Source organism: Neoarius graeffei, chromosome 28 (genome assembly GCF_027579695.1).
Source record: "Neoarius graeffei isolate fNeoGra1 chromosome 28, fNeoGra1.pri, whole genome shotgun sequence".
Classification (NCBI taxonomy): Eukaryota; Metazoa; Chordata; class Actinopteri; order Siluriformes; family Ariidae; genus Neoarius; species Neoarius graeffei.
The window spans coordinates 24,373,488-24,431,633 of NC_083596.1; the positions used below are offsets into that span (position 1 = coordinate 24,373,488).

At 39.2% G+C, this 58,146-nt stretch overlaps 1 protein-coding gene across 2 annotated transcripts; it reads left to right on the plus strand.

Annotated features, from left to right (window-relative positions):
* Nucleotides 1–1,706: 1,706 nt before the first annotated feature.
* On the plus strand, nt 1,707–43,358 carry prkaa1 (protein kinase, AMP-activated, alpha 1 catalytic subunit). 2 transcript variants are annotated; one of them, XM_060912904.1, is made up of 10 exons: nt 1,707–1,787; nt 2,173–2,251; nt 20,539–20,632; nt 26,064–26,208; nt 26,358–26,445; nt 30,185–30,409; nt 35,448–35,597; nt 36,511–36,862; nt 37,712–37,838; nt 40,327–43,358. In XM_060912904.1, the coding sequence occupies exons 3-10, from the start codon at nt 20,573–20,575 to the stop codon at nt 40,629–40,631; spliced, it is 1,452 nt and encodes a 483-aa protein (XP_060768887.1). In that variant the 5' UTR covers nt 1,707–1,787; nt 2,173–2,251; nt 20,539–20,572; the 3' UTR covers nt 40,632–43,358. The 2 variants fall into 2 exon arrangements, with proteins under 2 accessions (XP_060768887.1, XP_060768888.1); XM_060912905.1 differs by having other exon boundaries at nt 1,708–1,787; nt 2,209–2,251.
* The last annotated feature ends 14,788 nt before the right edge of the window (nt 43,359–58,146 follow it).

Genomic DNA, 58,146 nt, shown 5'->3' on the forward strand with positions numbered 1-58,146 from the left:
AAATGAAACCAAGACTAAGAAAACAGCCAAGACATGATGGCAGATACGTAGTGAGGGACGCTTTTAGGAACTGAAATAAAAGATCAAAAAGCCTAATTTTTGTGGTGCTCGTTGGTAATATGCTCATTCCAACTTGCCTGATTGGGCATGTCTGGGACATGTTTCACTTGCCCTGGGCTATCGGGCAACCCTTAATGTCGAGCCCTGTAAATTGCAATTGTAAAGCAACCTTGGGTGTGAGAAAGGCGCTATATAAGTTGAAATAATAATTTATTATTATTTATTATTAAATATACGCTATATGGCCAAAGGTATGCCGATACCTATATGGTTGTTCTGCAAACCGTTGCCACAAAGTTTGAAACACACTTATACAGTATGTCTTTGTACGCGTACCATACTACAACAGTGGGGTATGGCACCGCATTAAGATTTCTCTTCACTGGAATAAAGAGGTGCAAACGTTCCAGCATGGCAGTGCTCCTGTGCACAAAGTGACGTCCATAAAAACATGGTTTGCCAAGTTTGGAGTGGAAGAACTTGAGTGGCTTGCACGGAACCCTGACCTCAATCCCCAGTGAGCTGAATTGGAAAGCTGACTGCACTCCAGGCCTCTTCGCCTCACGTCAGTGCCTGATCTCAGTAATGCTCTTGTGGCTGAATGAACACACATCCCTACAGCCACGCTCCAAAGTCTAGTGGAAAGACTTCCTAGAAGAGTGGAGGTTCTTATAACAGCAAAGCATATAATATTATGGGTGTGATGGTCAGGTGTGTGTGTATGTATGTATATGTGTGTGTGTGTGTGTGTGTGTGTGTATATATATATATATATATATATATATATATATATATATATATATATATAAATAAAAAGAGAAACGTAAATTGATTGATTACTTTATTCTGAACAATAAAGAAGAAAGATATAAAAATTTAAATAAAAAATACAATAATCAAAACATCATCATAAACAAACAGAATAGCGTAGCCACAAGGCAATAACATAATGTTCAGAAAGGATTAGGAAGAAGTAATAACTTATCCAATCCTAACCCTCTATACCACCGCTAATCAAATGTCACTTTCCACCATAATAAACTATATATACAAAAGCAATAAACAAAAAAGAAAAAAGAAATCATAAGCAATGCAGTAAAAGAAACGTAAATCATAAGCAATGCAGTTATTATTGTAGGTAAATAAATAAAACTGTTATATTAAATAGATGAATGAAATAATCTGAAGGTTTTTTTTTTTAATAAACACAAGCTTGTACAAAATTATGATTTTTAAATAAGACTTGCAGCTTATCAAAAACGTAAGGGTGGGAATTAAATACATCACTACCAAGTTTATGCTGGTGGGGAAAAATAAGGAGCAATAAGTGCAGCAGGACACTGTCATCAGTGTGGATTGGAAAGCTTGTTAAAATGGATACGTGATGAAAAATGACTTCAGAATGACGTGCTCGGATTGAACTTTTGCCCTCTTTTGATGTTCCTTGTTAAACAAAGCAAAGCACTTTTTTTTACTTTTCATGATTTGCCTGATTATGAATGCATTTGTTCAGCGTTTCTCATGTTTTATTTTCAGCGTATGTCTTAAAATGAAATATGTAAGCAATCTGTGCATTTCGTTGTAGTGGGCCAACATGAACTGACCAAGCACCAGGTAGCTGTGAAGATCCTGAACAGGCAGAAGATCCGCAGTCTGGATGTAGTGGGCAAGATTCGCCGTGAGATCCAGAACCTCAAGCTTTTCAGGCACCCCCACATAATTAAGCTGTAAGTAGCAGTGGCAGTTCTCTTCAATGCTCAGTAAAGTTTAGATCGAACAATAGGGCTGGGTGATGGTACAGAACGGAGTGGGGGAATCACAATATTTCCAATTTTATGAACTATTCAACAGTTATGATTTTTTTGTTTGTTTTTTGTAATGGCATAAAGCAAATGAAAAATTGTGTGACCTTATAAAGGTGCTTTTTTTTTTTTTTTTTTTTTTTTTTTAATAATTAGAATAGACTGGAAAAATAGTAACAGCACCATCTGTAGCTAATAGTGAAAACAGTTCTTTTAAATAAAGGATGTTTAATTTAAAAAGCACTGTTTTGCTATTGGTGGCGCCGTTACTATTTTCCCCCCAAGTCCATTCTGCTGTTTTTTTCCATAGTCTGTTCATCTCGTCTGAACCCTTCTTTCTCAACAGAGGAAATGGGGATCCTGTCTTTCATGACCTGAAATAACTTGGGGTAGGCTTTTCAAATCAGAGTTCCTTCCCTGTTTACAGAGTGACGTCAAAGCAACATGGCTGCACACAGCATCAGAAATAAACAACGTAAAACGTCTTACCTTTAAATACCTTTTTAAATACAAGTATTACAGGGTGTCTCAAAATGGATGCAACCCATTAACGTTATAATAATTTATTACTCTGACAAGAAACTTGGCAGCACGGTGGTGTAGTGGTTAGCGCTGTCGCCTCATAGCAAGAAGGTCCGGGTTCGAGCCCCGTGGCCGGCGAGGGCCTTTCTGTGCGGAGTTTGCATGTTCTCCCCGTGTCCGCGTGGGTTTCCTCCGGGTGCTCCGGTTTCCCCCACAGTCCAAAGACATGCAGGTTAGGTTAACTGGTGACTCTAAATTGACCGTAGGTGTGAGTGTGAATGGTTGTCTGTGTCTATGTGTCAGCCCTGTGATGACCTGGTGACTTGTCCAGGGTGTACCCCGCCTTTCGCCCGTAGTCAGCTGGGATAGGCTCCAGCTTGCCTGCGACCCTGTAGAACAAGATAAAGCGGCTAGAGGTGACGAGACGAGAAACTCCCAAAAATTTGACATTTTCTAGAAGCTATTATAACGATTACAAAACCAAAGATTTGAGGTCTCTAGCTCAAAGGATACATCCATTAGAGCATATGTTCCAAATGACTGCCATTACGCTGCAAGCAAACTTGAAGCCGATGAGCAAAGTTGTCAGTCATCCTGACACACACTTCCTTCCAGATGGCACAAATCTTCTGGGTGATGGCCACTTTCAGTTCAGCAATGGATTGAGAACGATTCTCATACACATGGTCTTTCAAGAATCCCCAAAGATAAAAATCTGGGCGGTTCGGATCGGGTGAATGTGGAGACCACTCTGGTTCGCAGCGCTTGCTGATCAGCCGATGAGGGAATCGGCGGTCCAGCCACTCCATTGTGATGTTGGCTGTATATGGAGTTGCCCCATCTTGTTGGAACTATTGCACGCACGACGTGTCCCAAGCGCCGTCCAGAACTTGTTGAGCACCACAAGGTAACGCTCCTTTGTGACAGTGATGGCCTCCTCGTCTGCATCTTCAAACCAAAATGGTCCGATTATGCCATGTTTTGAGATGGCCACCCAGGCTGTACATTTCAGAGTGCAAGGGCCTCTGAAGCACCTCATCTGGGGTTTGTGTGCCCCAGAACACATTGTTCTTGCTATTGACATACCCAGAGAGCAAGAAGTGTGCTTCGTCACTGAACCCAAACAGCATCAAGAAAGTCAGGATCCTCTTCGATCTTGTTTTCAAGCCACCGGCACATCACAACACGTTTTGCCGTGTCAGCTGGTGTGAGTTTGTTTGACCTGGATCCTGTATGGGTACAGCTGAAGATCCTTGATCATGATTGTTTGCACTGATGCACGTGAAAGACCCAGTTCTTGGCTTCGTCTTCGGATGGACATTTTTTGGACTCCTTCCGACAGAATCTCTCACCGCATCCACCTTGTCAGGAGATCTTGCAGTCAGCTTCCTGCCAGATCTGGGTGTTTCTCCCTTCTTGTTGAGGTTGTTTACTGATCCTGTGGCTTGAAATTTGTGTGCCCAATGATAAATTTGGCTTTTTTGGGGATAGTTGTTGAAGTTGAACTTCTTGTGAAATTTTGCTTGCACCATTTTGAGTGATTTTTGTTTCCAAATAAGTAGTAACACAATATTTTTTTCCTCCTTTGTCCAAGGCATTTTGACTGACTAATAATTATTAGTTGTTATGGTCTCCTCTCTTCAAATCTGAAAAATTAGAACAAGAACATTTAATATTGGCAGAATTATTAGCAGTGACATGGGTTATATGTATTTTGAGACACCTTGTAACTTTAATCAACTGGGACACTTTTGTTTGTTAAATCTGAAACACTGACTATACAGTTGACTGAGGAAAGAAAATATACATCACTCTTCTGAGTTAGCTACTTAGCTTATCGCTAACCAAATATGAACAGTTTTTTCCACTTCATCTGCCTAATCTGCAGAGGTCTAAAATGACGTAATTCCAACCAGCGAATTACCGTTTGGGATGTAATGTAGCATTATATTTTACATATATATATTTTTTATCTCACTTTTTTCAAACCTGTACCAATTCCATTTCTCTGAAGTGATATTTGATCCAGCCTTGCAGTAGATTGGCGACTTGCCCAGAGTGTACCCTGCCTCTCGCCCGAAGTCAGCTGGGATTGGCTCCAACTTCCTCCGTGACCCTGGCAGATAAGCGGTAGAGATAATGGATGGATATTTGAACTTTTCTGAGCTCAGTCCTCGGCAAAGTGCTTCCTGTTTATCTCGCTTTAGTCTAAACATGCAGTGCTTGGGAGTAATGTTGGCTGTAAGAGGTGTTTATCAGGCCAAGAAGGCTGTGTTTTTAAACTTTTAAATAGCATTTATGGGCCCTTTTAAATAGGGGTGTGTGCGCGCACACACTTTTATATAACGGAGATGCCTACTAGTATGGATTGGCTGTATTGGCTTCAACTGGTTCAAAATGCAGCGGCGAGGGTTCTCACACGAACAAAAAGAACAGAGCACATTACCCCAATTCTAAGGTCCCTTCACTGGCTTCCAGTAAGCTACAGAATTGACTTTAAAGCATTGCTGCTGGTGTATAAATCTCTAAATGGTACAGGGCCCAATTACCTCTCTGATATGTTGCAGCGGCCTAACCCAGTCAGATCTACCAGATCGCAACAGAAAAATTTACTATTAAAACCAGTTGTTAAAACAAAGTGTGGTGAAGCAGCTTTTAGCTACTATGCAGTACAGCTATGGAACCAACTGCCAGAGGACATTAAAAATGCTCCTGCTGTTGGCAGCTTCGAATCTAGGTTAAAGGCCAAGCTGTTTTCAGATGCTTTCTGTTAAATAATTAATATTTTTACATTTTTTTTATAATCTTTACTTTCTCTGCATGTTTTAAATTTACTTTAATTTTATTCTATTTTATTCCGCTGGTTTCTTTTTCTTCTTTTTTCTTTTTGGCATTTTATTATTTTATTTCTACTGTTGTTTAATTCTTATTATTTTCTTTTAATTCTTTTAATTAATTGTTTTAGATTAAAAATAAAATTATTTTATGTAATTTTATTTCTCTATTGTTTACTGTTTTTGTTTTTGCTTCTGTAAAGCACATTGAACTGCCATTGTGTATGAAATGTTCTATATAAATAAACTTGCCTTGCCTTTTGTACGGAAAAGTTACGTAAATACGATGTTATGGCAAACAGTATTATTCTGTACGGAATTATTATAAAGTCTTAAATTCCAGTGAGTTGTTTTTAAATGTCCAAGCGACTTTTTCAATCCATGCGCGATTCACGGCTAGGCTATTTATTTTTACGACAGCCGCACATGCTGTGTGTGACATGCGCAGATTCCGCACATGCTGTGTGTGACATGCGCAGATTCCGCACATTTGTTCGCGCTATTTTCGATACGGTAGAATGGCCGTGCATTACACCCAGTCAAAAGGGCAATGGATACGCGCACTGCAAACTGTGTAGAACTGACATTAACATCACTCGTGGTGGTCGCGATGACTGCACGCGGCATGTCAACTACAAAAAAACATATGGAGTATGCTGAAATGCCGAGTCAGGCGGAAAGTAAATCTGGGGCTATCCAGCAGTTTTTTACGAAATCTGTGGATGAAAAGACACGGAACGTGACACGTGCTGATGGTTGACCTATGCTTGGAGTTGAACTTGCCAATTAGTGCCATGAAATGTGAGTTAAACTTATTCAGTTTCTTTTTACATGTCTGATTTTTATTCACTGAAATATCAAACACTGGCTGTACTTCTTTAATTCAAAGTATTTTCAGTGTTGCAAGTGCAAATGTACATGTAGTATGATCAAAAACAGAATTTTATGATTAGTGCTGTTGGGATTGTGGCAAAAAATGGATCATTCCACTGTTTTAAATACAATTATAAATGTCATTTTATTCAATGTCTCTTCTGAAGCATTATGCTGAAGTATTTATATATTGGGACATTAAGATAACAATGTCGGACTCTCTTTGGCATGAAATAAGAAATTTTTTTTTTAAATTTTATTAGAATCCGTTAACAGGTAGAACATTTTGCCAGGCAATACAATATAATCCTTTGAGGAGTTACATTCAATACCAATGATTGGTAGTCAACCGTAATGTCTGCGAACAGGGAACACTATTGTATTTATAAAAATGTGATCTATTGTATGCTCTAGAAATTTGTTGAGTGGAAATTCAGTTGAGATGACTGCTCGCGTTTTGTTTATTCAATTCACACGAAACAGTTCTTTTTAATAATTTAAATGTTAAACATATTGGTATATACACCTCTTTATAATGGAAGTGTGCATAAATTAATGTTGCTGAAAGTCATTCCAAAATACTGAAAAATGTTTTCAAGAATACTGAAATTCAAAATTTGGGGTAGGCATCTCCTGATATAATCTCAGAACATTTTTTTTTAATGATTTTCAAAACATTAATTCAGATTAATCATGAAAGTTGCTCAACACTACAGGACAGTGCTCTTTTATCTGAATGGTTTTCATCTGCTTGTAATGTCCTTGTCTGTATATACAGTGGTGCTTGAAAGTTTGTGAACCCTTTAAATTTTTCTATATTTCTGCATAAATATGACCTAAAACATCAGATTTTCACAAGTCCTAAAGTAGATAAAGAGAACCCGGTTAAACAAATGAGATAAAAATATTATACTTGGTCATTTATTTATTGAAGAAAATAATCCAATATTACATATGAGTGGAAAAAGTATGTGAACCTTTGCTTTCAGTATCTGGTGTGACCCCCTTGTGCAGCAATAACTGCAACTAAACGTTTCCGGTAACTGTTGATCAGTCCTGCACACCGGCTTGGAGGAATTTTAGCCCATTCCTCCATAGAGAACAGCTTCAACTCTGGGATGTTGGTGGGGTTCCTCACATGAACTGCTCGCTTCAGGTCCTTCCACAACATTTCAATTGGATTAAAGTCAGGACTTTGACTTGGCCATTCCAAAACATTAACTTTATTCTTCTTTAACCATTCTTTGGTAGAATGACTTGTGTGCTTAGGGTCATTGTCTTGCTGCATGACCCATTTTCTCTTGAGATTCAGTTCATGGACAGATGTCCTGACAATTTCCTTTAGAATTCACTGGCATAATTCAGAATTCATTGTTCCATCAATGATGGCAAGCCGTCTTGGCCCAGATGCAGCAAAACAGGCCCAAACCAAGATACTACCACCACCATGTTTCACAGATGGGATAAGGTTCTTATGCTGGCATACAGTGTTTTTCTTTCTCCAAACATAACGCTTCTCATTTAAACCAAAAAGTTCTATTTTGGTCTAATCCGTCCACAAAACATTTTTCCAATAGCCTTCTGGCTTGTTCACGTGATCTTTAGCAAACTGCAGATGAGCAGCAATGTTCTTTTTGGAGAGCAGTGGCTTTCTCCTTGCAACCCTGCCATGCACACCATTATTGTTCAGTGTTCTCCTGATGGTGGACTCATGAACATTAACATTAGCCAATATGAGAGAGGCCTTCAGTTGCTTAGAAGTTACCCTGGGGTCCTTTGTGACCTCACTGACTATTACACGCCTTGCTCTTGGAGTGATCTTTCTTGGTCGACCACTCCTGGGAAGGGTAACAACGGTCTTGAATTTCCTCCATTTGTACACAATCTGTCTGACTGTGGATTGGTGGAGTCCAAACTCTTTAGAGATGGTTCTGATGAGCATCAGCAGCACTTCTTTTTTTTTTTTTTTCTGAGGTCCTCAGAAATCTTTGTTCGTTCCATGATATACTTCCACAAACGTGTTGTGAAGATCAGACTTTGATAGATCCCTGTTCTTTAAATAAAACCGGGTGCCCACTCACACCTGATTGTCATCCCATTGATTGAAAACACCTGACTCTAATTTCACCTTCAAATTAACTGCTAATCCTAGAGGTTCACATACTTTTGCCACTCACAGATATGTAATATTGGATCATTTTCCTCAATAAATAAATGACCAAGTATAATATTTTTGTCTCGTTTGTTTAACTGGGTTCTCTTTATCTACTTTTTAGGACTTGTGTGAAAATCTGATGATGTTTTTAGGTCATATTTCTGCATAAATATAGAAAATTCTAAAGGGCTCACAAACTTTCAAGCACCGCTGTAATATTCACATAAAATCTATCAGAAACTAAATGATTAAAAAGAAAGAAAGCACAACTTTATTCATCACACACTTGTGAAATAATTAACTTGGCTTTTTACAGTTTGAAGAAAAACATCACGCATGTAGTAGGTCAGGGGGAAGAAAGAAAAAAAAACACATTTCACAAGCTCTGAGTGAAGTTCATGTTCCATACTTGACTGTTTAATAAATCGATCCTTGCCTCTTTTTAATAGGATCACACGCTGATACTTCTCACATCTTTTCCCTCTCTTTCAGCCTCTGCCTCTCACACACGCTCACTGTCCTAACACCCTCTGACTCACTTGCTTAGTCATATTGTGTTTCCTCTTACACGGTTTCCTTCTTGCACTCACACTTGCTTGGTGAAAAATATGAAGTATATGAGGAATGGGAAATGGGCTGCGCTAAGGCTCATTTTTGAACATGAACCAGTTCACTGTTTGTCAGACTTGGTATCAAAGAGATGTTTTCGTTGTTTATTTCCGCAGCCAGATCCCCTGTGACCAAAGTAGCATTTTTTCTCATGGTTCTTCTAAGGAGGTGCAAAAGGCACATGTAATTACAGAAGACTGAGGAGGGGGAGGATTTGCGTTTTACTCTTCATTGGGCTTGAGAAAATGGCTCGAGATAACTAATGGGTGATTGAATACTGTGCGTTTTCCAAAATATAAATTTGCATATCAAAGGTCAATAAGTAAAGATTCATTAGCGAGCAAGTAAAAGCTTTAATGTGCTGCACGTTTTGGCTTCCTAGAAAACGGAACAGGCTAAAAAAAGTGGTAGCAAAGCTATTTAATGCTATGATGACATACGGAGAGCTAGTTGCCAAATTAAGTGCATTGGTGCAGAATAAGGGAAAACATGTTTATAACTTTTTATCCTCTTCAAGTGAAGCCTCTAAATCTGTGTCGAGTCTGATACTTTCCATCAGCTGAGACTCAGATCAAACTCTTGCAGGTTGTTTCACTGTTTAAAGCACTGGTGTCAGTATGAATCTGTAATCTCTCTCTCTCTCGACCGTTCACACCGTAAAAATCCATAAAACCCTTAACACTACTAATGGTAGTGAGTGAGAGTGTCTGCCCTGTTTGCTTTTGTTTAAATGCTCCACTGCATTTTTTATTAATTATTATTATCTGCCCAACCTATGTGCTGGAAATCACTAGAGAAACTCTGTTTATGATGTTAAGAATGAACTTTGGCTTGCACATTGTCAACTTTTATTACTGAATATAGAATAATGCAAGGATATAGAATAATGCACACTGTACTGTTTTAAGGCATAAAAGGTGTGTATGGGGTGGGTTCCCCCCTGCTTGTGCGATTATTTCACACATTGATATTTTTTCAAACTGTTATTTTTGTGTTCAGTACTTTCACAAAGAACGTGAATGTTACACGTTGGGGGGGGGGAGCGTCTTTTTTTTTTTTTTGCACCGAGGTCAGTTTTTCTGAGCATTCGCACTGTGAATAAAGGCGTAAACCAATCACGTTGTGCAGAACAGCATGAAGTAAAACATATTAAGAAATGCATAATTTGTGTGAAAACTTTGCACCCATCCTTTGCATTTTTGCATCGCCATTTCGTATTGTATCCGGTGTGTAAAGGCCTTTACTGTGGTTGGTAGAAGAGAGCAACTGGACTTGCTTGAAAAGTCTTGAAGACGTTTCGCCTCTCATCCGAAAGGCATCCTCAGTTCTGTCTGCCCATGTTTACATTAGACCGTATCAGCGGATCATCAGATTAACGTTTTTAAAACGATTAGTGTGCACACAGCAACACCAATACACAATTTGCGTGCACACAGCAATACCAATACACGGATACGCTCGGCTCCGCAGGCATCCTGCGCTCCAAATCACTCCGCCCTGAACAGCGAGTGCCCTCTGGAGGGTGCGCACTCCGGCCTTGCGCAGCTCACAGAGCACGCGAGTGAAGTGAACAAGCTGTGATTCGGGACTGAGCCGCTGTGTGTGTGATCCCAGCGCACATCACTTGCAAGTGGAAGGATGGCAAGCCTAAAGACAATCATAACTACACAATGGGCAGTATTTGCATCAGTATTTGCAGTATTTTCATACTTTTATACTCTTTAATGAAAGGTGATACAAGGCGGAAGTCCGCGCCGTTTTTCAGCAGTCGCGTCACATGACCAATGCCAGCGAATCAGGAAGGTGGATGTCACAGTGACGTTGTCCAATGAGACGCCAGCTAGAGTTCAGCACAGCGTATCCGTGTATTCTGAATGTTTACACAGCACCGGAGCTGACACGATCTGGATTGAATACGTGGATGCTGGCGGATTCCCGTTTCCCGGCATTTCCAGGCAGTTTAATGTAAACGGACAGTGCATCCGCGAAGAAAACGAGACAGATACGGTCTAATGTAAACGTAGCCTCTGTCTAATAGGGAGTATCAGGTATTTATCCTCTCATGGATCATCATAGAATCTGAATCAGAATGCTGATGGCTGCATTGTAGGTGGCTGATAGATGTCATAGACACCCACCTCTGTTCAGTGATGGTCGTTCCAGGTTGACAAAAATGAACGATCCTCTCTGGCTAAGATGATACTCCCTATTAGACAGACAGAACTGAGGATGCCTTTCGGACGAGAGGCGAAACGTCTTCAAGACTTTTCAAGCAAGTCCAGTTGCTCTCTTCTACCAACCACAGATTACTATGTACCTGGATGACTGAGTATCTTCACAGAAAGGCCCTTACTGTTCACACATGTGTTTTTGAATTTTTGATTTTTATTTTTTTAAATGCATTAAGGGAATAAAATATCCACAAAAATAATTTTGCTGTGTCCAGCCTCATCCTTCCTAACCTGGCCATGTACATTTGCATAAAGTAAGCATATTTGTCCACTTCCCAAAATCTTGAAAAATAATACAGTGCTAGTTTTTGCACACTTTTTACTGTTTTAAGGCCTTTACACACCAGGTGTATATGGGGTGGGCCCCCCCTCCCCCCCTCCTCGTACGATAATTTCACACTATATTTTTTTCAAACGGTTATTTTTGTCTTAGTACTTTCACCGAGTGTGAATGTTACACAGTGGAAAAATAGCGCCCCCCCGCTTTTTTTTTTAAATTAAACCTGGCCACATACATTTGCAGAAAGGAAGCGTATTTGCTAGGGTTGGGCGGTATTACGGTAAGAAGGTATCCCGAGGTATCCAAAAGTACCAACGGTATCGGTCTCATTACCGTCATTTTAAAAAAATATATAATATCTAAATAAATATGGAGTACATGAGGTCATAATATAAAATAATAAATTGAAGATCATCCCCAATAACTGTGTGATCGTATTTTCACTAATTCTATCAATTTCCTAAAGAAGTTCTCATCGCGTGCAGGGTTGTTTATGTCGTTACCATGGCAACCCTGCGTGACATTTGGATGCGCTTGCTATCTTTGTTGGGTGTGTTAAACCGTATGGATTTAAGTGGAATAATTGTAAGGAGTTATGTGATCAAGACAACGTTTTAAGCAAGGTAAGGCCATTTGATTATTAATTTCCCCGCCATGGCGTGACGTGGGCCCATATGATTTTTGCCTTGTGCAGCTATCACGCATTTGAATTAGGTTCGCCTCATTTGCGCTGAAGAATATGGTTTATCGCGCAGTCTAAACGGACTTGGGTGTTGGTTGATTCTTTTTCTTTTTTTTATTTCCCATGCTTGAAAGGGTATGATCCTGCTCATCGTGTACTTTTTTTTGATGGAGTAGGTGATATAGTGCTGCAAATGGCGTTTCAACGCAGACATGTGTAAACGACAGTTGAATGCTATTTTCAAGATGAAGGAAGAGTTGCGTGATGCTTTGAAATATCTCTTAATCCATTCATCAATGCACAAAATTCGCTTTGCTGCTTAATCCATACCACAATGCACACAATTCGCTATGCTGCTTTTAAATAGTACATTTGAGGCATAGGCGCACGTTACACAGTAGGCCGAAACAAAATATTATTTTTTTCTCGGTAATACCGTATACCCCGGGAAAACACAGACAGTTTAAAGGTATCAAAATTTGGATACCGCCCAACCCTAGTATTTGCCCATTCCCCAAAATCTTGAAAAATCCTTTTAAGGTACATTTTAGAACAGATAAAAATGTGATTAATTTGCGATTAATCATGAATTAACTATGGACAATAATGCGGTTTTAATTGTAATTAAATATTTTAATTGATTTAACAGCCCGATTATAAAATCATAATCTTATTTAACGTAATCAACTAACACCACTAACAGGCTCTGAAATTAGAATAGGATGTTTGTAGAAAAATAAATTATCGAAGTGTCATGTTGGATAATAACCTCCATTATATTGATTTTTAAAAAAGTTTCTTTTTAAAATAATGCATTACTTTTTGTATATTTTATTGTATACCAGCTGCTTTAATAAAAACAAAACAGGATGAGCTAATTGGGATGTAAAGGTTTTTTCTTGTTTCTGGGTGTAAGGTACTTGCCAGATAGTAATGTGATGAGCACAGAGATGTTGAGAGTCAGAGAAGGAGCCTGCTGGAGCTTACTACAAAAGAGTAGGTCAGGATTTAGAATGTAAGCTGTAATTTTCCCCAGTATTCATCTGTTACTTGAATCATTTTCAGTGGAACTGTCAAAGTATTTAATGGCAACAAAACAAATATTAATTTGTTTGAAAGTGCATTGTGCCTTAAATTATAAAATAACAAATGATTAAGTTGGGAGCCCGGCTCACAACATGGGGGTAAAATGTGTTACTGTATATCGTGGCCGCGTTTTAATAACTTGTTCACTTGTTTTAAACATTCCCACAGTTGAACTAGAATGAAGGTGTGAATTAGTAAATTGTATGTAATTTAAATTTTAAAATATTTTACAATTTATGATGTAGACACGAGTGTTTTACTGGGAAACATGCCACTCGTGTTTTTCATACGAACTACATCTGGGACCTGAATAACACATTTTCCGTAACTTCACTTGTGAGGATATCGCTGAATTATTTTGAATAACTTGCATAATTTTGGTTTGTGAAGGTGGCTGTATAATAATAAACAGAAAATTGAACGTTGGCATGAAGATGTGCAGTTTATCTTATGTTGAAAAACTCATATTTTTCATATGAAGTAGGGCTGCACAATAAATCGTTAAAAAATCGCGATCTCGATTCACACATACACGTGATCTCATTTCGAAACACAACGATTATTAAGCATTTTATTTCACGAGCGGCATCACAAACAAATGCTCCCATTTCTTCCCAGGTTTTTTCAAGCGCCCGTAAAGGCAGCACTGCCGCTGACTCCTCCCTCGACCTATGGTAAAGCGTCTTTACAACACGTGATTCAGTCAGTGGAGGAAGCCCGCCTGCAGTTGAGTGTGTGGAAACCAGTGTTGCCAGATTGGGCGGTTTTGAATTCTACTTTGCAGGCAAAAAATGGCTTGGGCTGGTTGACAAAAACTGGGCGGGTTTGACGTTAGTTCGGCGGGTTTTTATCAGATGTTTATAAATATTTCGCACCATAGACCTAGTTTACCCAGCACCCCTTAGGTATTTTAAACAACCGAAATCGAGCATTGGCCTAAATTAATCATTAACTATAAACATTACTCCATTAAGTATTATTTAAACAAAAAAAGTCATGTAACTGTAAGACTAATAAGAATGTGTGTAATGTAGTGCAGAAACTGAACTCATAAACTAGTAAATAAGTGACGCAATCCATTCTCCATTTTCTCTTCTCATGTTACATTCAGCCATGCATCGTAGCCTAACTTTTTTTTTTTTTTTAATTGAAGTATATAAAACAGGTACAATCTAACAAATCCACAAAAATCAGGATAACAGATGAAGAAAATACATGGATGTAGACAAAAATAAATTAAGCAGAATAACTAGGCCTGTAAAATTAATAAAACAAACAGGATAAATAAAAAGATAAACAAATAAAAGACAAATAAAAAATAAATAACCTCAGCAATGCAGATGTTATAAACAGTGCAATAAACATTTTGTATAAAAAATCGTGCCAAAGAATCGTCATCTCAATTCTAAGCAAAAAAAAATCATGATTCACATTTTTTCCAGAATTGTGCAGCCCTAATATGAAGTACATCCTGGACTTGAGTAACATATTTGAATAATATTAGCTGACTTTGAGTGGTATATCTGATATATTCCATTCAGCTAGCATGACATTGAACAAGTCGAAGACGAGTAGCTGAATGGAATATATCTGATGTACCATGAGAAAAGCTATTTATTATTATTATTATTATTATTATTATTATTATTATAATACACATTCGGTGGAACAATTATGGATTTTTACAAAAAGTTAACAGGTGGGTAACTTACCAATATTAAATGCTGATTCTGATCGAATGTAATTCAATGTTCTGTCAATCCAATGTACTGTACAAAGTCAAAGTTCTAACAATAAAAATGGTACAAGTCCAAAAACCCTGAACAACCCAACTTATGTACAAACTATACACAACTTGTATCCAGGTTGACAGTTCAAGTTCAAAGTTACTTTTGGTCGTAGTTAATTGTTACATTGCAGTTGTTCAAAACAAAAGGGCTTTGCTGAGTGAATTCCTCTTGTAAAAGTCTCCGTCACTTTTCCTCACCTCCAAGTAGAACTTTGACAATATTTCTGCTATTGCACTCTCTTCCAGTTTTTTGATGTTCGTTGGTCTGTTTTTCTCTTGTAAATATGCGTGAAGAATATCCAGGGAGGTTTTGGTAGTCTTTCGGGTGTTCAGTACGTCTGTCTCTTTAAATCTTTGGCTTTTAATGAAGCAAACCTCGTGACCATGTTTATGTACAAACTGTCAGTCACTTGCTAGCACGGAAGTTTTACGTCTCTGACGTGTCTCTTTTTCAGTTTTTTGATGTCCGTTTTTTTTTTTCTCTTGTAAATATGCGTGAAGAATATATAATCAAGTTTTGCGTATGCGCAGCAGAAAAGTTTTGTCATTGGATCTTCGCAGGAAATCCGATGTGTGACGTCGTGTTATCTTGACAACGTGCAATATTATAACAATATTGTATGCTCATTCTCCATTGGGGAGAGTGGTGTAATACATGGAGGATAAGCAATATGATAATATTGCATGCCATCAATAAACCAGCTACAAGGGAATAGAATACATACATGTCATTTACCAGCTGGCAGGTCCGTATCGTGAAATACCGTGACCGAGGTCTTGAAAGTACTGAGCGAGGCCCTCTGGGCCGAGGTCAGTATTTAAGGCCGAGGTCACGGTATTTCACCATATGGACCGACCTTAAGCTGGTAAATATATTTATTTTTTTCTTTACCAAATTCTAACAGAAAACGAGAGCGCCCGAAAGGGAAAACCGAGCCGAGCCGCCATTTTGAATCCTCGTTCACGGCTGTAATGCAAATTGCTTTCCCCTTGGTATACAAGTGCACTTCCATGGCAGGAAAAAAACTACATTTTGCCGCCTATGTAGCCCCCTATTTATACAAATAGGAGTCATTCAGGATTCAGCCATGTTTTTGCTCGGCGTTAGCAAATTAGTTTTTAGCTTTCTCCTGAAATGTTTTCTTTTATTTCTTCTTCCTCAGGGTAGTAAAACTCGCTTTCGCTGTGAACACTGTCGTTATCACTATCCATGCTGTAAAATTAATGCTATTCTCCTGAGAAATGCTGGCAAAAATTTATAAGATTTTTGATAATCTTTATAAATAAATCTTATAAAAAAAAAAAAAAAAGATAAATGTTGACAAAAAATGTGAACAAGCGAGTTGCCAGAGGTCCGTAACTGGGGTCTGTAGTCAGGGTCCATACCGTAGGATACGGGCCCAGTCACCAGCCAATCAGAGCGCAGGATTTGGACTGTGAAAAAAATAAATGTTTTTATTCCATGGAAAAAGTGGCCTGTATGTATAATAATTTTCATTATCTTTGCTTGTGAGGATCTTGACATCATTCCCGGTGTTTTCCCGCTGACTTGATGCACGTTGTCAAAATGGTAAATTGGTTCAACATTAAAATTGTTTTGATTAACTTGCATTATTTTGTGGTTATATATAATGAAAAGAATATTACACGGTGGCATGTAGATATGAAGCTTATATAGATGAAAGTCTTCCGGATTTACCCGGAAATCCGGATATTTGACAAAACTCTTGAAAATCTCTGGTTTTCCGAATGGAGAAATTTATTTTTCGGATTTTTTGTGTTCCTAGACGCGGCATAATACTTCGCATAGTCCTTGCATGGGCACAGTCCTTCAATAGCCCAAACGTAGTTCATTGATTTAAAGACAGGAGCTCGTTAGGCGCACGTGCCCAAGGTGCACAGGACTGACACCGTTCTGCGCAAGCGCAACACAATCACACTAGAAAGCATGGTCAAGCTACCAGTGTAGCTGCAGTCTTTTTAGTTGCGAATTACGAGTATTTACCCTTGTTAATAATTTGCCATGTCAAAACAAGCAAAACTTTCCTACTTCTTTCGACGTGAAGAGAGGTAAGCAATTTATTATATATTTTTTTCCATCAAAGTTGCATTTTATGGCTTTGAAGCTAAGTTGTAGTGCTGTTTCTAGAACACAACATCAAGAAAACGTGGAAGAAACAGCAATAATGGAAGAGTCGGTTTCTAAGCTGCCTAAAACTAGCAATGGTAATTTATTTTTTGTTACATAAGGTACTCAGGCTGCCAGTCAGTGTGTCACTCTCTCTCACACACACACGCACATACACACACCCTGAAAAATCCTAGCTACACCCTTGATTTACATGAGAAATTTGGTTTTCATTGGTGTTTAAATTTACAGACAATACGAACTAATGTAAACAATTGGCTTCAACTTGCATAAATATGAATTGGAAATTTTTAATTCACTTTAGCTTATGCAAACGCACAACTCTACTAAAAGATTGATAAACGAGGCTCAATGTCCCCAACATTGAAACCTGAAAGCTTTAGAAACTCTAACAGACCTTTACTTTTTAACAGCAGTGTTTCCCCTAGAAAATGTTTGAAGGTGCGGTGGCAAGACCTGCGCTTAGACATCCCACCCCAGTACGAGGATAAAAACAGCCAACAGCACAGAAGGCTATACATAGATTAATCCATCGGTCATGACTTTAGCCCACAACATGCCAGCACATAACTGGGCAGAATAAAATGCTAAAACAGCCAACAGTACACAACAAAAGCACCTCAGTAGTAGGCTAACTCAACTTAAACAACTTGCTTGTATCAGTACCAATGCAGTATAGAAACATTGAAAACAGAGGAAGCAGTGCACTTGGCGGTGCTAATAGAAGTAAAACTTCCCAAAGGCCTGCCTGCGTCTGTCATTGGCCTGCACGAACTCCTTTGCGATGGCTGTCATGTCAGTTTGTTCCAGAATGTCACGGTGAATATGGCAGTTCATCAAGTCATTCAGTCTCGTGTCATTGTGGATCAGAGGTATGATTTCAGTCGACGAAGTGTGGAAAACGAACGCTCTGCTGATGCCGAGGGCACGAAGGCCAAAAGCCAGGGCACCGAGGCCATAAAATAAAACAATGATTTTAAGTTCACGTCTATAATGAATTTAATTGAAGGACTAATGAGTCTTCTGAGGAAGATTGGAGTCCCGGTCAAAACTATCAAGCAGGTAAAGAAACATCTCCTACACTATTATGTCTGAAGATAAGAAAATATTGAACACATCTAAACTTATCAATCCATCACTCACTTCAAAAATTGTAAAGCTTATTAAACCTATATCCTCCCATAATTTTTGTTCAATTGACACCGAATGTGCAAGAGCATCTTCAGACTGTACTACTACACAGATTTTTGATTAATCAAAACTGAGCCTGGAGTCCATCAAAATGTTTGACCGTAAATGGAACATATACTAGCATGCAGGCTACTGATTAACCCATAAGAGCCCAGACCGATTTCTCAATCAAGGAAAATTATTGAGGAAATAAAATTAACTAAATAGATGACAAAGAAAACATTTCTGACCTTTTATTTTTTAAAATAGCACTTTCATGTCTCAAGATCTGAAATATTAAATTGCAAATTTGCAGAACACTGCAACAGTATTACACTGTTAACCCGAAAGTTCATTCTATGCAAACAGTTTGAGTAAATACCACTTTTAAAGATTAGTTTTATTGCATTACTTAAACAGTATGAGTATATGAAGAGTATATGAGACAGTCATTGGGTGTACTTTAAACAAACTAAAACTATCATGTTTTACCTCAGGCCACAGTGCTGCCCTGTTGTGATCGGCTCAAAACTCAAGACAAGTTGAGTTGACGGCTACAGAGGAAGTTGCGCCATTTTCTAATTTACACAGAGCAATTTAAGGTCTTTGCACTTTTGACAGCAAGCTAATTAGCATGTTAGCGGCTACAGTCGGTACTCGGCACGTTAAAAGTGGGTCAACGTTGTAACGACATAACGCTACTGTACAAGCAATGCTTATTTAACGGTAACAAACTTAAGCCCTATATGTTGAAATTCCTCTCTTATTCGTTCGTTAATTTATCACACAGTCTTACCTCAGTCAACTTCTCTCCTTCTGTGAAAATTCAACATCTCAGACACGGACACAAGTGGGCGGGAGATGCGTTTAAGTCTCCTGATTGGCTGGTGATAGATTGGTGTCATTATAGTGTGTCGGAGCGGTTCATGCCAGGCTCGAGTCCGCTCAACGTCAAAAAATATTGGTTTAGCCTATTTTTTAAAAATAGGACTGCCTAGGGGTGCTACGGAATTCCTGAAGGTGCGGCGGCAAAAATCAAGGTGCGGCGGCCCGCCGCAGCCAATTGTACATAGCGGAAACCCTGAACAGTACTGTTTTGGGATTTTGCTGAGTTTACCTTCAACTGTCTGATTTTTTTCAAAGTAATGAAATGTGTAGCCAGGAAAATCACTGCATTTTCTAAATGCACTCCTGAAAATTACTCATTAACTAGGGGAATTTTGTTAATCATTAATGTACATGAAAGAAAAAGGCTTAAAAGTTATAACTTGTTTTAGTGAAAATAAGTACTAAAATGCACTAGAATGCAGGGTTTTGTGTGTTATGTTTATTACAATTTTTTCAGGGGACGTTGGCCCCTGACCACCCCCCATCTTAGTTTGACTTTCAGAAGTTCAGGATTTTTTTCTTTGCTCCACTTTTATCTCTAAGTTTTATCTTCTCATGTTGAAAAATATCACTTGTCTGCTTCACTCACTCTTGACACATTTTCACTACTTGAAGATAAACTTCATATCTTTGTGCCACTGTGTAATATCCTTGTGTATGTGAGCCAAACGAAACAAGGCTGCAGTTTAGAAACAAACTTAACTTTTTGACCATTTACCACAGTTCATCTTTCACACTGTTGTCATTACCCATGCATGCTAGCTTGTATCTGAACAAACTGACATGCTGTTGCATTGATGCGTGATATAATTGCAGACGGGTCCTGACAAATAGCTATCTACATCCTTTTAGATATGTAGCCTTTGTTTGCAATAATGGAGGGTTATCGCAGAACTGAAATGATAGATAGATAGATAGATAGATAGATAGATAGATAGATAGATAGATAGATAGATAGATAGATACCTACCTACCTACCTACCTACCTACCTGGTACTTGGCATTTTGTACTGGTTTCTAATTTGGAAGCAAATTTTGGTTCCAAACCCTTGCCAGAAGTAGTGTAAAACACATGCTCTTTCACAACAAATGCTATACACAATACAATATAATGCTGTCACACCTCCCCGTATTACAGAAACATGCGAGATCATGTTTTCCATAGCGGGGGGGACGCGTTAGCCTTCCTGCAGTGTAATACCAACAACTGGCTGGACAGAAGTTAGTTGAATACACGCTGGTGCAGTGTGATGGATTCAGTGTAATTTTACACATCTCTTAGATGTATGAGACTCATACAGATTTATAGCTGATTTTGTAACTTGTGTGTTTATCTACTATAATTTACATGGTATTTTTAGGCATTGATTTCTTGACATATCAAGTTCTTTCTTGCTTGTGATTGCAGGTACCAGGTGATCTGCACACCGACAGACATATTTATGGTTATGGAGTATGTGTCTGGGGGAGAGCTCTTTGATTACATTTGCAAAAATGGAAAGGTATGACTTTCTCACCTTTGCACTATTTTTTTTTATTTATTTTTATTTTTTTAAACTAAAAGTGCATTATGGACACTACCGCTCAAAAGTTTGGGGTCACCCAGACAATTTTGTGTTTTCCATGAAAAGTCACACTTTTATTTACCACCATAAGTTGTAAAATGAATAGAAAATCTAGTCAAGACATTTTTCTGGCCATTTTGAGCATTTAATCGACCCCACAAATGTGATGCTCCAGAAACTCAATCTGCTCAAAGGAAGGTCAGTTTTATAGCTTCTCTAAAGAGCTCAACTGTTTTCAGCTGTGCTAACATGATTGTACAAGGGTTTTCTAATCATCCATTAGCCTTCTGAGGCAATGAGCAAACACATTGTACCATTAGAACACTGGCGTGATAGTTGCTGGAAATGGGCCTCTATAGAGATCTTGCAGTCACGTGACCGGAAAGTACACAGCCGCCATCTTGTCGGTCAACAGCACAGCTGAATACTGCTGCACTCGTGTACAGAATGGATCAATTTCAACCGACGGACTACACGGCTCATTTTTCTAATGAACAGATAACTAGATATATGTCTAAAATAAACGATCTACAGATTATTGACCCTTATGGCTTTCCGGACGGAGTTTTCACGACCGTGTCAGTGGATATTGAACTGCCAGAGGTGGAATACCCGGACGTGTATAATTACCTCATTAACTTTCCCTCGCTGTTCAGTGGTGAAGCACTGTGTGCTTATAAATCTCTGGACAGTTATCTTTACAGAAATTCTGGATTTGTCAGTGACTCAGATGTGGCATCTTGTAAACAAGAAAATGATCCTCACTGGATGAGTAAGTCACTTAAGTATTGAGTATAGCACTGACCAGCCGATTTATAGAATAGAATAAGGTAATTCCAGCTGTAATTTCAAATCGTCCGTGTTGTTTACCATGGATCTGGCGTTGGAGAGGTAGAGGCTTAGCAGTGGAGGTTTGAGTGGCTGTTTTCTGAGCTTAGTCAACAGGCCGGCTCTGCAGCCTCGCTTTTGCTCCCGGCGCCGCCTCCTTAGCTTTGCTTCCAATAACAATCCACGGAGACCCCGCTGGTCTCACTATCTCGTCCGGAATATATATATATATATATATATATATATATATATTTTTTTTCCTCTCGTCCGGAATGTTGTGCATGCGATGGAAATCACTACAAACCGTCATTTTCTGCTGGAAACCAATGTCCAGTAACTCCATACGGTTGTAGTGGATATTGAAGTCCGGTACAGACGAACAACACGCAAAAATACACACAAAAAACAAAAAACGTGCACAGGTAGGGAGAGCTTGTAGCCGCAGCCGTTGTAGTAGAATTGTATATAGTAGGTTTTCCAGAAGAAAAGGTAGAAGTAAAAGCAGAAGTAGAACCAGAAGTAGAAGTAGAAGGCGGAATATGGCGTTTGACCGACACGATGGCGTCTGTCACAATCTGGATCGGCTGTGACGTCACATGCAAGTGCTCCATACACCTATGGAGATATTGCACCAAAAACCAGACATTTGCAGCTAGAATAGTCATTTACCACATTAGCAATATATAGAGTGTATTTCTGATTAGTTTAAAGTGATCTTCATTGAAAAGAACAGTGCTTTTCTTTCAAAAATAAGGACATTTCAAAGTGACCCCAAACTTTTGAACAGAAGTGTAGATGTGGCAATTGTGAACAGGCTACTAACTATGTCGGACCAGCAAAATGTTTGGCCACACCTACTCATTCATAGGGTTTTCTGCATTTTGACCCCTCCCCCCCCCTTTTTTTTTTTTTTACATTGTAGAACAATGACCTGAAGACATCAAAACTATGAAATAAATAAGAAGTCTGGAACATAAATGGGATTTTGTGGTCAACAGAAGTGTTGAACAGTATTTCATATTTTAGATTCTTCACAGCAGCCAGCGTTTACCTTGCACGCTATTGGTATTTTCTTAAAGGAGATACGCAGAACCTTTATTTTTAAATACATTTCTGAGTGGATAGTATCTCCATCCTTGACTCTTGTATGCTGCATAATTGGGAATAAAAAAAATACATATATTTTTGAGAGTTAAAATCGACCGCAGAGTTGGCATTCAAGCTGCCCCGCTGAGTCAGCCAGCCCTGGGTGCGTGACGTCACAGCGAGAACTGGTGCTATAGACCAAAGCCAGACTCGGCAGGCGAGAGTGGTTGTGATGGCCTCTTCGTTCCGATTTATTGGAGATTCTTCGGATTCCTCAGATAGTAGTACATGTGACTGTGATAATTCTGAAATTGGAGTGTGTGTACATGCTACTGCTATACACGTAGAACCGTATCAGTTCGAACCATCAGAAAGTCAATCCGATAGTAACACGTCGGCCACGGAGGCCCCCACCTTACGAAATAAAGCCAGAAAACAAAGCCGTCTAGAGAATTGGATGGAATTTAATTGACGGTCTCGTGACTCTCATTAAAACAGGATAGGCATTACAACTTGTGCAACATGCATGTACATGCATTCATTTTCACTGATAAAATGTGAAAGGCTAATTAAATAACCAGATGAACTGAGACAATCACATTCTGAAGCAAATTAAATAATCTTATACCTGCAACTTGAACACACAATAAAAGTTACATGTATTTAATTTAAATGCAGGTAAACGAGTGTTTTTGTTATGTAACCAAACAAGAGTCGCATCTTACACATCTGTGTTTTCGCTTCTTGAAGGCCGATCTTGTGGCCAATTGTTTTGAAACGATCTTTCAGTTCTTAGTTCATTCGCTTCTTCCACGTAAGGGCGAGATATTGCTGCCGAGGCAAGCATATCCAACGGGGGGAGCTTATCCAGTGGAGAAATCTGACAACTGGGCCACTCATTCTCCATTTTCTCCATGCTGAATACTCCGCCATTACTGCTCGGCTCACACTCCAGGAGAACCGGTGCAACCGAACTTGCTTTCCTTTTCTTGTAGTTTTCTTTTCCTTTAATTGTTGGTACTGCACCCTCTTTCAATACGGCTTATAGCCAACACTCCTCAACAGATCAGAGGTTTCGTACAAGTCTTCAGTAAAATGTGCAGAGCAGAGGTGAGACCACTTCGTAGGCGCCCAATCCATGAATTTCTCGCAAAATGTGTCCAAATCTTTGCAGTTTGAACATTCTTGGGCCATGAATGCACTGTACCGGCCAGCAACACATCTACGTGGCATGGCAATAAATTAGCTCAAAATGGAGGATCGGAGTTGCAGTCAGCTCTGTGTTTTTTAGTATAGCGGAAATGGCGATGAGACCGATAGCCTTCCTGCTGTGACGTTACGGATGTCAAGGTTATTCACTCAGACCGCTACCTATATGAATCACTTTAATCGTAAAAATTACTATATTAGATTTATTGTTAATGCTTAAAACTATTCCTATGCCATTCTTGAGGTCTCAAGGCATTTATAAACAAAAAGTGAGGCCATGGTTCTGCGTATCTCCTTTAACCAGCTTCGTGAGGTGGTCACCAATTAACAGGTGTGCCTCGTCAAAAGTTAATTCGTGGAATTTCTTGCCGCCTTAATGTGGGGTGTCTGATTTAAAATATTTTCAGTGGTGGCATTTATGAAATTATCGATGATGGGAATTCTGCATAGAAACTAACTTTTTCAGAGATGGATATCTTAGTTGTGTGAGCTCCTTATTTTCAATTATTCGCATGATCGTTAGTTTATATTATCTATCTTAACTGTATTTTAACCATGTGCTTTCTTTTCCTTTAATGTGTTTGAAATCAAACTGTAAATAATAAAATGTACAGTAAATAGCCCTGTTCCACAACTGTAGTAATCCATATTACGTCAAGAACCGCTCAGCTAAGTAAAAAGAAACAACATCCATCATTACTTTAAGACTTGAAGTGTTTTTCATTAATGAAAATAAAGAAAAAAAAACACTGAATTAGGAGGCGTGTTCAAACTTTTGATTGGCATTAGTGGATAAATTATATAACATAAATACACTGATACATAAATTACATAACAGATCCACCCCGTTTCGATCCCTCGCCATGGTGAGCACCCTCATACTAAATTTTTCTAGAAAAAAACCTGGATTTTTTTTTTTTTTATATTTTAGTTATTTTTTTGGGCTTTTTTTCACCTTTATTGGATAGGACAATGTAGAGACAGGACAGGAAATGAGCGGGAGAGAGACGGGGAGGGATCGGGAAATGACCTCGGGTCGGAATCGAACCCGGGTCCCCGGATTTATGGTATGGCGCCTTAGCCACCTGAGCCACGACGCCCCCCAACCCCTGGATATTTATGAGGAAAGTGCTACCTGATTGGCTGGTGGAAGGGGGGGGTCGGGTGAGCAGTGGCTCATTATCATTTAAAGGAACAAGGACTCAGATCAGCTGGTTTAGACAGGGTGAGAAGGGAGCTGTGGTGCTTTATGCTTGTGGTATTTTGACCAAAGCATGTCGCAGACATTTCATTCAGACCTGAGGGAACTGTCTCAACTTGTGGAAAAGCGGTATGTCCCCTTTAATGATTCTGCTTGTGCTGTTGCATTTTTATTATTCTCATGAGAAGGATTTTTTTTGGGGGGGGCATTTCTAGCACACTTACAGTCGTGTTTATTCGGAGAAAAAAAATTTCAAGGCTCTCAAACATAAGGAATGGTGGTCAGATTTCACCAAGAAATCCTAAAAACAAAAGTGCTTCTTTTCTCACCTTGCTATTTTACAATATTAAATCTCATATTAATGAGAGATCCAGTGGATGAGTAATGGAGATGGCAAGCATTAGACTCAGATTTCCAGAATGCAGTTGCACCGAGTTATGGCAGAGGCTTGGCTTGGCAGTTACTGATCTATGAAATGATAAGTCCTATGGTGTTGCTGGTATGTATTAGCATGAAATTTGAAGCACTGGAAACTGATCTGTTGAAACAAAGGCTATGTCCACATTAATACTCTCTTTAGTTTTAAAACGCATCACTATTTACACCTGGCGTCCACAGTGCTCTGGAGTTTTTGAGCATCAAAAACTTTTGGAAATGCTGCTGACCCTGTTTTAGTTTGAACCCCTCCCCTTTCGATATGGATAACGTGGATGACCATGAACCTAAATGAAAATAAAGTCATGGTACTTATAAACATTAATATGAAAGTCATTCAGGGAGGATTTTTCTATTAAATCATTGAGTCATTATTTTTTTAAATGTATTTTTCATTTTGGCCGAATTTGTCCACAAGTTTGCTCGCCAAACTTCCATTCAGGTTGGACCAGACCAGCAAATGCAGGCCATAAGTACGGAATAGTGTGTTCTGTGGCATATTGACTCATTGTTGCAGCAAGTGTCAAGGAATACGCTCCACAACAGTTTAGATTATGTAATAAGCTTTAAAAAGCTCAGTGCTTGTGAATGTCCTGTTCTGCTCACCAGCTCGATGAAAAGGAGAGCCGACGTCTGTTCCAGCAGATTATTTCAGCAGTGGACTACTGTCACAGACACATGGTGGTACACCGAGACCTCAAGCCGGAGAACGTCCTCCTGGATGCTCACATGAACGCTAAAATCGCCGACTTCGGTTAGCAACAAAGCACAATGGTGTTTTTAAATGAATATTAATCTTGAATATTTATATTGGATTCTGTTTGGCTGTTAGTTTTTCTTCCCATTTATTTTTCAGTGTTAAAAATTGATTAAAAACCCAATGTGTATGTGTCATTTATGTAGGATTGTCAAATATGATGTCAGATGGGGAGTTTTTGCGGACCAGTTGTGGATCCCCTAATTACGCAGCTCCTGAAGTCATTTCGGGGAGGTAAAGGCTTTCTTTCTCATCTCATTATCTCTAGCTGCTTTATCCTGTCCTACAGGGTCGCAGGCAAGCTGGAGCCTATCCCAGCTGACTATGGGTGAAAGGCTGGGTACACCCTGGACAAGTCGCCAGATCATCACAGGGCTGACACATAGACACAGACAACCATTCACACTCACATTCACATCTACGGTCAATTTAGAGTCACCAGTTAACCTGCATGTCTTTGGACTGTGGGGGAAACCGGAGCACCCGGAGGAAACCCACACGGACACGGGGAGAACATGCAAACTCCGCACAGAAAGGCCCTCGCCGGCCACGGGGCTCGAACCCGGACCTTCTTGCTGTGAGGCGACAGCGCTAACCACTACACCACCGTGCCGCCGGCTTTCTTTCTTTTTTAATATAGAGAGAAAGAGAATACCATAAGGTGTCAGCTGAGATGAGATGAATTTCAGTCAGAGTTAAGGCAGTGTGATATTGTTAATTTCATGAAGCTAGTTCTACCCAACTCTTCTTTCACTGGTCAGAGTCAATGGCAAAGAAGTTAGCAGCTGAACTAGCAGCTAAGTGGCTAATCCTCAAATTTCCAAAATTAGCCAGAGACTTGAAAAAGGACATGAATGCAAAATAAAACGTGTACAAGTGAATATGCTATTTGTTATGGCACATGTCTTTTTAAAAACATTTTCTCACACACTGTTTTTGAAAGATGTTGGCACTCATGAGTGACAAAAATGAAACCAGTAGAAGCAGTGACATGGAGTCTGGATTTATAAAACCATGTAAGGCAAACACGGTCTCATAAATACTGAGACCATAGTTATTTGTGCAAAAGAAAAGCTATATCACGCCTGTATTTAAGCACTGTTTGTCCTGCACTTTCTCTGGCACGATATACTCCAAGTTTTCATCAACATGGTCAGCACAGAAGGTTTTCAAGTCAAGTCAAATTTATTTGTATAGCGCTTTTAACAATAAACATTGTCGCAAAGCAGCTTTACAGAATTTGAACGACTTAAAACATGAGCTAATTTTATCCCTAATCTGTCCCCAATGAGCAAGCCTGTGGCGATGGTGGCAAGGAAAAACTCCCTCAGACGACATGAGGAAGAAACCTCAAGAGGAACCAGACTCAAAAGGGAACCCATCCTCATTTGGGCAACTGTTTTCACAGTTGTGCTAGCAAGAAAAAAAAATTAAGGAAAATTAAATTAAAAAAAAAAACGGACCCTGTGCAAGCAAAGTTTAAAAATTGAGGACTTTTAAATGCAATGGGGAGATTTTTTTTTTCTTCCCCCCCCCCCCCCCCCCCAAACTTTCCACCCATGGAACCAATTTTTATTCAAACTGTTGGTGGGTTTTGGTTTCCACTACAGTAATTTAAAAAGGGGCCCTCCAAGTAATGCTTCACACACTTCACATTGAGAAACATGGCTATATAGTTATGGGTTGTTTTACAATCAGGGTACGCAAGCCAAAAATCACATTTAACACTTATTATCTTCAATATCAAAAGGCTTGACTAAATAAACTTGGTTGTTGATTGTAGCCCTGTGATAGCTCTATTTACCATGCACAAAAAAATTGTGATAACGTTATTTTTGGTGAATGTATGGCAATACATGTCATATTTAGCAAAATTACTCGTGTCATTTAGAAAGTGTTTTTTTTTTTTTTTTGACCACAGGTAGCTCCAAAAGGGATGCACTTAAATCATTCTTTATACCATAAAACAAATATTTGGTTCCATATCATTGGAAACATAGTTAAGTTTTAATGTTGAATGCCAGTAAGTTTTCTGACTATTTTTGATCAAATTAGTATGTAATTGTGTCAAAAAAATGTCCTCTCCGAGACAGCTAATTTTTCAATATAAAATAACATGATTATTTTCATCCTAAAATGTGGTCAAGATATTGGGACATAAATATTGGAGACAACTAACACAAAGCTTACAGCCTTTTATTTAAAAGCACTATGGAAGTAGTGGATTCTGAATTGTCAAAAAAAAAGTCCTCTCCGAGAATCACTTCATTTGTTTCTCCCATCTTATAGCAGATTACACAAAACTACCATACATGTCAAAAAATTACCTGAAATCTGTTCTTTAACTTGTCCTTCACTTAAAAACTGGTACAAGAACCAGTTTGAATCAATTTGAATTTTGGACCCCATGACACAAACTTTGTACCCTGATTGTAAAACAACCCATATCAGAAAGTTTAATTTGTTTTAATTGTGAAAAACTGAAATCCTTGCAATACAAAAAGCCAGTTTTCATAAACACTAGTTGGAACCATGTGGAGAATGAATACAAGTAGTAATGACAGGCCATTTTTTAAGTAGTTGTCATAGTGTTGTGTAATGTATGAAATTAGAGTGTGAAGATCTGAACTGAAAACTTGTTTAATTTTGTAAATATGTCTTAAAAAAAACTAAGTTATGAACATTTGAAAATCCAGTGTTTTTATAAAATTTCCATTTCTGTCCATTGCCCCGGTCACAAACCAGCAATCATTTTCCATTGGTTTAATTTTTCATTCATGAGAAAAGACCTCAATCAGAAATTAATAGACCAAAAAGCCAAAAATAGAGATTTAGAATTTTGAGTATCAGGGTAAGAATTACAGATAAAGGCTGCTTCTTTTAGATCACGATTCTGCACCTAAAAGGCTTAAATGTAATACATCAATGAAATTGGTCCATCCCTTGTGCTTAAACATTAAAAGCCAGAATTGCGTGGGTATGTTCACTTTAAATTGTGGACACCAAGGATGACTAATGATGGTGGTGCTTGGATGTGCTGTGTATAAGAGGCCCAAACTTGTTAATTCTCTTCAAAACAGTATTCCTGATACCTTCTCTCTTTTTTCCTCCATGGGGGGAAAAAATATTTGGAAAATCCTTTTTTTTTTTTTTTTTTTTTTTTTAGGAAGGATACAAAATTTTCCTCAGTGATCCGCTCTTTCACGGGCACTAAACAGCAAAGTGTTCAGCCGATTTTATTGGAAAATCAAGTCGACATAAGGGATTCAACCACTTAGGTGGGAATCATGAATTTCAAGCTGGTTGAACCAACAGTGAGCGAGCTGGAAACAACAAAACAACACGCGTACCGGTGATGAATATTGCTAAAAATCCCAAGTTGGTGGCGCCCGTGAGTTTGGTGTGTTGCGTTACACAATGTTAAACAACGCTTAAAGTAAAAACTCATCACAACGCTGCACAAAATTAACCATATATTCTGTAAATCTTATTTATTCTTGAATTGACGCTAGTTTTATGTAGATTAAACACCTTTTTTTTTTTTTTTTTTTTTTTTTTTTTAAATGTGTTTAAAGGCCAAAGGAAAATGTATGGGAGGTTCATCAGCACAACAGCATGCTGTCAAGCCTAATATAAGCAACATCACCTTGTTAATGATGGTGCACATCAGACACTTTCAGTCACTTTATGGGTTTTCATTGTCATGGACAAAGACATTTAGAATGCATCTATCGTTTTTATTGTATTATTCTTTATATATAGCTGCAGCATGCTGTATGCGTCATGTTTTTTCTTTCCCACGTTTCATTTTGAAGATCTCTTCTTTCCTTCTGTCCATTTCATTTGATGTGGTTGTTTATTTCCATTGTTGTATGACTGATCTTGGTGATACTTTGTGATTTGACTTCTACTTATCCTGTTTTTAGGTCTGTTGCATCTTGGCTGATGCGTTTGTATGCATGTTTGTGCTCAGGCTGTATGCAGGACCTGAGGTGGATATCTGGAGCAGTGGAGTGATCCTGTATGCACTACTGTGCGGGACGCTGCCCTTCGATGATGACCACGTGCCAACGCTCTTCAAGAAGATCTGTGATGGCATCTTCTTCACCCCACAGTACTTGAACCCTTCAGTTATCAGCCTTCTTAAACACATGCTGCAGGTGGACCCCATGAAGAGAGCCACCATTAAAGAGATCCGGTGAGATCTTCCTTTTTTTTTTTCCCCCATACACAGACCCACATATGTATATTTGCAGGTGCACAAAACAAGCTTTTTCTTTATTTGTATGCAAATGAAACATTTTCTTTCCAAAATCCCTGCATTTTTCTTTTATTTAAGAAGCTAGGCATGGTGTATTACCTTGAACATCTTGATGCAATGGCTCATTGCTTCTTCTCCGTGCTCTCGCGGAAGGCGGTCGCATTCTCTGCCTCTCCCTTCCCTTATCTTTCCTGCTTCTGCTGTCTTGTCTGTCTAGTGTCTATACTTTTGAGAGACTCACTCCGCACTGCTCTCCAAACTAAAAACCATGGAATTGATAAACTGGTCTCTTCACGCAATTGAGACAATCTTCTCGACGAGAAGCCTGGGTTCAGGGGTAAAATAAGAAATTTTTCTTGTCCTTTTTTCAGTGAGGTAATATTTTCAAGATTGAAAATATGGTATTTGGTCTTCTAAAACAGCACGTCATTTAAAAATACACTGAGTATATCAATAAAAGATTTTTAAAGAATAAAGTTCTGTTTCTTTGACATATCTGACAGACATAACTCCCATTTTAAAAATCACTTTCATTATCCCTGTTGCTATCGTCAGTGAATTTCTGTCAGATGACCTGACGATAGACTCCGCCATTATGGATCTTTGGTAGTTATCGTGTGGAACCAGGCTTTATAATTTTTGGGTGTCAACAGATAAAGTTGAAATAGATTAACAGCGAAAAAACTATTTCGTTCACGAGAGAAGCCCACAGTTATTTTTAAAAAATGCTATCGTCAGTCTGTCAGTCAAATGCACCTGACGATAGCAAAATTCAAGCCCTCACCACGCACATGTTGACTGACGCAAAGAGGAAATTCTACTGCGCATGATTTTTGTGACAGCAGACATTTACTTCCGGGCAAGACTTGGAGTTCTGACAGCTAGATTTCATCAAATAAATCAAGGTAAGATTTTCAGTCAGCTATCCTGACGATAGAAATTTTTGACGATAGAAACATTGAGAATATATTTGTGCATTCATATTTAAATTTTTCTGGAGGAAAACTATCGTAAGTTGAGATAAATCAGAGCCACTTGCGACCCTTTCAGCTGACAGGCCATTTCAATGTGTTATTTCCCTGCGAAAGTGACACAGTCGTGTCTGTCGTCACTGTTCTGACAATTATTGTTGATATTTCAATTCTGAAAATAAATTTTATCTTTATTTCAATATTTTATTTTATTATTTGGTTCTAGTGATGAGGTATTTAATATTATTACTAAATTTGTCAGATTAATAATGTAAGAAACAGTTTTGTTGCTATTGTCATCTAGAGTGTCTGTCAGAATATGATGGTAGACGTTAGTTTGTCTGTCAGATTTTGATGATAGAAACCGATGTGTTTCTATTGTCATTTAGCATCTCTGTCATGTCAGGCTTTTATTAATTAGTTACCAGGACTACTGTCCTAAAATTTACTGTGAATGTCCAAGACCCCAAATGCTACTAGAAAAACTTAATAGAATGATCAAAATAATCAATTCAGCAATTTAAGGAGATGGGACTTAACTGGCCTCTGTTATGGTAGGATCTGCCGGATAACATCATGGAGAAGCTTTCGGCTTTGCAGAGGAAAATGGATTCGAGAGGCCAGTATGGACAATCAGAGTAGTCGTATAAAGGAATGCGTCTGCTCAACCCAAACAAGCCCAATCTTATCTGCTTTTGGCTCCCTTAGACAGCACTGGCCTTGGCCAAGGCCGTTGCTGGGGAAACAATTCCCCCCGGAGGTCACTGCTGTTAGACTCTCTTGTATTCCTCCCCCCTCTTCCCGCGGTCGCTGCTTCACCCCCAGTGTGGCAAGCGGGTGCGTGACTTACGCTGGGTTACCTCTACCTCCTCCCTCCCCTCCTCAAGTCCCGAGTTTTCATGTTGTAAAGTGTACTTGTGTTATTTTGTGCTTATGTGCTGAGGTTTTTTTAATGTTCCCACACTGTACTCCTCACGGGAGCATAGTGTGGGGGTTCCTTTTTTTTCTCCTCCCCTCTCCTCATGTTACTCTGTTTTGTTTTGTTTTTTTCTTTTCATCCCTGTCTTCCTGTCCTGTTACTCCCCATTTTGTGTGTGTGTGTGTGTGTGTGTGTGTAAGGACAAGTTGATGGTCAATTTCGCTGGTACTTGTGACTAGTGATAAAGGGTTCGTTCGTTCGTTCGTTCATTCATTCATTCATCTAACATAGTTTGGGAAATTGAGGTTCCCCTATTAAATATAAATAAAAGCTTGCATACAGAACCGTGCAAAAATTGTAGGTACCATTATAGTACCGACCATTTTATATTAATAAACATTATTTTTCCAGCAAAAACCTAAAGAATTTGAGTAAATATTTCAGACAGAAAAACATTAATTTAAAACTTTGGGGTTTTGCATGCAAGAAAAAAAGCCCTGTGGCAGCTAGAGTCTTCATAAGAACTGTGACAGGTTTTTCATGATGCTTGGTAAACTATACCAACTAATTTCCTTATAAACTGCACAAAGTGTACCTGAGATTCCTAATTTAAAAAATAATAATAAATAAGGGGGTTGTTGCACCAAATATTAAGTTTATTACTATTTATTACCTTTTTATATAGAAACATTTAATTTCATTACTTTAAAAAAAAAAAAAAAGACTTTTGCACACTACTGTAGTTTTTCCAACATGTGGGATGTTTTGATGGTTTAAACTATTTCGTCACTGAATATATGGTATTAGTATAAATACACAGGTGATAAGGAAATTGTGTGTGCTGATTAGTCAAGAAATTCAGACTATTTCTTGATCACCCCGACTGATTCGGCAAAATGGCGGCCAATCGCTTCGTCACTGAGGAAGAATGGCAAATTATGAAAGAAAATGCTGTTCCTAAAAGCACTAAAGATGCTATGAAGATTGGTCTAAAACTATTCAAAGATAAGGTGGAATTGTGATTTATGTTATCTGTTTCAAAACAAAGTATTTTATGTGAGTTGGCGTAGATAAGTGACAAGTCTGTGCACACTACGTTTGCGTGCTACTTTTGAAGTCTGACATTTTTTTTAATACGATTTTTTTAAAATAAAACTAATTTCTAGTTTGACAGTCATTTTCTATGGGCAGATATATATGTAATTTTTTTTATTTTAATCATTTTTAGAAGGTAACCTTATCTGCCAATAAAATAAAATGTAAATCTTTGTATGTAAAAGCAGGCTGAATAATCTTGAATCTGGTTTCTAATAAGTTTCACATAAATATTACCCCTCTGGGGTCTGAGTGTATTTTCTGGCGCTCTGATTGTCAATTTCAACAAATCTAAGCAGTATTTTCAAAGTCCATATGACTTTTTTTTTGTATTTGGCACAAGTTCAGCTACAATGATATCTATGTAGTATGTATGTCATGATTGTACGTTTAAAAAAAAAATTATGCAAAAAGCAGTTTTAGAACTATGGTGGAATGTGTGGAAAAAACCATGACCTTACTCATTCTGTCGAACTGTTTTGGTCACTTGAGGTGATTCTGTTCAGTCTTAGGAATGTATCAAGCACAAGAACTTAAATCTGCTCCATTGATTTGGACAATTAACTGGCCATCAAAAAACTTGTCCTGTTTTGGGATAAAGGGTTGGCAGTGGGAGGGGTATTCAGTGAGAAGTTTAAAAAAATTTCCATTCATTCAGTGAGAAGAGTGAAAACCCCTCCCACTGCCAACTCTTAATCCCATCAGGTCAAGTCACAATGGGTAAGATCATGTTTTTTTCACACATTCCAACACGGTTCTAAAACTGCTTTTTACAACAGCTTCATTTATCTGCTATATGACTTTTTGGTATTTTGACTCTATTCAGTGTGTCTTGAAATTAACTCTTGTACTATTTTACTCAGTTCAGAGCCACAACCAACTCAATTACTCTACACAATTACTCTAAGTTTGCTCCAACTCCAAATTTTACTCTAAACTCAGAATAGAGCAAAATGAACTATTTTGAGGAAAATACTTTTAAATCTGGAAAAAAAAATTGGTCATTTCCTGTGTATGCACTACAGCGCATACAACCAATCTGCTCATAATAAATAGAATAAATATTTACACTTGAGTTGGTCTTTGGCTGGATCGAGTCGAAGTTAGAAGAAAAAAAAGGCACCATTCATCAGTGTCGCAATTCTCAAGCTTGAATCGAATTGCTGTCCTGAATCAAGAACTGAATCCTGAATTGATTCGCTGTCCTAAAATTGAATTGGTGTCCTGAATCATGAATCGAATTGCTGTCCAGAATCATCTGAAGTGCATAAAATTGTGTGCCACCTTGCAACAAGTTTTACCTCCAAGTAGCCTGAACAATGGCTGACAGATTTTATCCTGTTTATGAAACCAATCGAAACCGTAAGAGTGAAAGTGATCATCCTTCCATTACCATGTGAATAGTCTTTTATGAATGTGTAATTGCGCTCTCTGCGCTCCGACTCAGGTGTGATCTGAGGAAGGTGACAAGTTTTATGTTTCATTTAATTTAGATAATTTAAAAACTAATATTATTTGGCAGTGGGCACATAGGAAAGTATAAAGTTTGTCAATATGTTTATCATGCTTGTATGATGATAAACTCGTGAAGATTTTTATCTCCATACATGACCTACTCATTCTAAACCTGTTGAGCTTTGTCAGCGAAGCTCTCAACCCCAGAGGGTTAAATAAAATTGTCCATGTTCAAAATGTTTTCACTTGTGAAAATGTCATTTTTGCAGTGGAAAGATCACTACTGGGTCACAGGCATCAAAAATAACTTTTTTTTTTTTTTTTAATTTAAGCAGTCTTTCCAACTCATTCCTTTAAAAAAAAACAACAACACTGGTTTGCCAGTGTGTGCGCAGTGCTTCAAGACCCCAGCTGCACTGCTGTGGCTGATGTTCTTGTACCTGCAACATCATTGCTGTATTAAACGTTTTGACCCAGTTTTTGGGGGCATCCCTAAGCTAGAGTAGGCTCTAGTTTGTCCTTTTCTTGTTTTTAGGGAGGATGACTGGTTTAAACAGGACCTGCCCAAGTATCTATTTCCAGAGGATGCTTCTTACAGTACCACCATGATTGATGATGAAGCACTGAAGGAGGTGTGTGAGAAGTTTGAGTGCACAGAGGAGGAGGTGCTCAACTGCCTTTACAGGTGCGTGCATGCGTGTGCAACATGTTGACTGGAGAAATTGGTATAAGATCAGAAATGTACACTCACAGAGCACTTTCTTAGGAGCACTATACTGGGTAGTGTCTTGCTTTCTTCACATAATAGTCTCGATTGTTTTTGGCATGGATTCCACAAGATGTTGGAAACATTCCTTTTGAGGTTTTGGTCCATGTTGACATGATGGCATTGCAGGTGCACATTTTTATGCTGCGACTCTCCTGTTATACCACATCCCAAAGCTGTTTTATTTGATTCAGATCCGGTGACTGGGAAGACCACTAACGAACAGGTTTTACTTTGAGACGTGATGCATTGTCATGCTGGAAGTAGCCATTAGAAGATGGGTAAATTGTGGCCATACAGGGATTCACATGGTCATCAATAACGCTCAAATAGGCTGTGGCATTCAAGCAGCAAGTGGTATTAATGAGCCCAAAGCATGCCAAGAAAGCACACTCCACACCATGTCTTCTGCATTCTGAGATGCTTTTCTGCTCACCACAATTGTACGCGGTTTTTATCAGTTACTGTTGCCTTTCTCTCAGTTTGAACCACTCTGGCCATTCTCTGCTGACCTCTCTCAAGGCATTTCTGTCCGCACAACTGCTGCTCATTTGAATATTCTTGTTTTTTTCTTTATCGCAGCATTCTGAGTAAACTTCAGAGACTGTTGTGTGTGTGTGTGTGTGAAAATCCCTGGAGGTCAGCAGTTATAAAGATGATTCTTCCACATGATTGGCTGATGAAATAATTGCATGAAAGAATAGGTGTTATACAGGTGTTCCTAATATAGTGATCAGTGAGTGTATATTATAAAAATATAAATGGGCAGCTAAGTAGGCTTATGTCACTGTCCTGGTCTAGCCATCAATTTTTACTCTTGTTTTCTCTATAGTCGAAAAAACCAGGACCCTCTTGCAGTTGCCTACCATCTGATCATAGATAACCGGCGCATTATGAGTGAAGCCAAGGACTTCTATCTGGCCACAAGTCCCCCGGACTCCTTCCTTGATGATCTGCCCGCTCACCACTTTACCAAGCCTCATCCGGAGCGAGTCCCATTCCTGGTGGCTGAAGCTCAACCACCACGCCCCCGACATACTCTGGATGAACTCAATCCCCAGAAGTCCAAGCACCTGGGTGTCCGCCGTGCTAAGTGGCACTTGGGCATCCGCAGCCAGAGCAGGCCGAATGATATCATGAGCGAGGTGTGCCGGGCCATGAAGCAGCTCGATTATGAGTGGAAGGTAAGGTGGGTGGGTTAGGTAGTGCCAATAGAACATCCTCACATAGCAAAAGGATGGATAGGAAGGTAAAAGTTGCTTCAAGGTTTTTATATATTATTTATTGCTAATCAACTACAGAAGAGTGTGGAAAATTTGCGATCAGAATTTCTATGTTTTTAACCTTGTATTCCCATGTCTATTTTTTTCTACCTTACCTTCTACATGTATTTTAATGTTTCATAGAACTGCTTTGGGTTTTGCCTTTTGTGTCCCCTGGATGCTGTGTATCTAAAATTTTCTTTTAGGACTCTGGACTTGTAAATTCAACATTATACTCATGAAAATCCTGGAAAGTCAGACAGTGTGACCCAATAGTTTTTTTTTTTTTGTAGTGCCCAAGACGTTTGTTTGCTGAGTTTTATTTTTAGAAAGGTTCACTGTTTGAGTTTTTTGTGTTGTAGAATAAATGAGTTGGTTAAATTTTTATAAGGTCTACTATTTATGAATGAGGAGTTCACGTTAGTTTTCACTGCTTCTTTTAAAAGCATGTGGCAACACTCTTGCCAAGGTGACGATATTAATTACTGTTTGACTAAGACTTGCTAGCACTCTTAATGAATCGGAACAAAAAAAAATTGTAAGTGTATCACTCAAACTTTTCACATGTTCTGTCTTGCAACCTCCATACAACTTTAACCGAGTATTAAAGTAAATGGTGTGTGTCTATTTTATATATGAAATGCCACACATCCTTAAAACAACAGGGATGAATCATGATCAATAGTACATTAATATGATGGCAGTAATCAGTGTCAAGTGTTATTTTAAAAATACTTTCATGAGAAACTGGATTATTTTGTGTGGTTCCAGGTTGTTAATCCCTATTATCTACGTGTGCGGAGGAAGAACCCAGTTACAGGCCTGCAAACCAAAATGAGCCTGCAGCTTTACCAAGTGGACAGCAGGACCTATCTACTGGACTTCAGGAGCATAGATGGTAATGCAAGCAACTCTTGAGGGGCAGAATTTTTTAGAATTATTATTTCATTGGCATGTCTTTTTTTATATATTCATCTTTGTGTATTCACAAGGAAGGTTTCTAGAAAAAGGTTTACAGGTGCTTAAAGGATTTGATGTAGGTTATGGAAATCCAGCATCTTCCACATATGGACAAGGCTTTTTCCATTTCACTTTCCAACCAACCAGCAGGAAAGGCAGAGCAGTGCAGCTAGATTTAAGAGGAGACAAGAATCTTTCTCCTGTCTATAGAGGCTTTGCACAGTTATCCCCCCCCCCCCGCCGCCCGGTAACTATGCCACCATAACAGGGCACGCTTCAGATAAGTTAGTTATTATTGATCAGTATGGGAAGGTTTTACTGCGTTTTTGGATGTGCAGATTGTTCTGAACGAAACAAAGACATCAGTTGTTTTGTTTTTAATTTACTAAAAGTAATCCATCATTGGGGGGGGGGGGGGGGGACTAGAGATGTTGAAATGTAGAAGGGAAAATGGCTCGCAAACATACAAAGTGCAACAAGGTACTCATTCTTTTACAGAGGGATGAACATGAGCTTGAGAGACAAAGTGCAGCAAGGTGCTCATACTAATACAGTGAACATGAGCATAAAGCTATGATTACACTATACCTCGTGATGCTTTGCGATGGGTTATTGATGAAAATGAGACTTTTTGGTGACGATGCATGGTGATATACAGGCGAGCTAAAAGTAGTGGTCACACAGCAGGCGAACACTTGACTGTCACGTTTTCACGTGTTCGAGCGGCAACGCTCGCTCATAGGACCCAGTTGTTATGGGAAACACCCGATGCTGATTTGAGCGCAATCAGCACACACGTATAAGGACACGGGCTTTTTGAAGTATGATAATCACTGTCACATTTATTTCTAGTCATGTTTATGGCTCGTGTATATATATCGCCTGCTAATAAACACTTTTTTTTCTTGTGCTTAGATCTGTCTACTGCCGTATACCTGACAGAATATTTGCAAAGTCTCTGTAAAAAGTGTCCTTATATGCACATGCTGATTGTGCTCAAATCATCATCAGGTATTTCCCATAATGACTGGGTCCCAAGTGTGTGCAGAATGCGCTCCAAAGGATCCCTGAATGTAAATGCACTTTTTAAGTCTCTGTGAAGGTTAGGCGATGCCGAGCCGCTGTGTTGACGCTCATGTTCATTTCACTGTATAAGAATGAGTACCTTGCTGCAGTTCTGAATTATTATTATTTTTTAATTCTTACCTTCGTGGAAATGAAATGAGCATACCATAGGGTTTTTGAACTTTCTGTTCAAGACAGTCCCGTTGAATGTTTACCATTTTTCCCTTCAACATTTTCAAATCTCGGGTTTTTTTCGCCTGATGATGAATTACTTTTGATAGATTAAAAAATCTGATGTCTTTGTTTCGTTCAAAATGATTTGCACATCCAAAAATGCAGCAAAACCTTCCCATACCGATCAATAACTAACTCTGCTGAATGAAGCGTGCCCCGTTATGGCGGCATAGTTACCGTTCTATGGGGGATCACGTGACTGTGCAAAACCTCTCTTCTAGAAAATAGAACAGTGCTCAAACAGTACCAATCAAAAGTTTGAACACGCAACCTAATTCAGTGTTATTTTTATTAAGACACTTCATGTATTAGTTGAGAGGTTCTTGACAATACAGATTACAGTTGTGGAATAGGGCATTTTACTGTAATCTCAAATGCATTAAGAAGGCAAGAAATTGCACTAATTAACTTTTGATGAGGCACCCCTGTTAATCGAAAAGCATTCCAGGTGACTACCTCATAAAGCTGGTTAAGATAATGCCAGTAGTGTGCAAAATGTCATCAAAGTAAATGGTGGTGACTTGGAAGAATCTAAAGTATGAAACATATATATTTTGTTTAAACAATTTTTTTTTTTGAAAACCGCATAATTCCATATATGTTCCATATGCTGTTTCATAGTTTTGATGTCTTCAGTATTGCTCTACAATGTAGGAAATAGTCAAAATACAGGGGGGGAACAAAAAACTGAGGTGTGTCCAAACTTTTGACTGGTACCGTATGTGATAGAAAACTTAGAATTTAAGGCATTTAAAATTCTTAGTTTAACATCTGTTTCATTTCTGTATGATCATCTGTGGATGTTAAAGTTGGAGATTAGCTTAAGTAGAAGAATAAGAGCTTGATTACTATGTAGAGTTGATTGTCAATTTGTTTTGTCACCCGACTATTCTACGATGGAACTATCAGGGAAGCCAAACAAAATAATTTTCTGTGCATTAGCAAATAGCATTCTATGCATAAATTAAACAAATTTAATTAATAAAGGGGGAAAAAAGAGTTTTAAATGGTAATTCCCTAAGTCCTAATGAGAACAGTGCTATTGGAGAGAGAATAGCAGTCGGAGTATGTTGTTTCCATTATTTATTTATTACTCTTGTGTTTTGACCACCACGCATTCGCTTTAGATGATATTTTGGAGACGAAGTCTGGTACTGCTACACCGCATCGCTCTGGCTCAGTTGGTAACTACCGGACTACCCTGAAGAACGATAAGAGCGAGAGGAACGGATCGGAGGAGGGGATAAAGGGCGAAGGCTCAGCCCCCTCCACACCCCCAGTGGGTGGGGCTAAGCAAGCCGAGGGCTCCCTCGCTTCTTCGCTGACCTCCTCAGTTGACTCAGCAGGAGGAGACACATACCCGCGGCCTGGCAGTCATACCATCGAGTTCTTCGAGATGTGTGCTAACCTCATCAAGCTGCTGGCACGATAACTTGCCGTTGCTCTCGTACCTTTTCTCTCACTCTCCACTTTGTCTATCTGCTCCTCTCTTGCTTCTTGGACTTTCTACCTCTTTTGTCTTTCCATCTCCAACAGACTCAAATTCATTCTCTCTCTCTCTCTCTCTCTCTCTCTCTCTCTCTCTCTGAGTGTCTTTAGAGCAATAAGCATGCAAGCAGATATCTCACGGCTCCATGAATCCCACACGCACAACCAAGCTGACTGGTCTGTGGTGCTACTACGATCAGTTTGTTTGGTGGATGACGAAGTGAAGGTAGAGCTGAGGCTCTTGAGAAAGGGAATGCCACAGGCAAGAAGTCCAAAAGATTGTCTAGCCACTTTATCACTTTATACTAACTATAGAATATTCTTTTAGAGCTGGTTTTACAATTGTTTATTGATGGGCTTGTTGGCCCGTGGTTGAGGTGTTGAAAGGTCTGCACGTTGAATTGTTATACACTGAGTTAGCTGTACTGTATATAACGGCACCAGAGAGAGAGAGAGAAAGCGCGAATGATGCACTTTTGCACAGGTTTTTCTTCACATTCTTCAGCTGGTCAATGTTATAAAAGAAGCAAGTAATTCCAGGAAGGGGCCATCATAATGAATGAACATATAACGACAAGGGCCAACTTTGATCAAGTGGGTAGTGGGTAATGTAGAGGGGTTCACTGAGTGGGCCAGTTTTAACTTGTTCATTCTGAGGAAGTGCAATGACCCTTCCTCTAACCATTTTCATAGATACAAAAAAACATTTTTTTGATGTAAACTTCATTGAGTTTTAAGATTAAGTTTTGATTCTTTTTCCTTCGTGTCATATTAGACTTCTTTGCGTTGCTCACATTTTACACTTATACAAGTATATACAGAATAAAAAAGGCATTTGGATATATATTTGAGTGCTCTGTAGGATGGTATTTTATATTGAAATGACAATGGACTGAAAGATTTCTTTTAACAGGCGGTTGTTGATTATATTGTTTTGTGATGTTTTATTCCATACACTGCTTCATCCAGTTTAAAAACTTTTAGTTGTAGATGTTTTACAAAAATTATAGCTGCTTGAAAAATGATTACATGCGAAATTGACCGAATTCAGTTTGTACTTTCAGCAGAAGACAACCAGAGACTAAAATATGCATTAAAGAGGAAATTGACAGAAAATGTTCTTTGAGGAATTGAATGAACAACTGATCTGACTACTTTGTTAAAAGTATTGGTACAGAATTGAAAATCAAATACCCACGAGCTATTTCAGCCAGATCCATCAGCAAAAAACTCAAAGGGAAAACCTAGAAATGATAGACTGGTGTACTTGCATCCCAGAATTAGTCAGTTGCTGGTGGGAGAGCCATGCTGAATCTAGTACGTATACAAAGCCAGAACGAAAGTATCTTTTGCATTACTGATTTAACCATAACTGAGTAGCGTAAGCAGCTATGGTCTGTATTTATTTGTATGTAACAGTGCAAATATAGATTTTGGTGTTTTAAAATTGGAGAAAGCACATTCTGCGTGTCTGTTCTTGCTGAAGTGCCCTAATGATAAGTAAATAAAATGTATATTTAAAAAAATGTACATAGAGTTTGGGCCTATAGTTTTCAAAAATTGAGTATTTTGTGATGATTCCTGATCATCTTGTGCTCTGTTGTCTGATCATTAAACTTATTTTCCAAGATCTAGTAATTCACAAGTTTTACAGTCCTTCAGACTCAGAACAGTATCATTAAAATATTATGCCATAAAAAAGTGGTATTTATTATCTTTGTAGGTTTTTGCTCAAACTATTATACCTCATTTCAGACTTTCTCCATTTGTAAAGCAGTATAATGCAGTATGGACCACCATATGTCCCAGCCTTAGGAATATCTGAAAAGTCTAAAATCTTCTAAACCCCAATATATAATCCATAACAAGGCCTATATAAAGTATCCATATTTAAATTTATTAAAATCAGGCACAATATTGGTTTTTTTTTCCTGTCTCAAAGGTGTAATTACACATGTATTTTGTTAATCAGTTGTCTGAAAGGATGTTTAACGTATTCCATATTGGCTTTTATCATTATTTTGATTTTAATACTTTTGACCTTTTAAAAAGCATCTCTGTCCCAGTGGATCTGTATTTCAGTCTTGACATGAAAGCACCTTATGGTGGTTACACACATTGCTACACTGAATATTTGTGCTGAGGTGTCACTATAATCACTATTATTGGGTTCATTGTCCCAAGGCTTAAAAAGTTGCATGATCCCGAAGATATAACGTCGAATGATGACACTTCATTTTTTTTTTTTTAATTTTGTCATTTTTCTTTACTTATTTCCATTTTATATGAACCTCCTGTACTGAAAATTGGTCATGGAAAGAAAAAAAAAAAAGACCATGATCTGCAGCCATATAAGAAAAACAGAAAACAAACCTGTCAGATTTTATTTTGGTGATTTATAATGTCAAACAATTCATCCTTGTTTTTGTAAAGAGAGAATCATAGTGTCTGGGGACTGTGTTATGATTTCTGATGTAGCAGATTTTTCCACATGCTGTGTTTTTGTCTACTGCAGTACTCAGGTGGGGAACATCTGGTGGCTTTGTCTTAACTGTTTCAAAGACACTGTTAAAAAATAAGATTGTGAAACGTGAGGTTGGCCAGTGTCAAATTCCTGATTGTGTTTAAAGGACATTTTCCATTCAATTGCCTAATAAAGTCCTAAATGGCATCAGCTGCTTTTGTTCTTTTTATTAACCCTACCAGAAATATTGTATTATAGGTGCCAAAGTTTAAGAAATAAAAATGTAGCTATTTAAATTTGATATGAATTTATTAAATGTCATCTTATGTGAAAATGATAGTCAGCAAGACAGTCATGACTGATTTAAAAGAGTATGATTTTAAAAATAAATGTATTCGCAGTGTTGTGTGGTGTGCTCTGTAGGGTGTTGAAAAATGGAGCTCAACTCTTGATTTAGTCAAGGGGGTCACACCACGACAGAGATTTGTGTTTAACCTATTCACACTGAATTCAACCCACAAATGTCTTATGAATTAGCTGATGAGTGGAATCAGGGGTCTTAAATGGGGTAGAAATCTGAACTCTGCAGTAGCCTACTGTGGTCTTATGACTGGAGTTTAAGCTGATGGCTGTAAACTAAATATTTACACTGGACATGCATAAAGGATATTACACTGTTGCATGAAGATGTGAAGTTTATCTTTGAGTGGTGAACATATTCACGAGTGAGCGAAGTAAAGGAGTAAAAATATTTTCATAAGATAAACTTCATATCTTTGCAGCACTGTGTAATGTTCTTTATATTACATGGACACGTCCACAAAAAAATGCACAAATTACTCAAAAGAATTTTCATTTTGAACTGGTTCACCATTTTGACTATCCATAATAGCACTTAAAACCTGAGTTCGGAGTAGCTTCCAAGCATGGCCGCTTTGGATTACACTTCCCAAGTACCACAGCGCCCCTCATCTCTGGAATTCTAGGAAGTACACCTGTTTCCCATTTCCCTGTAATTACTTCCCTATATAAGCCCAGCACTCACAAACGCTCACTGCAAAGTATCGTTCTGTGTCCCCATACCGAGCCTTCTTAATGTTCTGCCTAACTTCTAGAACTTTTGACTTTTGCTTATGTTTATTTCTGACTATAATTACTTGCCTCCCTTTTGGCATCCTGTTTGTGAATCAACCAACCCTTGCCTGTCCCTGACTATGCCTACAGGTTGCTATACTGGATTTGGTTATTGGTTTGCGACGCGCCCACTCTCCCCTGTGTTTGCATCCGTAAGTGGCTGCAACCTGACAGAATACTTTGCCAGCAATGGATACAGCAGAGGAAGCTAAGCAAACTGCTCTTGATCCTCACGGGCAACTGTTAGGAGAACATCAGTAAATGTTAAGTAAACTTAACACCAGAATGTCACAGTTAACAGCTGTTATCTCGCAGGCCATCCTGACACACCCCTCATCCTCTGCTGGTGCAGCCCTGATGGTTCCTTAATCCAAAAACTACTCTGGGGAAGTTTCAGACTGTAAGGGATTTCTTCCATGTTCATTATATTTCATGACCCTCACTGGAGCTACAGAGGAGCAGAAGATCGCTCAATTCCTCAGTCTTCACAGGCAAGGCTATGCAGTGGGCTAGTGCTGTTTGGGAGCGTGGAGGTGAGCACACCTCCTCCTATGACCGATCAATCAAACTGTTCAAGCAAGTTTTTGATCATCAGCCAGAGGGTGTTGAAATGGGAGAGAAACTCCTATAGGGATATAGGAGAGTGGCTGAATACGCGCTAGAATTTCACACGCTGGCAGCAGGAAGTGGCTGGAGTGAGCCTGCTCTCAAGGCCACCTTTCACAAGGGTCTGCACCCCGAAGTGCTCCCTGAACTGGCATGCTGTAACGAGCAACTCGCTCTCGACTCCCTCATCGACCTGGCCATCCATTTAGACCACCTTCTTCTAAACCGACCCTTGTTACAGCCACCTCCAGCCCTTCCTCCTACTCTGCTATCCCCGACTCCAATGGGGGTCTCCCATGCTAGCTTGCAACATTCTGAGAGGGACAGGAGGTGTCATGAAGGGCTGTGTTTTTTTTAATTAAATTAAATTTAATTTTTTTAACTGCGGTGAACCTGGCCATCTGATAGCCAAGTGTCCCTTTCGCCCACCTAACCCTAGAAAGGGAGGGTCTCACCCACCAGGAAACCTGTCCACCCAGCCTGGTGAATCATCAATTCATCCACACACCATGTTCTCTTAAGATGCCAGTACTGTTAAAGCTCCCAGACTCAACCCATGTTCTGTCTTCCTTTATAGATCCAGGGGCAGAGGGTAACTTATTCAATCTCCAGATTGTCCAGAAGTACAACTTGTCCATGGAAGAACTCCAGTGAACCTTAAGGCCATTGATTGGGGGCTCTTCATGTAGAACACACCACTTTGTTGATCATTCACACGTCAGCATACTTTAGTCTTGTGTGGCTTTAGTCTTGCGTGGCTCCAGCTTCACGATCCCCTAATCTCCTGGCAACACAGAGAAATCATGCAACGGTCCCCATCCTGTTTCCAGAACTGCTTGAAACTTCCACAAGTCACTCTTTCATCCACCTCTGTGGAGAGCCTGCTGCCAAGTAACATCGACACCGTTCCTTCCTGTTATCATGACCTCAAGGAAGTTTTCAGCAAGGGTAAGGCTAGTGGCCTCCCTCCTCACCGAACCTATGACTGTGCCATAGATCATCTCCCAGGTACAATTCCACCTCGCAACTGCATATATCCTCTGTCCATCACTGAACAAGCTGCCATGGAGGAGTATGTACAGGAGACACTACAACGGGTACATTAGACCTTCCACGTCCTCAGCTTCAGCCAGCTTTTCCTTTCTGGAAAAGAAAGGAGGGGGCCTTTGCCCATGCATCGACTACCGAGGTCTAAACCAGAAAATTAGTCAAATATCCTTATCCGCTTCCCCTGGTGCCATCGGCCTTGGAACAGCTAAGGTTAGCTAGAATATTTACCAAGTTGGACCTCCGAAGCGCTTACAACCCAGTCAGGATTCGGAAAGGTGATGAATGGAAGGCCACCTTTAGCACAATGTCCGGGCACGTTGAATCTTTGGTAATGCCTTATGGACTTTGAAAGATGCTGGGAGCACAACAATGTTTGATTAACGACGTCCTCAGAGACATGCTGGGACACTTTGTCATTGCCTACATACAGTTAGGTCCATAAATATTTGGACAGAGACAACATTTTTCTAATTTTGGTTCTGTACATTACCACAATGAATTTTGAACAAAACAATTCAGATGCAGTTGAAGTTCAGACTTTCAGCTTTACTGTAATTCAGTGGGTTGAACAAAATGATTGCATAAAAATGTGAGGAACTAAAGCATTTTTTAAACACAATCCCTTCATTTCAGGGGCTCAAAAGTAATTGGACAAATTAAATAATTGTAAATAAAATGTTCATTTCTAATACTTTGTTGAAAACCCTTTGTTGGCAATGACTGCCTGAAGTCTTGAATTCATGGACATCACCAGACGCTGTGTTTCCTCCTTTTTAATGCTCTGCCAGGCCTTTACTTCAGCGGTTTTCAGTTGCTGTTTGTTTGTGGGCCTTTCTGTCTGAAGTTTAGTCTTTAACAAGTGAAATGCATGCTCAATTGGGTTGAGATCAGGTGATTGACCTGGCCATTCAAGAATATTCCACTTCTTTGCTTTAATAAACTCCTGGGTTGCTTTGGCTTTGTTTTGGGTCATTGTCCATCTGTATTATGAAACGCCGACCAATCAGTTTGGCTGGATTTGAGCACACAGTATGTCTCTGAATACCTCAGAATTCATCCGGCTGCTTCTGTCCTGTGTCACATCATCAATGAACACTAGTGACCCAGTGCCACTGGCAGACATGCATGCCCAAGCCATCACACTGCCTCCGCCGTGTTTTACAGATGATGTGGTATGCTTTGGATCATGAGCTGTACCATGCCTTCGCCATACTTTTTTCTTTCCATCATTCTGGTAGAGGTTGATCTTGGTTTCATCTGTCCAAAGAATGTTCTTGCAGAACTGTGCTGGCTTTTTTAGATGTTTTTTAGCAAAGTCCAATCTAGCCTTTTTATTCTTGAGGCTTATGAGTGGCTTGCACTGTGCAGTGAACCCTCTGTATTTACTTTCATGCAGTCTTCTCTTTATGGTAGATTTGGATATTGATACGCCTACCTCCTGGAAAGTGTTGTTCACTTGGTTGGCTGTTGTGAAGGGGTTTCTCTTCACCATGGAAATTATTCTGCAATCATTGCAATCATCCACCACTGTTGTCGTCTGTGGGCGTCCAGGTCTTTTTGCATTGATGAGTTCACCAGTGCTTTCTTTCTTTCTCAGGATGTACCAAACTGTAGATTTTGCCACTCCTAATATTGTAGCAATTTCTCGGATGGGTTTTTTCTGTTTTCGCAGCTTAAGGATGACTTGTTTCACCTGCATGGAGAGCTCCTTTGACTGCATGTTTTCTTTACAGCAAAATCTTCCAAATGCAAGCACCACACCTCAAATCAACTCCAGGCCTTTTATCTGCTTAATTGAGTGACATAACAAAGGAATTGCCCACACCTGCCCATGAAATAGCCTTTGAGTCAATTGTCCAATTACTTTTGGTCCCTTTAAAAACAGGGTGGCACATGTTAAGGAGCTGAAACTCCTAAACCCTTCATCCAATTTTAATGTGGATACCCTCAAATGAAAGCTGAAAGTATGGACTTTATGTCCATGTCCATTATATAACTATAACTTGAATATGTTTCAGTAAACAGCTACAAAGAAAACAAAATTTGTGTCAGTGTCCAAATATATATGGACCTAACTGTAGATGATATTCTAATCTTCTCCCCAATGATGGCTTACACCAGGAACATGTAAGATCAGTACTCACCTGGTTATTGGAGAATCACCTCTATGTAAAAGCTGAGAAGTGAGTTTTATGTTCACCAGATCTCATTCCTTGGGTACATTATCAGCGCAGAAGGAAGAAGCATGGACCATAGCAAAGTCTCTGCGGTCACCTCCTGGCCAACGCCCACTACCATGAAGGAACTGCAACACTTCCTGGGGTTTGTAAATTTCCATCATTGCTTCATCCGTGGGTTCAGCACAATCACTGGACCTCTCCCCACCCTCCTTAAGAAGGGGCCACGACGTCTCCAGTGGAACCCAGCCACCGAAAAAGCCTTCAACCAGCTCAAGGACGCTTTCATGTCAGCTCCCATTTTCTAACACCTGGACTCTACTAAACCTTTCACTGTTAGAGGTAGATGCCTCTGAGACCGAAGTAGGAGTGCTATCTCAGCGTTTCAGGTATAAGCCTAAGCTACATCCCATGGCCACCTTTTCAAAGAAATTCACCCCAGCTGAACAGAATTATGACATTTGGCAATCAAGAACTCCTAGCTATTAAACTAGCTCTTGAAGAGTGGAGATACTGGTTGGAGGGCACCACACATCCATTCACCATTCTCACCAATCATAAAAATCTTGAATATCTGAAGACGGCTAAATGCCTAAACCCATGCAAAGCCAGATGGGTACTTTTCACCAGGTTTCCTTACTGCCCAGGTCCCAGAAACACTAAAGCAGATTCTTTCTCAAGAATCCACACCACATCCAACCATACTTCAGAGCCCACTCCTAGCCTATCACCTGAGTGCTTCTTGCATGCCATTTCATGGGAAGTAGACAAGAAAATCACACAATCCCAACCTCCTAACCCACCTGAGAACTGTCCTCCTGGATTCATGTTTGTGCTGCCCCGATTTCAAGGTCAACTCATCAGCTGGGCCCATGCTTCTCTGGCCATGGGGCACCCCAGCAGTCACTGAACCTATCAAATCCTCTGGAATAAGTATTGGAGGGAGAACATGGTTTCCAAAATTTAACAACCAATTGTTTCATCCTGCTCCACCTGTGCCCAAGTGAAAGTGTCACAGGCCCTGCCTGTCGGGAATCTCTGTCCACTCCCGGTGCCTCAACGACCATGGTCACATATAGCCATTGATTTCATCACTGACCTACCCCGATCCCAAGGCAACACAGTCATCCTAGTTGTCATTGATCGCTTTTCCAAAGTACTCTCATTCCTCTGTCCAGCCTACCCACTGTATTTGAAACTGCAGAACTCCTGCTCAATCACGTTTTCTGATATTATGGTATCTCTGAAGACATCATCAGTGACTGGGGTCCCCAGTTTATCTCCAGGTTATGGGCTAAGTTTATGGACAGATTGGGGTATCTGTGAGCCTAACCTCAGGGTACCACCCACAATCCAACAGCCAGGTGCAGTGCATCAACCAGGAGGTCAGGTGCTTCTTCAGGATATACTGTATAAGGAATTGGAAGGATTGGGTGCAGTTCCTTCTTTGGGCTGAGTACACCCTCATTTAGATATTCTTCACAACTCGTTAAAACACTCTGCCACACAACTAACACAAGTTCAGTGCATCCTTGGGTATCAACCACCACTCTTCCCCTGGGATGATTCCCCAACCCAAATTCTGGCAGTGAACTCCTGGTTTAAAAGGAGTGAACAAGTGTGGGAGAAGGCTAGAACAGGTCAACACCAAGTACAAAAAATATGCAGACAACCATCAAGGGGAGACTCCAGAGTATGCCCCAGGCGACCAAGTGTGGGTGTCCACTAGGGATCTACGAGAGCCAAACTTTTGCTGGAAGCTCCAAGCCTGATAGAGTGGTCCATATAAAGTAATCCGTAAACTTAGTCTCCTACAAGTTGGAACTCTCACCTCACTGCAGAATGGCTCACACATTCCATGCGTCATGCCTGAAACCCGCCATCCAAGGCCCCCTAGCCACTAACACACTCATCAGAGATCTTCCCCCACCCTGGAACGAGAAGGAGACTCAATATATCAAGTACACAAAATCCTCAATTCTTGGTGCAGACAGGGGCAACTAGAATACCTAGTGGACTGGGAAGGGTATGGCCCAGAGGAACGCAGCTGGGTTAACGCTCAAGACATCTTAGACCCACTCCTCACCCAGGAATTCCACAATGAACACCGAGACAAGCCAGCACCAAGAAAGAGAGGTCATCCAAGAAGGGAGATTGCTTCCAGAGTGAGCACCTCAGGGGAGGAGGGGGGGGCTTCTGTCATTAATAACACTGAAAACCTGAATTTGTAGCAGCCTCCAAACATGGCTGCTCCAGACTACACTTCCGAAGCACCACAGCACCCCTCATCTCTGGCATTCTAGGAAGTACACCTGTTTCCCATTTCCCCGTAATTACTTCCCTATATAAGCCCAGCACTCTCAAATGCTCACTGTGAAGTATCGTTCTGTGTCCCTGTGTCTGATCATACTGAGCCTTCTTACTGTCCTGCCTGGCTTTTGGTGCTTTTGACTTGCTTATGTTTATATCCATCTACGATTACTTGCCTGCCCTTTGACTTCCTGTTTATGAATTGACCGACCCTTGCCCGTCCCTGACAATGCCTTCAGACTGCTGTACTGGATTTGGTTACCAGCTTGCGACGCACCCGCTCTCCCCTGTGTTTGTATTCATAAGTGCCTGCAACCTGACCACACTGGCTTTTTATACTATTGAATTTTTATATTGATCTTATTTTTGTTTGATATAATTATAAATAGATATTGCCTGATATTTAGGTTTTCTTGAAATTTGTCAAATGTTTAACGTTTTAGAAATATTAATTTGTATGGAAATATTTTTTAATAAATGGAATATTAAAATGTATGCAGTAAATTGTAATTAATTTAGGACTTGTTTAATTTTATTATTATTAGATGATTGATTTATACATAAGTTGTAACTATAGCTATGGATTGGTATCAATCTGTTTCTAAATAGTTCATGTGTAATATGTACATGGAACTCTGTTCCATCTGTTATTTGCATGATTAGTTTCATTTCATTTTTCATTCTGTGCAACAGATTTTATTTTTATTTTATTTTTTAAATATTGCTGGTCTGGAGCAGTCTGAGGGTTCACTTGCCTCCGGGCAACAGGAAATGATGTTACTTTTGTGGACCCTGACCCACATGCTGTCTTCATCTCTGTGTAAACGAGAATTGTTCTGTCATGTTGTAATGTACACCTTTTTCTTCCCTGGTATGCATGTCTTGTCTCTGTATTTTCTAGTTGGTCGAATTAAAAAAAAAAAAATCTGCAGTAATCTTCCTGAATGTATCCATGATATCCATAAAATGTATTGAATACTGTACATTATGACTAAAATACAAACACCCCCACAAAAATCAACCATTCACACACTAACATACACATGCTTGCATAAATAACATGTCCAGTTTGTTTTTCCCCCTCAATAATTAGATGAATAACATGTCCAGTTTTGCATAGCTTCCTGGCCGACGAGCTATCTATATATATTTACGTAGAGATCAGTGTTTATAATGTGGAATACCATTGAGCTCTATATAAAATCTGGAGAGCTCATAGCCTATTCCCTTCTGTAGAGACAAGTGAAGCCATCTGGTCACCATCTTACCACTCACATCGCATGTATTTGGCTTGTGTGTTATCATATCTGATCAAACTTGCCTCAAGAAAAGTATCTCCTGACTGTTTTTTCCTTTCATTACCTCCTCTTATTTTCTCAACTTTACCCACATTCCTTGCATATCTTTATAGCGCTCTCCTTCACTGTTATTTTTTTCCTTTTCTAGTCCAGTCTTTGATCTTTTATTTGAACAACTCTTTTACTAGAGCAGCAGCTACTTTTATCAACAGTCCATAATTATTGACACCTTTTCAGATTTACCAATAAAAAACAATTTTACAAAGGTGAGTTTCAGTTACAACAGTTATTATTGGTGAATTAATCAACCGGAAGACCCCCATCGCCCTTTGATCTTGTCATCGGATGACCCAGCTTGTTACCTGAGGTGGAATTTTTTTTTTAGCACAATCAGCAATTTGAGGAAAACCCAGACATTCTCATCGCAGATAAGCATGGTGAAAAGCTTATGGACATGTTTCTACTGATCAAATTCACTGATATTTCATGTATCCTTGTTGAAACCTACTTTTTTTCTTACTCTTTCATTTGACAGCCGCCATTTTGTATCTTAACATGCGTTTGAGAAGTCACGTGAGGTGTCGATAATAGTGACCACTTTCACTAGTGTCCACCATTATCGACACCCTGTGGAATTAAGTGACATTTACAACTGTTATGGATCGACCTTTGTGTAACATTGTTGAAGCAGATGAAGTACTTTAAAAATAAATAAAAGTGCTCTGGTTTTATAATTTTTTTTCTGATTCATAACATAATGGAATGCTTATAGAGTATTTGGAATCCTATTGCAATAAATAGAATGAGACCAGAATTAAATTCCTAGCATATAAAAAATTACACGCTTGAAATATTCAGATTCCACTATTCCAACACTGTTTCATTCAGAAAAAAATATATATTTTTTGCAGTTTGTTGTAAATATCTACCACATATTACAATATTAGTAGATATTTTATATTTTGGTTTGAGGAATGACATGCGACCTTTGACCTGGATTTTCATGTGGTTACAATGCCAATTACCTGTTGACATTTACTGGTAAACTACACAACTAGAAATTAAAACAAACAACAACAAATGATTAACAAAACGTGATCTACGAAAATACTTAGAAAGTGGAACAAAAAGATTTTCTGACACAGGTTAAACAATATCAGGTCATTTGTTTACAAACATTAGAATTACTTCCTCATTTACGTAAGCACCGACATCGATATACTGTATTTATATAAAATATATTTTGTACTAAATATGTCTCATCTCATTATCTCAAGCCGCTTTATCCTTCTACAGGGTCGCAGGCAAGCTGGAGCCTATCCCAGCTGACTACGGGCGAAAGGCGGGGTACACCCTGGACAAGTCGCCAGGTCATCACAGGGCTGACACATAGACACAGACAACCGTTCACACTCACGGTCAATTTAGAGTCACCAGTTAACCTAACCTGCATGTCTTTGGGGGAAACCCACACGGACACAGGGAGAACATGCAAACTCCACACAGAAAGGCCCTCGCCGGCCCCGGGGCTCGAACCCAGGACCTTCTTGCTGTGAGGCGACAGCGCTAACCACTACACCACCGTGCCACCCTAAATATGTCTGTGTAAAAAATTATTTGTTTTTTTCTGATACAGTGCATCTTTCTCTTTTGTATATTTCTCCTATCTATCTATCTATCTATCTATCTATCTATCTATCTATCTATCTATCTATCTCACACAAAGGCTGTGCAATACTTCCTTTCTATTGTAGGACAGTTGTTGAAAGAATTATTTTCTCATGCTAATTGCCATTTTCACTTCATTCTCACAGTCATGTCTTAACAGTATTTATTGGTCACATAATTCACTGTTATTTTAGACACAAACAATTCAATTTTGATGCTTTTTCTTTTTAAGACCATGCAGTGTTTTGCAAATGGGGTAACCTTTAATGTGGTAAACCAATACAATGAGAAATACAACTTGGCAAACAATGTGACAAACAAATGCAACTTTTATCAGAGTTATGAATGATGTATGCATTGGAAAATGAAATCATTCATGCCTATGCAAGATGAGTTTTGTTAACCACTTGCGGAGTGAGGGTCCAGTCATCTTCTCATTGAAGCATTTGGCAAGATGGTGCATCTGAATCTTGATATAGCATGCAACAATGCACTTGATGAGAAAGAAGACATGGTTGTGGTCAGGTGGACAGTCCAACATGTGGCCAGCAAGCTGCATGAATATTGGCTGGAATCCAACATCATGCAACACTGCGGTGGATAAAGCAGACGCGATGCCTACTGACTGAGGAAGACCATTTTCCACAGAACAGAGAAGTCTTTTAATGCATCGCTCAGCCACTTGGCACACCTTGACTACATCAGTTGATGGCTTGACAAGATCCCCTCAACTTTTCTTCTTTAAGAGGCCACTACTGGCATCCATACTGTTGGACGTCAATACTTCTTGACATTCAGGGCAGATGCATTCATTCAGAAACTGCATTGCGCAGGACAAGACACGAATCCTCCATGTATCCAGTTCTAGACCACATTCAGGGGCAAACAATATAGACGAGAAAGACATGCTTCTCATCCAAAGATATGATATTGAAGATTGCAATCCAAGTGCGGATGATGATGACTACATGGATATCCCCAACTCTCCTGTGATTGATGCAGCCATCAGATACATCGCAGGCTATGTACAGTAGGTCAGATGGCAAAACAACAAATCATCTGCCCTGAATGTCAAGAAGTATTGACGTTTGACAGTATGGATGCCAGTGGTGGCCTCTTGAAGAAGAAAAGTTGAGGGGATCTTGTCAAGCCATCAACTGATATAGTCAAGGTGCTCCAAGTGGCTGAGCAATGCATTAAAAGACTTCTCTGTTCTGCGGAAAATGCTCTTCCTCAGTCAGTAGGCATCGCGTCTGCTTTATCCACCGCAGTGTTGCATGACGTTGGATTCCAGCCAATATTCATGCAGCTTGCTGGCCACATGTTGGACTGTCCACCTAACCACAACCATGTCTTCTTTCTCATCAAGTGCATTGTCGCTTACTAGATCAATATTCAGATGCACCATCTTGCCAACGCTTCAATGAGAAGATGACTGGACCCACACTCCGCAAGTGGTTAACAAAACTCATCTTGCATAGGCATGAATGATTTCATTTTCCAATGCATACATCATTCATCCATCCATCCATTACCTGTAGCCACTTATCCTGTACAGGCTTGCAGGCAAGCTGGAGCCTATCCCAGCTGACTATGGGCGAGAGGCAGGGTACACCCTGGACATCATTCATAATTCTGATAAAAGTTGCAATAGTTTGTCACATTGTTTGTTTGCCAAGTTGTACTTCTCATTGCATTTGTTTACCACATTAAAGGTAAACACTTTTACCATTTGCTAAACACTGCATAGTCTTAAAAAGAAAAAGCCTCAAAATTGAATCCTTAGTGTCTAAAATGACATAATTCACTGTGACCAATAAATACTGTTAAGATATGTGAGAATGAAGTGAAAATGGCAAATAACGTGAGAAAATAAACCTGTTTCAATAACTGTTCTAAATAGAAAGGAAGTATTGTACAACCTTTGTGTTGGTATAATGGATAGATAGATAGAAGAAATATAAAAAAAGAGAAAGATACAATGTATAAGAGAAAAACTGAAATAATTTCCATAAAAATAATTATAGTAGTGGGCGGCACGGTGGTGTAGTGGTTAGCACTGTTGCCTCATAGCAAGAAGGTCCTGGGTTCGAGCCCAGCAGCCAGCGATGGCCTTTCTGTGTGGAGTTTGCATGTTCTCCCTGTGTCTGTGGGTTTCCTCTGGGTGCTCCGGTTTCCCCCACAGTCCAAAGCCATGCAGGTTAGGCTAATTGGTAGCTCTAAATTGACTGTAGGTGTGAATGGTTGTTTGTCTCTGTGTCAGCCCTGCGATGACCTGGCAACTTGTCCAGGATGTACCCCGCTTCTCACCTATAGTCAGCTGGGATAGGCTCCTGCGACCTTGTAGAACAGGTTAAGCGGCTACAGATAATGGATGGATAATTATAGTAGTAAAACAGCCATTAAAAATTATCAGAGACTGGACTAGAAAAGGGGAAAAAATAACAGTGAAGGAGAGCGCTATAAAGATATGCAAGGAATGTGGGTAAAGTTGAAAAAATAAGAGGAGGTAATGAAAGGGAAAAAAGCCAGGAGATACTTTTCTTGACGCAAGTTTGATCAGATATGCTGGTTTAACACATAAGCCAAATTAAAGAAAGTGTGACATATCTAGGCATTGTTATTTGTAAAGATGTTAAACAACACAGTAAACTTAATTTTGAACCTATTATTGAAAAAACAAAAGCAAAATTGAACTCTTGGTTAATGAGAGACATCTCTTTATTTGGAAGGGTCCTTTTATCTAAAACAGAAGGTACAGTGGTGCTTGAGAGTTTGTGAACCCTTTAGAATTTTCTACATTTCTGCATAAATATAACCTAAAACATCATCAGATTTTCACACAAGTCCTAAAAGTAGATAAAGAGAACCCAGTTAAATAACTCAGACAAAAATATTATACTTGGTTATTTATTTATTGAGGAAAGTGATCCAATATTACATATCTGTGAGTGGCAAAAGTATGTGAACCTTTGCTTTCAGTATCTGGTGTGACCCCCTTGTGCAGCAATAACTGCAACTAAACATTTCCGGTAACTATTGATCAATCCTGCACACTGGCTTGTAGGAATTTTAGCCCATTCCTCCGTACAGAACAGCTTCAACTCTGAGATGTTGGTGGGTTTCCTCACATGAACTGCTCGCTTCAGGTCCTTGCACAGCATTTCAATTGAATTAAGGTCAGGACTTTGACTTGGCCATTCCAAAACATTAACTTTATTCTTCTTTAACCATTCTCTGGTAGAATGACTTGTGTGCTTAGGGTCGTTGTCTTGCTGCATGACCCACCTTCTCTTGAGATTCAGTTCACGGACAGATGTCCTGACATTTTCCTTTAGAATTTGCTGGTATAATTCAGAATTCATTGTTCCATCAATGATGGCAAACCGTCCTGGCCCAGATGCAGCAAAACAGACCCAAACCATGATACTACCACCATCATGTTTCACAGATGGGATAAGGTTCTTATGCTGGAATGCAGTGGTTTCCTTTCTCCAAACATAACGCTAAACCAAAAAGTTCTATTTTGGTCTCATCCGTCCACAAAAGATTTTTCCAATAGCCTTCTGGCTTGTCCACGTGATCTTTAGCAAACTGCAGATGAGCAGCAATGTTCTTTTTGGAGAGCAGTGGCTTTCTCCTTGCAACCCTGCCATGCACACCATTTTTGTTCAGTGTTCTCCTGATGGTAGACTCATGAACATTAACCTTAACCAATTTGAGAGAGGCCTTCAGTTGCTTAGAAGTTACCCTGGGGTCCTTTGTGACCTTGCTGACTATTACACGCCTTGCTCTTGGAGTGATCTTTGTTGGTTGACCACTCCTGGGGAGTGTAACAATGGTCCTGAATTTCCTTCATTTGTACACAATCTATCTGACTGTGGATTGGTGGAGTCCAAACTCTTTAGAGATGGTTTTGTAACCTTTTCCAGCCTGATGAGCATCATCAATGTTTTTTCTGAGGTCCTCAGAAATCTCCTTTGTTCATGCCATGATACACTTCCAGAAACGTGTGTTGTGAAGATCAGACTTTGATAGATCTCTGTTCTTTAAATAAAACAGGGTGCCCACTCACACCTGATTGTCATGCCATTGATTGAAAACAGCTGACTCTAATTTCACCTTCAAATTAACTGCTAATCCTAGAGGTTCACATACTTTTGCCACTCACAGATATGTAATATTGGATCATTTTCCTCGATAAATAAATGACCAAGTATAATATTTTTGTCTCGTTTGTTTAACTGGGTTCTCTTTATCTACTTTTAGGACTTGTGTGGAAAATCTGATGATGTTTTAGGTCATATTTATGCAGAAATATAGAAAATTCTAAAGGGTTCACAAACTTTCAAGCACCACTGTATCTCTAGATCAGTTTATGTTTCATTGTCACTCAGTATACCATCAAATATCATCAAGGAGTTAGACAAAATGTTATATGATTTTATATGGAGGAAAAAAACCTCATTACCTTAAAAAAGATGTTATTAGAGGTAATAGAGAACAAGGTGGTCTGGAGGTATTGGATTTTAATGTCTTAAATAATTCCTTTAAAATAAAATGGATTATAGAATTTGTTAAGAATCCTAACAATATATGGAATTTTTTCCCAGCCTATTTTTTTAATTCTGTTGGTGGTATTGATTTTTTATTGAAATGCAATTTTTCTGTTGATAAAATTCCATTAAAACTGGCTAATTTTCACAGACAAGCCCTTTTATCTTGGTTGTTGGCTTATAAGCACAACTTTAG

Coding starts and splice junctions, on each gene's coding strand:
- prkaa1 (XM_060912904.1), top strand. CDS start 20,573: ATGGTTATGGAGTATGTGTCTGGGGGAGAGCTCTTTGATTACATTTGC. Junction 20,633..26,063: donor ACATTTGCAAAAATGGAAAG/GTATGACTTTCT, acceptor TCTGCTCACCAG/CTCGATGAAAAGGAGAGCCG. Junction 36,863..37,711: donor AGCTCGATTATGAGTGGAAG/GTAAGGTGGGTG, acceptor GTGTGGTTCCAG/GTTGTTAATCCCTATTATCT.